The sequence below is a fragment of the Mytilus edulis genome, chromosome 7 (assembly GCF_963676685.1).
Source record: "Mytilus edulis chromosome 7, xbMytEdul2.2, whole genome shotgun sequence".
In the NCBI taxonomy this organism is placed as follows: Eukaryota; Metazoa; Mollusca; class Bivalvia; order Mytilida; family Mytilidae; genus Mytilus; species Mytilus edulis.
In genome coordinates this window covers 63,810,577-63,882,665 of record NC_092350.1, presented here as the reverse complement: position 1 = coordinate 63,882,665, position 72,089 = coordinate 63,810,577, and the positions used below count along the sequence as shown (strand labels likewise).

The 72,089-nt window shown below is 32.1% G+C and overlaps 2 protein-coding genes and 1 long non-coding RNA gene across 3 annotated transcripts in view; all 3 read left to right on the top strand.

Moving 5' to 3' along the window:
- The window catches only part of LOC139483322 (uncharacterized), a 13,809-nt gene extending 11,357 nt beyond the window's left edge, over window positions 1-2,452 (top strand). The window contains exons 5-7 of the mRNA XM_071267348.1: window positions 907-1,016; window positions 1,594-1,620; window positions 2,187-2,452. Coding sequence (XP_071123449.1) covers window positions 907-1,016; window positions 1,594-1,620; window positions 2,187-2,452 — 403 coding nt within the window. The remainder of the gene's footprint in view (window positions 1-906; window positions 1,017-1,593; window positions 1,621-2,186) is intronic.
- Window positions 2,453-4,200: 1,748 nt separating this feature from the next.
- LOC139481976 (uncharacterized) lies at window positions 4,201-6,952 on the top strand. The gene is made up of 2 exons (XR_011654740.1): window positions 4,201-4,446; window positions 5,979-6,952. It is a non-coding gene; the product is annotated as an uncharacterized lncRNA (long non-coding RNA).
- An 18,027-nt stretch (window positions 6,953-24,979) lies between these two features.
- On the top strand, window positions 24,980-60,715 carry LOC139481975 (probable serine/threonine-protein kinase roco6). The gene is made up of 9 exons (XM_071265547.1): window positions 24,980-25,221; window positions 29,037-29,690; window positions 30,911-31,023; window positions 34,496-35,731; window positions 41,767-41,859; window positions 43,473-43,565; window positions 47,999-48,083; window positions 53,055-53,248; window positions 59,775-60,715. The coding sequence occupies exons 1-9, from the start codon at window positions 25,017-25,019 to the stop codon at window positions 59,862-59,864; spliced, it is 2,763 nt and encodes a 920-aa protein (XP_071121648.1). The 5' UTR covers window positions 24,980-25,016; the 3' UTR covers window positions 59,865-60,715.
- Window positions 60,716-72,089: the final 11,374 nt, after the last annotated feature.

Sequence of the window (72,089 nt, the reverse complement as noted above, 5' to 3'; positions counted from 1 at the left end):
ATGGTATGCCAACGTTCAACACATAGTTTAGATAATGAATATTATACACCTATTGACTGGGTGTGAGGGTAATAGCAAGTTTGTTGTCCCTGAGGTACCAACTATTGCTCGAGGCAAAGCCGAGAGCAATAGTTGGTATGTGAAGGGACAACAAACTTGCTATTACCCGCAAACCCAGTCATTAGGTGTTTTATTATACTGAACAACACAGCCATTAAGTATTTTATATATATACCAAATAACTAATTTTCTAAAAGTGTATATATCATCTGAAAGAAAAAAAAAAATGTCACATAACTTTATATGCACATGCTGAACTATACTTTATTTTATAATTCGTTTTGTATTAATAAATATTTCATTAATTTCAATCAAGACTAGAAATACTTGTGTTAAACGTTCTGTGCTTATAAAAAATTCTAGCTAAAATACACCAAACGCAAATTCACTTTTAATATACGGAGAGCGAACCCATATTAAGAATAAGGTACTATATTTTAGATCTTCAAAAAAATCTCCGTGAAGATTTTTTTTTCTTTTTTATAAGTGCTTCTTAAAAGTGAAATTACAATCAACACAAACAGATTCCACCGTTTAAAATATAAGGGGGAGTTTGACGTTGCAAAGCATACGTAACCAAGCAGAGTAGTCAATGACATCATTATCGTCCAATGAAAAAGAAGCATGAAAAAGTACGGGAAAGATGATTATGAAACTATTCACCGGGGCAATAGTCTTTAAAACTATTGACTGGCAAATGGTTCTGTGAAATGAAATAGCACAACTATTTCATTACTTTTTATATAGAAAAAACACACTGAAGTATAATAACAATATCTATTAACTAATACATTCTTCTCAAAACTGTCATTGTTTATCGGTAATTGAACTATTTGTTGATTGCAGTGTTGGTATTGTATTTGGAGTTTTCGTAGTAGTGTCAGTTGTTTCTTCTGTTATCTTCTTTTGGAAACGTAGAAGAGAAATGCACAGAAACATTGGAAACAGAAATGCAGGTAATTTGATATTTAACACAATCTGGGTTGTCTTAATTAGTTCAATAAAAAAATGATAATGCAATTTTCTCTGGTGTATACTAATCCGATAAGATCCGACAATTAGCATATATGTCATAAAATATCAATTTTAAAACTGCATAATAAAATAACGCAATTCATCTTCAATATTATACAGACATACATCAATTATTTGCTCTAAACATCAGCGTCAACTCATAGTTAATTTGATAAACACACACAGATCATCAAAATACACATTGTATCTGCTTTTAATTTTTAAACTACAGCATAACAGAATATCAGTAATACCAGAATACTAAAATGACAATCTGGACAAATTGGAACCATTGATCGTGTATTGGCAAGATTTTTTTTTTTGGGGGGGGGGAGGGGTACCTTCATTTGTAATTACTTTGAGTTTTGATTATGTCTTAACTAAATAACAACTCACTTAAGTTTTAAAATAAATATATCAACATGGGAACTTAGGTCCTGAAATGTCTGTCAGATGTGTCTAGTGTTGCTGTTCGCCAGTTTTATCATTAAATACAGACATTTCTATCTTAATTTTCAGGTTCAAATGAAGATGTGCCATTAATAAGTAAGTAATTTCGTTTATCAATGAAAAAGGAATTTAGTCTATTATACCGTGTATTGAAGTTCTTAGTTTTCATATTTCATGTATGTATTTGAAATTGATAACATGTCAGTCTATCTAGTTTTCAATTTTGTTTACGTTTTTACCAATACGACAAAGTTACTTTTAGTTAGATTTCACCTGCCCAATTTGTCATCAAATCGTGAAAAAACAAATGTCATTGTGACATCGCATGTAAAGTGTACAGGTTATATAACGTTTTTTATATACATGATATATCAATAACATATTTGCTTTCGTATTTTTGTTGATGCCTGTCCCTTTAGGTATATATTTTGTCTACATTTTTGCATTAAGAAGCTGCATCTGAAGGTTAAATACTATACATATACGTTATTAATAAAATGAACATAAAATCCCAAAATCTTTATCTACTGAAAATATAAGTGCATATTCGTCTTCTTCTTTTTGCGGATTTTGAATATCATTATATCGCGTGAATAATTTCATAGTAATATTATGACGTAGAATCTTAATACTTTTTATCTGATTTAAAACATGTTTTACAGATCCTTTTCTCGAAGAACCCAATGACATTCATTGCATAGAGGGTGAAGATGCAATTTTAACTTGCAAACTTAGGCCGGATATACCGCCAGTAAAATGGTTGAAAAATGGCAGAGAAATAATACATAATGAAAAGTATATCATTTCAATGGAAGATACACAACACAAACTTACAATAAAGAACACGATAGAAAGTGACAGTGGAGACTATTATGTGCAAGTTGGAAAATTAAAAAAAAAAATACAACTCAACATTACAGGTATATAAACTATTTATAAAACTAAGATTTGAGCTTTAACTCAATTCGCAATAGTTGCGGTGGCAACTGAAATGACATGGTTTTAATATACTAAAGTTATTGATCATTGTGTTTTTGACACACACCAACATTGATAGTTTTAAATTTACATTTTGTTTAACAAAATAACATTTCTGTTTAAGAATACTTGAATCTAGTGCAAAACTGCAAAAATTGCAGATCTCGATCTTCTAATTTAGATAAAGAGTTAAAACAAGGTTAAGCAAAGCAAAGTAGATATTTTACTACTCAATTGATTATGTAAAACTTCAATTGTTGGTAACATATCAATTTTATATAACTTTTGTGAATCACATGATAAATCAATAACATTTTTTTTATAAATGTCAAGACGTTATTAAATTTTTATCATGACAATACTGAAAATCGTACGATTCGTGTGGGTGAAAGACTTTTATCACCAGAGCAACCACTAGTAGCACGATTTCAGTCTGAAACGGTCATTTTGGTCTGATCGTATCTTAATTGACTGGATTTACCGCTAGAGGAAAACGTCAAGATTTGTCAGATCGTTCAGTCTCCATTCGGATCGATAGTCTCATTAGGTAAATTAGTCCCGTTAAGGCATGTCAAGATATTTAAGACTGTATCTTCTAGCGAGCTGTTTAGATCCGTTAAGACCGTGTCAGACCGAAACAGACCATGGATACAAACTGACGTCAAGATGTTGTCAGACCGTGTCCAGTCGTGTTCAGATTTTAAAAATTTGGACACAAAACGAGTGAAACTTTCCCATTATTTATCAGGGGTTGCTCCCCTTTCAAGAATAAAATAAAACTGTGAAAGAAGACGATTTTTGTAACTGAAAGTCTACCACGTCCCCTTAATCATGTTATTTAAATAAAACAAATATTCAATTTTAATTCTAACTTCTTCCTATTTAATTATTTAACACTGTTTTATAATTATATAAATAAAAAAAGTAGCTCAAAGTCATACTGCTGCACAAATCGCCGCGAATTGACTAAAAAAAATCAACAGATTGCCGAAATAATATTTGATTATTGAATATAAGCACCTGAACCTTTGTATTTAATGGTTTACAAGTGATTGCAATACGTTTTATATGCAATTACAGACTGCCGTACGTGGTGAAGAATTTGTCATTCATTTTTACACCCTTATTTAATAATAACGGATGTCGGCCGTGAACACTTGAAAACGTGATCTTAATATGTTAAATTAAATTTAAGTTGTAACTATTTTTAAATATTGTAAATGAATGCATTATCATTTATCTTTTATGTTACCTATATAAATTGCATTTGAGTAAATTTGAGGCAGGGAAAAAAATATATAGATATAACTCTGTCTTTTATCGTTTTCTGTTTATTGTCAAGACATTGTCCGTTAACTTTTTTTTTGCCAGACTCATGCGTTTGACTTTCCATCTTTATTTTTTAATGTGTCTATAATTCGAGAGCCTTTTGTAAAAAAAACTACATACCAGAAGCCTTCGTTAAAAAATAAAGTTTGAATATTATAGCAGAAAAAGGCTTATAAATTCATTCAAATTTATATTTGAAATAGGATAAATAATCAAGAAAATGTTTATAAATACGTCAGACACTGTACTTAAAGTACATTTAAAGACCAGGTTACATATATATTACATGCATACAGCATAATAAAGCTGGTTTAATTTGAACATGGAAGTAATATTGGATATCTAAATATTACTTCCATGATTTGAATGACTATCCATTAGGGACATTTTTCGACGATAATTAATCAAATCTGACAAGTTTAATTAAAAACGGAAAATAATTCTTCGCCCGTAAACGATTTAACGTTACCGTACCCTCTTTATTTTTGTTGCATTCATGTCGCATGTGTGTCGGCAGTGTCAGCGCTTCTAATAGCTAACTTATTTTACATAGAATCGTTGACATGGTAGAAGGAAACTATAGTACAATATAAGCTGAGCTGGAAATTGCAATTGGTGAGTAGAAATGAATATTTTAATACATGTCTATCAGAATAATCATTGATCATGGATCATCACCCAAGAATTTGACGGAAAAATGTTCACATTTGTTAAATTTGTGCATACAGGTATGAATCGACGTTCCAATACTCCACACTCGTGGATAGTAGCCTGTTCAAAGGCAAAGTAAGAATTTGGGCTTGTTAAAAAATTGTTCCTGTGATTGGACCCCCCCCCCCCCCTTTTTCATGTTTTTTGGAAGATCAATGCATGATTTAAAAAGTTACATATAAACTAGTATGGTTTAAACCTCCTTTTAAAAATGGCGGGATCCACCCCTGTTTATTGCCTAACATGCATTGACATGTGGGGTATTCACAATGGTATGGTTGTGCGGGATGGCCTATACAACAGTTACAAGACCTAAACCCCTGATCGAGTAATCCTATATATTGTATGTTAATGTATTGATAACTGTCACGTCCTAAATTTGCATGAAATATTTGTCACTTTTTTTTATTAACCAATAACCAACCAATCTTCACATGTTACGATGTAGTCCGAGACAAGCTTGTCTGGCAAAACAGCCGTTTGGACGTCAGAGTAATCTCAGACTAGTTACGACGATGAGATACCTATTTATATAGCCACTGGTGGGTGATGTACAATAATTATAATTTGTCACATATGTGTTATGAATACCTTCAACATGTTCAAGGCTTGGGTTTATATATATGCAATAACCTCAAAATTGCCCGGGGCAAAACAAAGAGTATATTGATATTGTGCCCTGACATGCCTGATTCCAAATGATGAGACGACATTGCGTCCTTAACAATAATTTTTAACACTTTTCATCTTTTGTGATAAGAAATTTAAGATTTTACCGGGTATGATTCATTATTTTGTTATAAATGATTTGTTATGCTCTAAATTTTGTAGAACTTAAATATATGTTATAACAAGAAAAAGAAATTATGTTGAAATTTTTATTTTTATCTTTTGTATATTAATTATTATTCACTGTCATGACTGTCATGACTAAATAAAAATTAGATCCCACGCATGCGCGGCATAGTTACTGTAAATAAGTGCCGGACACGTTATCATCAGTATGTTGATGGATTATAAAGAAGAAGAAGAATCTTATAAATACTATTTGCTTTGTCACCATGTCACGTTGGTAGTAATATTCAACAAATTCTATTTTAAAATAAAAAAGTATTATAAATTGATCACAACAAGTATAGTGCTATACAATGCTATAGCCTCTATTAGACAGTAACCCTTCAATGAAGTATACACCTAAGAAAACATTGATGTAGAAAGAGAGAACATTTTGTTTTAGAAATAGAACCTCAAAAAAGGGTTTTATTCTTCTTCTCATAAGGGACTTATCAATTAAATTGTATAAGTCATAAATTCATTTCTTTACATCATTAAACTTTGTTGTCAAGCAAATTATGATTGCTAGTTTTTCTTGTAGATAAATTATACAAGTTTATATATAATAAATACTTTATTCTTAATGTATGTTTTTTTTGTAGATAAGATATCACATTGGTTTGAGCATGATTCCCAGCCAGATTATGAAGCGGCATATATCATGTATATCAATGTATATATAGGAAATATATAGTGTCACTAAGTTACTCTCATATGGTACCTCATTTGTACCTGTAGCTATAAATTGTGAAATGGTGGATTCATTCATAATTTTGTGTTACTTATTGGTTTGGAAATAACGTTGATAGAGCTAACAGCATTATGTCATGATGTACAGTTGATGGGATGATCTGATTGGACAAAAAGAGAATTGTGAATTGAACAAATAGCAAACTTACAATTCATAGAAAAAATGTAGGAAATACAATGTACTACATTACTTGGTGACAGAGCATACCTTTGATATATATATATATATATATATATATTTGAAATAAGTAATATTAACAATTTGAAATAAAGAGAATTTAAAGTTTTCTAGGAATATTAGTAGTGCATCATATCTTAATTCCATGATTATCTTGGATAGTTATATCATTAAGAATAGAAAATTGGAATAATGGAAATTTCTAGTTTCAGTGAATATCAATCATTGTCAATACTAAACGTGCAGCATTATGATCATACATCATCTGATTCACCTTGGATAATTATTCATTTGAAATAAGAATTTGGATATAATAAGAGTTTCTATGCTGCCATTGCTATTGTTGGCTACATGTACCACCAGGGAGTGTTAAACCTCCTTTACTTTCCATGAGGGTCTGTCACGGTCCATCACTATTGGTTAGTGTCATATATATGCATGATGATGGAAGTTTTTACCAACCTAGACAAGCTTTAGTTTACAGCCCTGGCATGGTTGTTGGTTAGAGTCGAATGACAGCTTGCTGTATAGTTATAATAGTCTGAATGTATCTACATGTATTTTAATAATCTTCTAAATTACTGTTCATTCTTAAACTGGCATTTTATAATAGTAGTCAAACATATTAAACAATACATGTACTTCAAAGTATCATTTTATTTTGTCTCGCCTTACACAAAAGTCATGAAAGTTGGTTGTATACAAGAAATTTGTATTACAGTCTTGGGGTGATGATGTAAGCTATTTTATAGAGCTTTACATTTTAAAAGCTAAAAGAGCTGGATGTTTCTTGTCAGATGCTAGTAGGTAATTAATATGTTATGATGTTTCAGTTTGCCATTATATGTACATTGCACCTGACCCCATTTTCATGGTTCAATGACTGCATGTAAAATATACTGTTACTTAATCAATGAAATGCTCTTTTATACTGTATATTTTATATATGTAATTGGATACATTTTATTGTATATGAGTATCTTGAAAGATCTACTTGTCTATCAGGTTGGGTTGACCTGACCTTGACCTTCATGGATAATTTAAGTGATTAAGGTTATTTCAGTTTGATACAATGTTAACATGGTTAGGTTTGTTTCTCAGTTTATACTTCCTAATCATGCTAATAAAATTGACACTGGAAATGGGGAATGTGCCAAAAAAGACAACAACCCAACTTCAGAGCAGACAATAGCCGAAGGTCATCAATGTTTCTCATAAGCTATAAGCTACATTTTACATGTATAGGATCACTACTTTTGGCATAATTATGGAATAAATGTAAGTTGTACATGTTTGACATTTTTGAATGGCTTATTTCATCTGACAATGACACCATTTTCATGGTTTTTATGTTTAGTCTTTTTCTCTGTTTCTATGGTTACTATAAACGTTTAACCATAAATTTGGGGTATGGAAGAACTGTGAAATTCAAAAATTCATGAAATTCATGAAATTATCTGTCCTATATCTGTCTGGCATGGTTATTTTGACTGGACTTCATTTTAATGGATTATTGATAATGTAAAGTTTATGTGATACTTATAGACTAGTAAAATCTTCTTATTTCAGAATTTCAATAAAAAGATCATGAATAAGTCCACATTTAAAAGAATGTCTGTTTCCCATCCCAGGGGGCTTATTTTTTACCTGGGTGTGGGGAGGGGAAACAAACAATTTTTATTTTGGCCTAAGGAGATATGGTGAGACGACTATCAACCATTTAAACCATGTAGACCAAGTGATTTACTTGTTAGTCACTATATAATAGGTCACTGCACACCCTTCAACAATGACCAAAAACTAAAACTTTATAATGAGCACCCTATAAAAGGTTCAGCCTGTAATGAGGCATCTGACACAGTTAATGTAAAATATTCAGACGAAAAACCCAACAGTGATGACAATTTGATTTATTATACCATACCCTCCCCCCCCCTCCCTTGAAGTTAAATGTCTAATCCCTTGGTGTACTAATATGAATAGTATTTTACTGGAAATGTTTCGGAAAATAGATATTGATGCTAACGTAAATATTTTATCCAATAAAAAGACAGGAAATAAGTCGGTGAACCAAAAAGTTCAAATCTAATTGAAAATTAAAGTGCCCATGAACTCACTGATCATGCACGAGTGATTCTATTCATAAAAAGTGTCCGTGTAACAATTAAGAAGAGTCTGTGTATCATCGAAAAAGAGTCTGTGTAACACCCCTTAATGTACTGTTTTTCTATAGCTCTGCAAAAGGGGGGGGGGGGGGGTCAGTCGTTCAAAGGTCACTGTACGGTCTTTAACAATGAGCAAAATCCATACAGCATTCTAGTACGGCATACGTTTTACCTCAGCGAACTCACTGTCTTGGTGATGTATCAATCATTTGCTTCAGGTCGATCCATTTCGCATCTCGTCATGAATATGCGTGATATATTTGCCACTGGACATTAAGGGAGCAATCAATTTATCAGTTTCATTTAGTGATGCATGCTAATTATATATAGTTCTCAAATGATAATTGTCTAAAACTGTTTCCATTTTTGTGTATTTTATTTTTTAGCGTAAATTTTAGAATTTCTTTCCGAATCTTCTCTTTGCATTTATTTGTTTGTAAACATTTAATAAAGTAGTCCATGTCAGGGGTTAGATTGTATACAGCCAATCTAGGACCAGGGCAGTAGAACAGAAAACAGTCTCCATTGTATACATACATATGCATTTATGTTGAAGCGTAAAACAACGACATGTAGTTGAGCTCGTTTTGGTGAAACAATTACTGTCAAATCTTTATATATATATATCTGGTAAAGTTGTCATAAAAGCAAAAACGGACGAAAAAGTTGGCAACAATTTATAATAAGACTAAACTTATTTTGGCCGTTTCGTTTCTTCTAAAGTGTTAAATTCAAGTTGACAACCATGCGACTAGCTTACTTGGAGATTCAGGTGACCTTTTTCGTTTTTTAGAAATTTCAATCAAAGTTCGTATATCCCTTCAACGATTTATTCACTTTTTTTTAACGTATAGATAGCGCGAAAGTCTCACTACACCATGCATAGACTATTTTTTTTTCGACCAAATGCGGCTGCTTATTTATACAACCGAACAACCAAACGTCCGCACCCAATTTTAGCAAAGATATACTGTCGAACGGGAGATGTGAATATTTCTATACCCAATCAATCATTTGGTTTTGAAAACAATTTTAAAGGTATACATTAATACGACATCAACCCAACGACACATATCAATCAAAACATTAAGAGTCAACACACAGATTTTTGTTATAGAAAGAAACCTATACAGAACAAAAAGCCTAAACCGCAACAAGACTAAATAATACGGGAGCAGTGATTTTTTTTAGACAAAAATGCAAGTGTTCCGTAGAAATATTTCACGTACCATTTTTTTTTTATTTCGATCGTTGAAAATTATAGCAGGTGTGATATAAATCAGTAGATTCAGGCCAAAACTATAATATGGAAATATAATATGAAAATTAAGCCTGCTTTGTACTAGACCGACACACTGAGATGGATTTTTAACGTGTAAGTTCACAAGCTAACAGTTCGAAAGAAAGAAAAAAACTCTTTGTTAGACCCGTTTGGGATTCGGACTAAAGTCCTCTCGCTGTTGAGGTGAACTTATTCTCACGAGACCAACCAGTAGAGAGGTCGCATAGTCATACCATGGAAGTATTATATTGACGTCAATATAATACTTCCATGGTCATACCAAAAACTCGAGCATAATAAACAATACAGTTTAACAGAATTATCACCGTTACTAATGCGATTTTAAAGTCATGATCTTATCTAAATTAGATACCGTTATGTGATGTTGGTATCTACACGTATGAATAGAGATGGCCGACATCAGAGTAGATTGAGAGGACCATCGCTCTCTGCAAATTGAAAACTCTTCCTCAATGATGTTAGTGGTCCCACTGTAGCGAGCTGTTGCAAGGCTAAATTTCTATCCTTATTAAATCTTCTCTCATTATTCAGTGGTTACCGTATTTCAAGTTTACTTTTAATCTTATTGTCGAACGACTATTTGAAGTGCTTCCTATTATATTTAAAACTTGTGTTCTCGTTATGAACACGAATGAAATATTTGCCACTGGAGGTGACTGAGGCAAACAACAATGAATCACCATCACTAAAATATAAGTATTTGTTCTCACAAAATACTTTGTAATTAATTAGAAGAATGATGACAATTTCTCATCTATTCACGTTTTGATCGAGCCGCTTCAACCTCAAATCTTGCTGCATTGTTTTACATTTAGGCTACTAGTATTAAATACTATTGTATTCATTGAAGTTTACATGCGTAGTTTTTTTTATTCAAAAGAATAAATTAATATTTATAAATAAATTGGACTGAACAAACAACACTAATTATTTCGCATTTGCATGTAACGCAGTTTAGAAAAATAAAAGATTGGATTTTTTTTAGATTAGCACACATGCAACGCATCCCCACTTAGGAGTCCTCCAAAAAGATAAAATTTACCTGTAAGGGAACATGTATGTCTGGTGTATGTATATCACTCGTTCCATCTACAATATACGAAAATGACACGACCGGGTATTGTAAAGCTTTGAAGGACTTTTAATGTCAAATTCATATCCCTGGGCGAAGAAATTACCAAGTTTGGAAAACACCGTGTGTACACTGACTTATAAAAGTGTTTATGTCTTTCATGCTGTCTAGTCTGAGAATAAAAGTTTGAGCAGCTTTTGAAGGTAAAAAATAAAGGTTTAATATTATTGCAAAAGTCTGTGAATAATTGAAAATAGGACGTTCCGGAAAACACAAGTCGCTATATTAAATGCTTGTAAATCTCTGTTACATGTGGTGCGCTTCTATTTAAATACCTTTCTGTTAATTAAGAAAGTGTAAAAACAGTTATTGAAATCCGGCTGAAAAAAGGGAAAACGAATAGTGACTATCTAACTTATTTTTCAAATATCGAATACACAAATAAATCTCTAACCATCCACGCTTACAATTTGTTTTTACTGACAGGTGTCTGCTGGCATTCGATAGGATATCAGTTTTATGTAGGCGTAACAATTCATCCCATTTATCCAATCAGCTGTCTTGTGTGCGATCTCATACGGTTCACATGGTCTAGTTTTTTATAATGATAGCGATAAAAATTATTCGTGCAGAATATACATACACTATAAAACAAAAATATCCTGTCCAAAAATGACTTACGAGACACCATATTAACCAAATAACTATTTAAAAAATTAGACAGCATACATGTAAAATATTATCATTCATAACAATTACTATTTAAAAGGGAAATATTATACTATTAGTATCATGGTCCCAGCATTTTAACAAATTTATCAAAACAGGACGTTGTTGCAATGGTGTGACTAGGACTTTACGGTGCGTCTAAAAATAACCTAGGCCGCCTCGGTGCACTATAAGCTCTCGAAACTGCACTAAGACCATGATGGAACACTATAGCGAACTTTCTATACTAATGAAATGTCCATGTGTGGAAAAAAGATCTTACTATACACTGTACGGACATTTAGACTTATTCACTAGCTGTGATATACAGTAGAAGATTTAGCAAGGATAGCAAGGATACAAAAATTACGATATTAATAACGCTAAAAATTAAAAGGAAAGTGTACGCTATGTCGCCCGGAATCCGACACTGACCTAGCAAATTACGACATAATTAAACCATTAGCAACTTTGTAAAAAAATATATAGAAAAAATGTCTTTTCTTTTCCTTAAACTGGGAATATTATGATAATCAGATAAAGGTAATGTCTGTCAAAAAACGTATTTTACGAAATACTTGAAATCGGATTTAGATTAGATTTGTGATCGTTGGAATTTAAATAATCTATCTCTTTATAATTACCTTTTTTAATCAAACGGAACACATACTATAGGAGATGTGGGATATGTTTCAATTTGACAGCAACCAAACGACAAAAAATCATAAATGAATCAAGAGCGCATGTTTAGTCTTCAACAAGAAACAGGTGTCTACACAAAAGGTCTGACAGCGTGAAAGACCAAAACCACACTATTATAAGTCATGGTATTCGAAAGCAGGAGATTAGTACTCTATCAGACAAAACTGCAATCACGTTTACCAAATACTTAACCAACGCACCACAAACTAATACCTGCACCAAGTTAACGTATAATTGTGATATGAAGAGATGGCAGATACCCACAACCAACTTGGAACCACCACCAGACAGAAGGACAAATAAGCATTTAGAGGGCTGGCACCCCATATGGAATTTACTGACCCCATATATACCGTATTAGGTCACTAGCACACTGTGTCACTAATAATATTCAGTATGGTGATGCAGCATCTTACATCCTCTAACTTGGAAACTTGATGAACATGTGAACATTCATATGTGTATATCAGTGCCTTGTACTTGTATGATATTTGTCTGTATTTATTCATTAAAATATAAATCTCTAATAAGACTTTATTTACAAAATATAACACATGAGTACAAAAAAAACACTTTCAGAAAAAAAAGAGTAACTATAAAAAGTGCGACCCCAAAAATTAAAAAAAAATACATTTCCTTTAAAAAGTATTTCATGGTAGAATTTGACATCAAGATGGGTTAAAATAACAAATATCAACTTATTGCAATACTAACAAAACTTAACTTAATTACATTGTTTACAGAAGCTCCCATTTCACCTTAGTTAATTCTTGTGTACCTAAAAATTTGTACTAAGGCAAACTGGGATTAATTATATATATATATTTTGACAACTAAGGCGAAATGAGAATAAGCCGTTCACACAGTGTTTTCACAAACCGGTAATTTCTTCGCCCAGGGATATGAATTTGACATTAAAAGTCCTTCAATAGCTTTACAATACCCGGCCGTGTCATTGCCGTATATTGTAGAATGATGGAACTAGTAATATATGTTCCAGACCGTATGAGTATTTGGGCCGTACGCGTACGGTCTGGACCGTATGCGTACTTTTTCAAAATACTCATACGGTCGGACCGTACGCGTACGGTCTGACTAATATTAAGAAGTTGTCAAAGTTAATTAGATCCATATAACTGATCAATATAACTTAACTCTCAAATAGATATAAAAAAAGTTTAATTTTATAATTGAAAAAAAAACAAACTATATATTTTAATGATTTAAAAAATTCACGCTAAGTGAATCTGTTAATCTCTTGTATTTTAAAACATGTCGATCACTCAGTAAAATAATTGAATTATGATCACTAAAATTGAAAATATCGGAAGTAAATATAATGTGGGAGGACAATTGTTTTATAATATTTAGCAACTTTACCAAAAATTATTTTTGCTAAGGAACATACAGAACTGCAAAAATGTAAATGAAAAAATATTAGTACGTTACTTGTGGTAGCAAGTGTAACATTGGTTGAGAGTATCAAAATTAGGATTAAGATATACAATTAAACAAATATTTTATTTCAATTGTTCATTTGTTCATTTTATCCGTGTAATTGTAATAATATTAAATTAGTAAATCTGAAAATAAAGATTGTGATTAATGTTAATTTTTTGAAATTTAACCCATATGATCTAATAACATGTATGGTCAGCTCGTACTGGACCATACGCGTATACTCATACGGTCCGACCGTACGCGTATGGTCGGACCGTACGAGTATACGTATACGGTCCGAACCGTACGCGTACGGTCCAAATACTCATATGGTCTGGAACATATACACAATGAATTTCATACACCAGATATACAAATACAGGTGAATTTTACCTTTTTGGAGGACTCCGAAGAGGTGGTGCATTGCATGTGCGCTAAGTTTGAAAAAAAAATCCAATCTTTTATTTGGGGTACGTCTGAATACCGCTAATGACCTCCTGAGTGCACTCAGGACATACAATGTGCACTCAGGATCCTTCATATTCATCGTATTTGCAGGATGGATGCATATATTTGGTACACGCTGCTTATCTAAGAGTTAAATTTTGGTAGAATTTGAAATCGAACTAAGATAGATTTGTTAATTCTTTTGAAAAAATGTCACCAATTACTGAGCCGTGAATTATCCAACCAAGCAGGAAAGTCCCTGAATCAACAAAATTGATCGGATTATCTTATTTTTGTTTATGAATTGTGTTGTTAGTACTGGTCCGGGAACACAATTATCCCCCTTCAATTTTCGTTGTCAATTTTCGTTCACAAATATAGTTCCCCCTTTAATTTCAGTATATTTTTTCTTAAATTTTTTTTTTGCCTTTCCTTTGAATTTTTCTCAATTCAGAGTTTGAACTTTAAAAAAATGATTAAGTGTGTATTAATATAGTACATAATAGTATAGAATGTGAAAGCGATTCCTTTGATATAAAATTTGCAGCAATATTCCAGTATAAAATGTCTGTCTATCTGTAGCTACATCCAACACTTAACATGTCATGATATAATGATATTCGTCACAGATATCTCTTGAGCCGCAGAAATGACAAAGTCTGTCTTGAAAGGGGTTAGTTATTATAACTTTATGAAGTTAATCTCTTTTCATGCTTTTGGAGAGTTGTCTCATTGGCAATCAATACCACATCTCGATCTTTTTTTTATTTTTTTTCACATATTTTAAGTTAGACTTCAATGCCCCCCCCCCCCCCCATTTTTCTTGAAACTCCTCGTAGATTTATAATAGATAGCTTACATATAACATATGTTTTGATAACTAATAATAAAGATCTTATTTTAGTTTAAAAACTTTACGAATGCACAGGAAAGATTATTAAAGCGTGTTAGATTCGAAGTGATCAGACTACCGCTAGGCCATTTCAACTCAAAATATATAAAATATCGTTGCATCGGTAAAACTTTGAATCATTTTTGACAAAACTATTAGAATTTAAGACTGCTCTGCTTTTACAATAACTGTTTACTTGTTATCATTTCAATGAATATCGAGTAATATTTGTCGATGGACGGTTGTTGAGTTAATGCACGGTATTGTGATTTTTTTCACAATTGAATTTATAGAACCTTTTGTTAAGATTCATTGTCATATGTATCAAATCAAAATAGCTTTCTATTACCAGTTCCTTGGCGTTGCAACACCACTGCATGGTCATCCAATCAAAAAAGGAAAGTTATAATATTTATTTTATTAATAATATAATCTTTTATTCGTAAGCAATACAACTTACAGAAAACAATTATTACAAATATTCAATTACATCAGTGAAACATATTTACATTTAAACAATTAGTCAAATAATCATATAAGTATAGGTATACCATTATAACAGTACAGCAGAATAGGATCAAATGGATTTTTAGCATTAATGAATGAATTTAATTTCGTACCTTCTCGGTCAGAAATAAAAACTTCCCTTTAATTGGTTAGTTCCTTTACATTATGAACAGATACTGGTGAGAACCCAACCACTTTAAAAGGGGGTCCCAACCGAGCATAAAAAAGGGGCGAGTTCCAACTGTATATATATGCCCCCTTTCAAATGCATTGATCGTCTAAAAAGTTTAAGATTCGACGGTTTTCTCCAACAATATGGTTTGATAAATTTCTTTCGAAGTTCATTATACTTTTCACATACTAAAATAAAATGATATTCATCTTCAATTACTTGTTTATCACACCATATTACAAAATCTCGGATATCTCTCAATATTATAAAATCGACAAGTTTCTATATTCAAACAGTGAACAGACTGATTTATGCGGTATTTACAAATAAATGGTTTTATAAATATAATTTACAGCATGATCTAATACATCTATGCAACATACATTTAGGCGAGTCTTCAAAAAAATAGTTCATTTCACTATTAAGGCAGCAACCATTTGATTTTCTTGGGGGGGGGGGGGGGGGGATTTTTTTTCCAAACATTTTTTTGGCGACAAATTTTTTTTCTTTCAATATTAGCATTACATATAGTGTCAGCTGAGTCTCAGAGTCAAAAACAAATTATTTTTTTTCCAAAACTCGAAACAAACTTTTTTTTCCAAAAAAAAACATAACCCCCCCCCCCCCCTTTTCCACCCCCAGAAAATCAAATGGTTGCTGCCTAAAGCTACCGTTTAATCTATCTTTGAATTCAATTAAAAACAAGTTCACATTTTTTTTTAACCCTAATGTAACCGTATGTTAAAGCGTTGTCATCCGTATCAATAAATTGTTTATCAAAATTGAAGTGCATGAGTATTATTAACGTCTGGGATGAGTGTGAGATTTCTCTGTTGATGGGAATAAACAAAATTTAGCTGAATTTGTATTATTCAAATTAATGAAAAGGCAAGCTAGTGTGTGTTTAAAATGATATTGTTGGAATGGATTTATAACATAAAAAATGTGTGTAACCGATTTTAGGTTGACTTGGACTGCGAATTTGAAAATAATTTATTTGTGAAATCACATTCTTTAAGATGACATATTTTGTAAGTACGTTAACCTTTTATTCTAATTATAGTATCTTTGAAATGCATTTTATAGCTGACTATGCGGTATGTGCTTTGCTCATTGTTGACGGCCGTACGGTGACATATAGTTGTTAATGTCTGTGTAATTTTGGTCTCTTGTGGACAGTTGTCTCATTCGCAATCATACCACATCTTCTCTTGTATATTTATATAGCTGTTACTTACAACTGTCATGTGTACATGTTCCAGGCTCGTGCCGCTGATAGAGGTCCCTTTTCAAGTTTGAAAATAGGTGAATAGGTCGGGAAAACTATCAGAAATATATATGATAAAAAAAACAGTAAAGTTCCCACTACTTTTTTGGTAAACTTTCTTGCTATTCCCGAATGTGTTTTTGTGATTTATGCAATTTTATTCATGGACTAGCTAGCATAAAGAATTACATGCACTAGTACTTTAAATGTATAAAATAAATTTTTTCTACAATGATATATAATTAGGAATGGAAATTAAAAGCCTAATTCAAAAACATAAAAAGGATTTTTTTATTTGTATCTTTAAATATCCTCGAAAATAACTGCGTTTGAAAGCTCCTTTTAATATAATTTACACGTATATCGAAATGTGTTCATACCAATTGTCCCGCTTAATACCGAACCCGCGTAACCTTAACAATTAAGACATTACACAATCAAAACATTACAATTTTGTTTATTACAGATATATTTTATCATATCCACGGTTGAATGCACAATATCCCCACCAAGAGAACCGTCTACGGTTAGAGGTGGGACGACAGCCTAGATGTCGTGTGCAAAAATAATAATCACTTGGTACGGTTTCAGCTTGCGTATTGTAATTTTAAATAGTATAGATCGATTCGTGTTTTAAAATCAAACAAACGCTACTGCTTGCACTGATGATCAAAAATTACTTTTATATATATATATATATAAAAACAATGTATTTGTTACATGTTATTGGTATTAAATAGTATATTTTGAAGATCATATTCCGTAATGTTATGCCCTGAATTCTATTCGATGTCTATAAAGCAAATAAAATCTATTTGTACTCGTAACAAGAAGGAGAAAAGATTGGGCTGCCTCTCTTCAATTTTGTCCAGTTACCAAAGTAAAATCAAAATTAAATTCTCCGACAATGCACATGTTGATATATTGTATATGTCATTCCAACACTTACACTTGTTCTTTTATTTGTGTGGCAAATTTAATGACCACTTTAATTCAAAGCTTGGATTTGCATCCTTCATTCTCCAGTACGTTTGAATTTCTACATACATCCAGTCAGTAATTAAAGTTGTGTGTTAAACGTCAATACGAAAGCAAACAATCCATAGTAAAAAAAGATATTTAGAGGGCACATATGTATCTTTCGTCTGACAGCACGTATACACCACAGTTATCGTAAATTATATATACATATAAAAAAAAATCGTTTTTTTTTTTTTTTTTAAGACAAAAAAGAGAAAAGAACTGATAAGTGCGGGTAATCCATGCGCCTTGCCTCCTTCATGTTTCGATATCTTAAAAATTAATTATTCTTTTATCTATTATAACACGTGAAAACTACACCGGTGAGTTCCATACATGTCATAAACTTACAGCTGGTCCTGAACATGCATGAAGTATTTGCCACTGGACTTTAAACAACAATCAATCACACTACAACTTATAGTATATATAGTTGTGAAATACAAAATGTATATTATAATGATACATTTAGATGAATAAATAGAATACAAATACACACTACTTTATATAACTGACACAATTTAAAGGAATACTCTCTAAACTATATAGAGAAGCGAAACGTTTCTTTTGAATACTAAACAAACTTCCTAACAGTACATGTTTTTTTAATGGTTTTACATGCGGCGCTCAAATATTTTGCATGATCTTTTGGTATATGATATTGTAAGAACCTTTAACGTTTAATAGATTCACATTCGTTACTTAGCTCAATATAAAAAAAAACATAAGCATTAATTTATATTAAAAACTGAAGGTCAGACATCACTAATACGTGTTCATTCATTCTTTATTAAAGTTTAGACCTTTTTATCAAGAATGATGATGAGAGTAATTGTAAAATATAATAGGCATGTACTTTCTTACGTTATGGATCATTGATTTTGTTACCTGTTGACCCGGTTGATTACTAGCACGTGCCATTGAACTCGACCGTTTTAACTAAAACAGATTTTATTTCAAATCAACGCCATATATATATATATATACAAAGTATATACAAAGTACTATATACATATTATATGGATAAGAAAATAAATATTATAAGGATATATTGTTTGAATGAAAATTTTTATACGGTGATATTTTAACACCGTCCCGACAGAGACTGAATGCAGTATATGATCAGGTTTCGGGATCCGGGAAGTCTTTTTTCGAATTTCCGAATGTCGGGAATATTTTTTTCCAACTTTAATAGAGTAACTCGCACGAAAAAAAAATAAACATACCAAAAAAGCAACAGCTTCAACGGTAAACTAGGACATATATCAACAGAAAACGAATTAAAGAAACTGTCATGCATAAAACAAAAATATGCATGACTGTGTTAATTTGCCTCCGCTGCATTTCTGTGGATTGTCTCATTGGCAATCATACCACATCTCCTTAACTTTTTTAGGTTACGTTTAGGATTTTCCGTTACTAATCTTCAAATACAAAAAAACATTTTTACCGGTGTTCACAACATTTCAAGGTTAAATTTATGGCATACATTCTGGTGTGTATACAATTAACGTACGTCCTTGCATTTAACTATCAATATATATTTAATATATAAACTAACATTTATTAAAAAATAAACAACATATATATATAGAAGAATAATTTATTAGTTTTTAACAAAACAAGAAAAGAAATAAAGAATTAACACAAGATTTAATCTTTTTTTTTTAATTAATCAAAATATACTTCAAATTCTAATAATAAAATACATATATACATGTATTAATCTAAAATGCATTATCGAGTAGAAGGGGCGCAACTCGTGGTATCAAACCGATATACTGAACGGATCAAAACAGGGTCTGAAAATTTTGAACGTTCTTTTGTATCCATGGTCTGTTTTGGTCTGACACGGTCTTAACGGGTCTAAACAACCCGCTAGACGATTCAGTCTTTTCCGTCTTGACACGCCTTAACGAACTGATTTACCTGATGAGGCTATCGATCTGACCGGCGACTTAACTATCTGAAATATCTTGACGATTTTTTCTAGCGGTAAATCCAGTCAATCAAGATGTGATCAGACCAAAATGACCGTTTCAGACTGAAATCGTGCTACTAGTGAACAGTATTCATCAAATAGCACATTGACATTATTCAATATAGAATTGGAGTTCATTGCATCAGATATGATTAAAACCATCTATTTCGAAATAATACATAGAATGCACGACATAATGAAAATAAATTATCTAAGACTGATCATCTTAACCGTGAGAAAAGAAAGTAAGAGCATTAAGAAATAATGCATGGTAGCAGTAGACTTTCTTTCATTTAACCATTGGTTGGGCATTTATATTCGATAATTTAACCCTGAGCGTTAGTGTCATCTCGGGATGACTAATATAAATATCTAATTCAAAAGTGAAAATGACCTAGAGTTGGTTTTTCTGCTGAGATCATGACCCGCAATTATATATTATTAATGTTATACATTTTATAAATATCTGTTAGCAATTTTAGAACACTATTTGATTGATGAAATTTAAGATAAATTGATGCGAAGTATTGAATTCAAACATATTGAGCAATCAAGTTAAACTATTCAATTATTTCAGTCTTTAGTTATCAACTTTTGAGAACATGATTGACTTTTTGTCGTCTCTACTATTTTTTTCTTTTGTGTTTTTCTTTCCCTCCAACTTATGAGTTTTCTTTCTGTTATACTTTATAAAGCTCTTCAAATGTTTGGCCTTGTGCGTTCCTGATGAAAGTAAATCCAGAAAACGCGCTTCGGACGCAAGAAATTAAAAACATGTTGTTGTCAATATTTTACATCACTTGGTCGATACCTCTGCTGGTGGACTATCAGTCCACCAGTCTCCGAGGGTATCATCAGCTCAGTAGTATGTTTTTCGGTACTGACATGATATATAACAAACTTTACTTAAATTGTCCGTTTATAAATTAAGAAATTATTAAGAAACTAAGGTTTCAATTCCCTCAGGCAAAATTGGCTTTAGATTAAGGCACTCCCAATGTTTCAAGGTAAAGTTTATTGTTAAAAATAAATTTATTGTTTTCTAGAACAAGCCTTAATAGGAGAAATATACTGTCCTTTGGTGGAACTTTGATTTGATACTCGCTTGAATCAATATTGGTCAGTACCGCGTTAGTGGCTTCTAGTATTTCATTACATGTAAAGCAAGTGTACATGTTTTTTGCATCGAATGTTACTAGATAGCAGTCTCCATGGGGTTTTATATTTTCAATCGAATTCATAAAACTTGACGTACAGATGGGTGCGGTCCTAACCTTGACAAAAGTTAACTTAGAGTTAACGTGTTGTCTGCTTTCTAAGTTAACTTGAGAATTTTTAAGCAGTCAAGCAAGTTAACTTCGTCGTTGGTGGACCAGACCTACGGTCTGCTTTTTTAGAACTGCTGCAGACCTATCGACAGGTCTGCTCCAGACCAGACCTGTGGACAAGTCTGCTTTTTACCAGTCCTGAGGACAGGTCTGCCCCATACCAGACCTGTGGACAAGTCTGCTTTTGACCAGTCCTGAGGACAGGTCTGCCTCAGACCAGACCTGTGGACAGGTCTGCTCCTGACCAGACCTGAGGACAGGTCGGCTTTTGACCTGACCTGTGGACAAGTCTGCTATTGACCAGACCTCAGGACAGGTCTGCTTATGACAGTATATCGTTATAAGAGTTTTCATATCAGACTTGAACTTTAATTAAAATACGTAAACAACATTCGCATTGTTTTTCCACAGATATCATTTATTATTTGTACTCGCTAGACTTTACTAGATATTATACAAATTCTCTATTTATTTATTTGATATTCGTGTATTCTTAAATAAATAGATAAATAAAATGCCTGCACAAACACATAGAGTGTTTTTTTTTTATTAGAAGGCGGATAGAAAGGTTGTCCAACGCTTCGGAGCAATATTCACGGGATATCAACAACATTGTCGACGTTGCTTCGTTCCCCGTTATTTACCTGTCCCTTCCTTAATTTTACTTTATGCATAAATTTGTACATGCATGGATATTTCATTGTTATTCAACTTGTTTGCATTGGATTAACTATTCTATTTTCCGCAGAATATTCTAACAGAAATCGTACAGTGTCCGTAAGCATACGGTGTGGTAAAACTATCAACAATCTCGTCAAATTCGTCAGATTGATCAAGAGATTTGTCTTTGCCGATTAATTGAGATATGGGACGTCCCAGTTCTATTATACTCAATGCACACTTTGATGAAATAAACAAACATATGTTCTTCTCATATATGTTATGATGGTATGATACTAAACCCCTAACGGGAAGGATTGTGCCTGATGTTCATATGATGAAATCATAATCTTTCAGTCAGTTTAATTGAAGTCTGGAGCTGGCATGTCAGTTAACTGCTAGTAGTCTGTTGTTATTTATGTATTATTGTCATTTTGTTTATTTTCTTTGGTTACATCTTCTGACATCAGACTCGGACTTCTCTTGAACTGAATTTTAATTTGCGTATTGTTATGCGTTTACTTTTCTACATTGGTTAGAGGTATAGGGGGAGGGTTGAGATCTCACAAACATGTTTAACCCCGCCGCATTTTTGCGCCTGTCCCAAGTCAGGAGCCTCTAGCCTTTGTTAGTCTTGTATTATTTTAATTTTAGTTTCTTGTGTACAATTTGGAAATTAGTATGGCGTTCATTATCACTGGATTAGTATATATTTGTTTAGGGGCCAGCTGAGGAACGCCTCCGGGTGCGGGAGTTTCTCGCTACATTGAAGACCTGTTGGTGACCCTCTGCTGTTGTTTTTTATTTGGTCGGGTTGTTGTCTCTTTGACACATTCCCCATTTCCATTCTCAATTTTATTGTAAGATCTGCCCATTCAGCAGATGCCGATCCGCCCATAGGCACGCCCAAGGTTTCACGGTAAAGTTTATTGTTAAAAATAAATTCATTGTTTTCTAGAACAAGCCTTAATAGGCGAAGTACAATGTCCTTTGGTGGAATTTTGATTTCATATTCGTTCAGATCAATATTGGTCAGTACCGCGTTAGTGGCTTCTAGAATTTCATTAAATGTAAAGCAAGTGTACATGTTTTTGTATCAAATGTTACTAGATAGTAGTCTCTTTGGGGTTTTATATTTTCAATCGAATTAATAAAACTTGACGTATCTTTTATATATGTATATTGTTTTTTAACAATTGGAACAAGAAAATAATAGATATAGTGCCCAATATTGTGATAACATTGGTCTGCCCGGAATTAAATTTTCCATGAATGAATGTTTTCTATAGACGATGCTGTTTACTTAATTTTGCATTGTTGCCTACTGACTTTCAAATTGGAGTCATTATTGTTCCATCAATTATAATGCATTAACTGAATTATTTTTAGTTTATAAATACGAACCTGCCATAGTGTTTGATTTAATGTAAATTTTATGCGCCTGCAAATCTGTATAATTTTAAAACAAAATAGTTGTCTTCCGAAGAAAATTATTTTGAAGTTAGAGTATAAATAAACTCATCATAGATACCAGGACTAAATTTTGTATATACGCCAGACGCGCGTTTCGTCTACAGAAGACTCATCAGTGACGCTCGAATCCAAAAACGTAAAAAGGCCAAATAAAGTACGAAGTTGAAGACCATTGAGGAGCAAAATTCCTAAAAGTTTTGCCAAATCCAGCTAAGGTAATTTATGCCTCAGGTAGAAAAGCCTTAGTATTTCAAAAATTCTAAATTTTGTAAACAGTCGATTTATAAATATAACCATATCCACTGGACTGGTGATACCCTCAGGGAAATAAATCTCCATCAGCAGTGGCATCGGCCCAGTGGTTGTAAATAAACTCATCATAGATTCCATGACTACTTTTTGTATATACGCCAGACGCTCGTTTCGTCTACAAAAGACTCATCAGTGACGCTCGAATCCAAAAAGGTTAAAAAGGCCAAATAAAGTACGAAGTTGAAGAGCATTGAGGACCAAAATTCCTAAAAGTTTTGCCAAATCTAGCTAAGGTAATTTATGACTGAGGTAGAAAAGCCTTAGTATTTTCAAAATTCTAAATTTTGTGAACAGTTTAAAAAAAGAGGGACGAAAGATACCAAAGGGACAGTCAAACTCATAAATCTAAAACAAACTGACAACGCCATGGCTAAAAATGAAAAAGACAAACAGAAAAACAATAGTACACATGACACAACAAAGAAAACTAACGAATAAACAACACGAACCCCACCAAAAACTAGGGGTGAACTCAGGTGCTCCGGAAGGGTAGGCAGATCCTGCTCCACATGTGGCACCCGTCGTGTTGCTTATGTGATTACAAATCCGGTAAATAGTCTAATTCGGTAGGTCACATTCATGAAAAAGAAGGGGATTGTAGTTACGACGTAAGGAACATATCCGATATCATTTGTGAAACGGTTATTCCATAACGGTCAACCAACTCGTGATGGCGTCCGTAAAATTTACGAAGGGATGATTTCAACTTCACCATTTGGAACTCTTGGTTTAATAGCTTCCTTGTGAGCAGTAACCCTCTATCAAGAAAATCGTGAGGTTAGGAAATAAGTTGGGTCGACATTTAATTCTTAGGTTTCACCATACTTATGGTAATTCATGTCAACACATAACTGTTGACTACTTATCTGATGATACCATTCCGAAATAAACCGCCTCCCGCAACGGCTTCGACCAAGTGGTTTTAAGTATACTCATTATAGATGCCATGTAACATTTGTTTTACGCCCAGCGAGCGTTCCTTCTACAAACTACTTATCATTGAAGTTCGAATCAAAATTAAAAAGGCCAAATCAAATTTGTTTTCATTCATTTCAATAATCTGGAGCATATACAAACTTCATGGTGAACTAATCAAAGTTTCAAATGTTGACAGTACCAATTCAAATCCTATGGATTTTTTGTCATTCACACATAGAAACTTTTTGAGTTGTAAATTTTGCGTTATTGTTTATATTGTGTTTTTTTTTTATTATTATGCTAGGAATTCCAAGGGAGTTGAGTGCGGATGAAAGGCATACATATATGCATGCAATAAAGTTTGGAACAGAGGTTAGACAATACGTTAGAATTCAGGTCGTTGGAAAAGATCGCGTTGGAAAGACAAGTCTTGTACGTAGACTTCTATTTCTAGAGAAAGGGGAATATGGCGGAAAAAGCACTGATGGGATTGATATCAGCAGAAAATGCCAAATAAGAAACAGTGATGGCGATTGGATTGTTGGTGAAGGTGATTAACCTATTTTTTTATTTTTTTTTTATCATATAGGAAAAAAAAATTTGTTGACATATATTTGTCCTTTTTTATGTCAGGCCGATATAAACATTTAGATAAATAAGGTAATTTCCGTAATTTTTGATTTTATATAATAAAACACTTGCACAAATCGACCCTGACCTTTAATGAGCCATGTTTATCCTTTTTATACAAGATGGGTTTATTTTAGTGAATTATTTTTACAAATTTGAACCCTTTCGTACATTTTTTCTTCAGAAAGAGCTGCCGGTCCAATACGTGTTGTATAACTCCTATGAAAAGAACAGTATATGATATGAACTAGATAAACTGCATTTTGGAAAAATATTAAAAATTTTTACTCAAATTGCATACATGTATCCCTTATTTGCCTTAATTTATTTTGTTGATTTATTTGGCCCTAACTTCTTTAAATAGATCCATTTGGCCATTACTGTCACACTTATTATTCCAATTGCGTTTGAAGACATACAAATGGATAATGATTATACCGATCACTTATATATAAACTTTATTATTGGGGATTTGGTGGTAAATACATGTAGATCAAACCAAAACAGAGAGTTTTGGTGTCTGAGTTTCAAGAAAGTCAACAAGTCTACCACAAGTCTGTCAACATTTAGGTTGTTAGTTCAAACCCCACACGTGACAGGTACATATAACTCCAATCTTATTTGACTAGGATTGTTAGTGTTCCTTACAAAGGTAGATGGTACCATCTGTGCACTCCAACTTCCTCAACCAATCAAAACTTACCGCCGTGAAATTGCCAATAATACTGACAGTGGCGTAAAAGCAAATCAGTTAATTAATAAGACTAAAATCCTAAGGAAAATCCCATAGCTAGCTTTCTATGCCACTTTGTCAATTATCCAAAAGACTTTGATGTAAGAAAAATTCTGTCTGCAGGAAAAAATCTTGGATCCAATGAAACTCCACTCTCTGCAGTATTTATATTTGTATCCATTTGATGAGTTTAGCTTATTTCGACTGAATTATTGTGCTTTCTTATGTTGTAGTGTTACACCAATGTCCCCGGTTAGGGCGAGCGTTATGATCCCGCTAAGATGTTTGGTCCCACCAAATTTTGTATGTTTGTGCCTATCCCAAATCAGGAGCCTGTAATTCAGTGGTTGTCGTGTGTTGATGTGTTACATTTTTGTTTTTCGTTCATTTTTTGTTTTCAGAAATTTAACCGTTAGTTTTCCCGTTTGAATTGTTTTACATTTGTCATTTCGGGGTCCTTTATAGCTGACTATGCGGTATGGGCTTTGTTCATTGTTGAAGACTGTACGGTTTTCTATAGTTGATAATCTCTGTGTAATTGGGCACTTGTGGCGAGTTGTCTATTTGGCAATCATACCACATCTTTTTTTTTATATATCCCAAAGGGACCTTAAAAAGTAGGCATTGCCACTGAGGATTTACTTTGCCTTCAGAGGTTGAAACGTTAGTTTCATTTTCAATCATGTTTTAGTATAACAAGGGGAATCATTTTTAGAAAATTACGTTATGAATCATTTGGGTATCGAAGCACTGACACCCGAGATGATAAAACGAAATGTTACCCTCGGGGTATTTCTTTTGTTCTTTTAACGTGACTCTGTACTTTAAAAGATCCCGTCAATATGATATTGTTCTATTATATGTCAGTTATTATGAATTACAATATACGTTGAACCACAAACGTCAATCATTCAATTGCGTAGTGGAATCACCTATTTCTGGATTCGTATAAATCCTATATATAACTTTTGGACTAGTTTTAAATTTCGGTCTATTTCTGAAATTTATTCTTACATACTTTTGATTTTTTAACCCTGTATGCTATCATTCCTATGTAAAATTTAAAATTGGTTGTATGCACATTGAACGACAAATTTATGTGACGTTGAAAATTTTCTGACGTCAGACACTCAAATCAATGAATGTGTTCGTAGATAGTAGATGTTTTTGTGTTCTTTCAAATTGTTCCTTTTCAAATTGTTTTACGATGATGACTGATGTACCCATATTTTGACTATTTTATTTATTGTTTCTATTTATTTAACGTATCAATTTAAATATATCGGAAATTGATGAGACTGTCATTAAAGTGAGAGGGTTAGCGCTATAGAACCAGGTTTAATCTACCATTTTCTACATTCGAAAATGCCTATACCAAGTCAGGAATATGACAGTTCTTGTCCATTCGTTTTTGATGCGTTTTGTTATTTGATTTTGCCATGTGATTATGGACTTTCCGAATTGATTTTCCTCTAAGTTCAGTATTTTTTGTGATTTTACTTTATACATTCTTGTAAAATATGCTTGCAGGAAATGTTAAACAAACATGTTCCGACTCTTGTGAAGTATATGCGGTATACTACTGTTGCCTTTTTTTCATGTCTGCGCTTACAAACGATAAAAAGCAATAATTGTTGAATACAGCAACAAGTGTATTCCAAAAGCGATATTTACAATTTATTGATTGTTCAAACACTCTTTCAAAATATACGAGATAAGATTCAAACTTTTGAAGGTCAAGTAAACCTTTTTTTTTGCAATTTTACATAAAAAAAGTAAGGTTACGTCGAGATTGTAGGTTCCACTTGATAATACATCACTTAACTTGCTAAGGATGGGAAACATTCTTGGTTTTATTTGGGTATATATGTTACAAATAGAAGTTTTTACAGAAAAGTGCTTTTGAAGCAACCAATTAATATAGTGTACTCTATATGTGTTTTTAAATGTATGTTACAGTTACTATCCATCTACTCTTTATACTGATAAATATATAAAGGCACATTGTTACTTTTTAATAAAAAAAAAGCCTGGTCTGCAAATGAATTCGTACGTCAAAATTATATTTATCCTGTGATTAAACGTATGTGGTTTAATAAAATGATATGTTATTGTCACGAGTTAATATTAGCCAAACAAAATATAAGTTATTAATTATTTTTTTTATAAATGAACAATACATTAATTAACTAATTGATCACGAATAGTAAGAAATTCTTCCAAACATGTTTTGTTTGATAATAGTATAAAACGAATGATAATAAGATAAAAAAAAAAACCCACACTAAATGAAAGAATTGAGATCTTTAAAACAAATTGAATAATTTAGAATAAGATAAAACTATTAAACAAGTATCTTGATGTAAAATGTACTGAAGCTTTAATAAAATACGCATTGAAGTGAAAACGTTCTTATTAAACAATCTTGACACATTCTAGATAAGTTCGATACTGTAATGGTACGATACTAATACGTAACTCATATTTTGATGATACGAGTAACTAATAAAAGTAATACATTGTACAATGTTGTATATACAATACCACAACATACAACAACCTTTGAATTACCTGCTCTAGACTAAACATGCTAAAGGCATACACATATAGAGTGTAACAAAATATTTTCAAATCGGATATAAATCTTGTGATTATCCAATATTCATCGTGCGCATTTCGATATTCTCACAATCTTATACACATTAATCGTAACTACTCGGCCATATTATTGTAAGCGTAGTGAGAGTTAAAGAGTTATAAGAATTGACATTTAAAAGATTGATGTTCATATATTTTGACACATAATCTAGGAATGAGTATATTGTTCCAAACAAGAAAAAACACGTGCTTACGTCAAATTACAAAATCATCTTGTTTGGTATCGGCTGATACACCTATATCAAATGGGAAAAAATTATGTATCTGTAAATACAATATATGTTGTTGTGATGAATTCTGCTATACTCATGATAATGTCTAAATTCAGTATTACTGTATTGTAGTTGACAGGAAAAGGAAAATTATAGAAAGGATACAGAGAGCTTTAAACAAACAGCGAAGAACAGAAGAACCAGTTTCTGATATGTCACCGCCACTACCACCTAAAGAAAACAACAGTCTACAAAATAGTAGAAACATGCCCAAAAACCAATCCAAAGAGAAGAGTTTTGAAACAAAAACATTAGAGACAAATGAGGGTGCACAAACACTCAATAATGAAGTACAATATACAAAAAGCACATATGACCCTGTAGCTGCTTTATACGCCAATTCAGATGAAAACAAATTATACATGAGAGCCACAAAAGAAAAACCAGAAAATAATGATTTTAACCTACGTAAAGAAACGTCTGTTTCTATTGCTGTACCTGCGGAGAATTTAAATGATGTAATTTCAGAAAAAGATGACCTTACAGCTAAAATGATAGTTGAGAAAATGAATGACATTATATGGGAAGCCAAGACGGAAAAAGAAAAAAATACTTCAGAAGCTTTAATAGAATGTGGCATATGGGATTTTGCTGGTCAAAGGGATTATTATGCCTCACACCAGACATTCTTCACTCCTCATGCAATCTATCTTCTTGTTGCAGATATAAGCGAAGATATCAAAGATATCAATTATGACGGAAATGTTGATTATAATTCTATTGGAAGTAAGATTTTACAAACAAAACATACAACTCAAACTATAGTTTAAAATGCGCAAGTTTTCTAATTGGTCCATTTAAAGCTATCTTTCTGATGATGTTTTATAGTTTGTTGATTATGGAGTTACAATTTCTCAGAAGTCCTGTACAATGTTCACAGCTTTGCCATGCAATTTTAGATTTCCATGAAGTGATATTTGTGTGTCAATTTTTTTACTGCAGTGTTACACATATATCATAATTATTTGATGTTTTACTACATTGATAAAAAAAAAAAAAATACAATTTAGAAAATGTCCGACTTGCACAAATATATCTAAAAAATATTGAAATTGCAGTTTTGTGTATAGTTGTCATATGTATTAAGTAAACGAGTTATGCATTTATTGTATGGTTTAAAAGTCGTCAATTTAATCTTTTCTTATATACTGATTACCATATTATTAAAATTATCATTATAGATCACTCGCTACGTTTGTTTTACAACTCAGTATATGCTGAATTATTGCAATAGTTAGTGTCAAAACAATCGAGACACCACTTACCAAAGCAATCGATGAACATGGTCAATTTTTGTTTGATTGTTTTTGCTACATAATACATACCACGGAAAGAGGCTTAATCAAGAAACATATATTGACTTAGGAATTGCGCAAACGACATATGAATCTTAAACCTTTTTTCCGGTCATATTTTTAAAAATGAAAAACCTAGATATAATCTGTAAATAGGTTTATTGTTATCGCATATGTAATACGAAAACTATATTTGACATATATAATCATTGCAAGTTAGTTATGTCCGTCATACATTTCAATGGATATTAATTTCATATGATGGATAATTGACAAATTGAAAGTAGTTGCAGATACTAACAACTTAGCCAATAGTAGTTCATTTATGTATATATCTCATAAATCGAAATCAAAGTCATACATGTATCACCTGTCATGTGTATCTAGTCTCAATTAAAACAAATAAGAATGGGACACAATTGGTGATATCATGGATACAAGTGACCGTTCTGACATATAAGAATCAAACGTGTCGTAGATATGTTGCTAATGAGTTCAAATATCGTATTGGTAAACCAACTATGAATTGTTACCGTTACACAAGTAGTGAATAATTCGGCCAAGACAGTTTTGTTTAAAGAGCAGCTGAGTCGAAGATGGCAGACAAGAAATAATACAAAACCTTTATAACTTTTATCAATTTCTTTTCAGATTACATTGAATTTTGGTTTGACAGCATTCACTGTTTATGTAAAGATCTTTCAGAAGACGAGTTGTGTCCACCAATCATAATGGTGTGTACTGGTACTGACAAGGTTGAAAAGGTACATACATTATACATCTTATAATCAAATATTTAGTGTATATATTTTTGAAAGGAACTGTGCATTGAATGACCACTGTTGACTTGTTCCTTTGTTCAATGTTGTACGTCTCGTATATGATAATATGTTAAAATATTACGTGTGGCAACAGTTTTACCAATAACCATTTAAATCTTACCTCATATACATTTCTGGAAATATGGTTGGGTATACAAAATAGCACTGTGTTGAGCAAACGTCTAAAAGGTTTCACCAGAAGAAGAAATTGGTGATGAACGATTGAAATAGATTGATAAAACACATTTAAAGCTAATATGTTGTTATTGTTGACATTTGTTTTTGTAAAGACCAATTAAAGTAGGTTTTTATACTAACGGTTATGAAGACTTGATCACTTTGATAGGCCACTAGTCTAAATACCACATGTTAAGAAAATCGGTAAGATTAATTCGTTTCATAGTGCGCTCTCACATCATATGAAATTAACTGACCACACATATATCTTATTAGGCCAATAGCACACCATGTAACTAATAATATTAAGCTTTTACATATCAATTGGTAGAGACGCTGAATATTTCAAATAATGTATTACACATGTTACATGCTATGAATATGAAGTAATGTAATTTTCATTGTTATTAATACGTGAAATATCAGTATTTCAATCCTACTCTTGAGTTCTATCCTATTTGTTTTGGAAATTTTTAGAAATTCAAATGTAACGTCACTTGGTGCATCGATCTCTTCAGCTAACTCGGCTGTGTCTTTTTTATATGCTGGTTTTGGCTGTTTAACGTATTCGTTTTTATTCAGTAGTTAGTCACCACTTCAGTGTAAACATGTATATCTATTACATAGTAATTTTTATAAATTTGCTGTTTTCAAAAGTATGAATTATTCAAAACACTAACATGACTAAGGATTTTCTTATCCCAGGCAGATAACCTTGGCCGTGTTTGGCACGACGTTTTGAGACTTTGGATCCTCAATGCTCTTCGATTTTGATCATGTTTTGGCTCTCGTCCCCTTTTTTTTAATCTGAGCGTTACTGATGAATCTTGTGTAGACGGAATGAGCGTCTGGCGTATTAAATTATAAGACTGGTGCCTTTTGATAGCTATTATTTGTGTGTTTCTCTGTCCTGTATAATCTCCCATGTATTTGTGTTGTAGTCCTGTAATGTAATGTTGTCATTTTAAATTATATTTAACATTGCCATAAGAGCGGGAGGTTTGGCTAGCTACAAAACCAGGTTCAACCTACCGTTTTTTTCTTAAACTGTCCTGTACCAAGTTAGAAAAATGGCCATTATAATGTTATAGTTTTTTTCTGTGTGTGTTGCATTTTAGTGTTTTGTTTCTGTTGTGTCGTGGTTTCCTATTATATTTGATGTGTTTCCCTCAGTTTAAGTTTTTAACACGCATTCAACCCTCCAGCTAACGTGGGACAGTGGTGTAAAAGCACACCATAAGAACCACGGAGTTGAAAAGGACTGTACTGTGATATCATTACAATTAAAGGCTTATGATGCTTTATCTATTACTAATGATAAAATCATATGCATTAAATCGATGAAAAACATAGAATATCCCCCTCTTAATGCTTGTTTGTAAGTGTTCTACCTGCAAACCAGAAAGTTACTTTAGGTTTGTCGTCTGTCTATCAGACCGGCATATCAGTTTTCTACACTTTTTCCTTCGTGCTAGAAGATAGTGATTAGATTTTTGCTAAATAGTTACCGATCAAGTTTGAATTTTTTTCCGGTCTTATGATTTTGAGCAGATATATGGTCCAAGGACTTAGAAAATTCATGCAAGTAACATGAGTAATCAGTGTTAACGTTTTAGTCATGCTTTAAAATATTGATTTGAAATTTGTTATATAGTTTAAAAATGACAATTCGCAAGCTTAAGATCAAGTATGAATATTTTCTGTTCAGAGGTTGTTTTTTTTTGCGTTTTAACAGTCTGAACTTGTACTCGAACATTACTTAACCATTTTATACGAGTCTGAACCATGCTCGACCTAGTCTGAACCATACTCGACCTAGTCTGAACCATACTCGACCTAGTCTGAACCATACTCGACATATTCTTTGTAGCTATCAACTGAATTTTATCAATTTAGGAAATGTTTTAACAAAAAAATGAAATTTGAACAATAACTTTAAAAATGTATTCAATATAGTATTGAAATAAAAAATTTACAATAATCAATCATAATATAACTTCAACACTTACACAATTATATACATATCAACTTTAAAATATAAATAAAACAAGCTGATCAAATAATCTCAAAAATGATTTGTGACTAATATTTTCAATGTTAATCAAAATGTTTGGGATGTTTTGGAAGTATTTAATGATAACTGGTCTATTTTCACCATCAACTTAAGCCTAGTAAAAATTTATGGTGTCAGTTGAGTTTAGTTAATAATGCAGTGAATAATTTGTTTTATCAATATATATATGAAAGATAAAGCAACTTAATAAATTTTAAAAAATGAGACCTTTGTTTTGTTTTGTTAAACCAAGAATTTAATATAATCATGAAAATAGAATTTCCATAGCAATCCTTGATAACCTTTTTAAAAGGAAATGTGTTCCAAATGTAACAGTAAAAGTTTATTTCAATTAAATTTATGTATTTTATTTCTTCAAATTAGGACATGGCATACAGAAGCACTTTAATATGGTTTAATTACCTCAGTACATGTCTGTTTTACAGGTAAAAAGAAAACCCTCTTTTCATAAACTTGTGTATTACTTAATTAATGTAGTATATTCGAAAGGCCTTGTTATTTAAGTTAAACAGGATGTTGCAATTTTGCATAAATGTTATTTAGAATTAAATACCTCTGACCAGGTGTGATCTTATCAATGAGTTTGCCCCAAACACAGGTAATATTGTATAATTCACCACTAATCAGAAGAACAGTTTATTAATTTCCTTAATTTTCTCCCTTTTTAATATAAATTATATACGATATAAAAAAAAATATCCCAAACTATAAAATATATATTTCTAATATTAAGGTTTAAACAATTCATTGATTTCATTATATGTTATTATATATGTCAGTTAAAAAGAAATTTATGTTAACAGTTAAAAAAAGTAGAGGTTACTTGGTCCAGTATGGTTTAGACTGGCCGAGTATTGTTCAGACTTTTGGTTAAGTATGGTTTAGACTGGCAAAATAGATCGAGTACAGATCGAGAATGGGTTAAGAATGTTTCAGACTGGTCGAGTAATAGTTCAGACTATTTTCAATGCCAAAGATAAGGGGTAAAGTACAATTCAATACAATCGAGTATGGTTCAGACTGGGGTCGGGTAATGTCAAGTGAATGACAGTCCAATTAAGACTGGTCGGGTAAAAATCAGTACAGTCGAGTACAGATATAGGCCATTTCAGACTTTTACTGGTTTGTAGTGACAGTTTATATAATTTTTTTAATTTTTATTAGGACAAAGATTGGAAAAGGATGTATAACGAGAAAGTCAGTACAATAATAAGCAAACAAAAAAGAGCTGACCACAGAAGAGGCATCTACTTTATTTCCAATACCCATTTTCTTGAAGAAGATATTGAAGAAATAAAGAGATTAAGAGCACACATTTCCGAAATTGCAAAAAAGATGAAATATTTTGCTGAAACAGTTCCTACAAGGTGGATTCAGCTAGAAAATGTTCTCGGGGTTTTAAAAGGAGTAAATAAGAATAATGTATGTTCATTCAAGACTATTCAGCAATTAGCTGATAGGATGTCGGTAGAAGAGGAAGAACTTCTCCTCTTTCTTGATTACCAGCACAAAATTGGGAACATAATTTTTTTTAATGAAATCAGGGAATACATCATTTTACAGCCAGAATGGTTAGTCAAATGTTTCCGATGCTTGGTATGTGATTCCAATGCTGACAAGAGAGACTTTAATGTGATATGTCCCACTGCCTTCGAGAAGTTGACAACTACAGGAGAACTACCAGATAAATTAGTTGATCAGCTTTTTCAAAAGGAACCTGATTTAAATTTCAAAGCCTATAAGGCTCACCTTCTTAATGTAATGGAGAAATTTGACATTGTTATAAAACCAACATTTCGAGATACCAGCAACAAAGCATGTCACATTTCAAATTCATACTATTTACCATGTATGATTGAAAAACCATCCCCATACACATCAATTAGGAATGCATTTATTCAAAATAATGCAGATGTTGCAATTACACCTTGGTTGGTTTTTGAATTCGAATTTCTTCCTCTTGCCTATTTCAATCACATTTTGTTTCATTACATTAGACATTTTGAAGTCTGTATAGAAAGCATCGATAAGTCGGAAAAAAAAGCTATATATAGTGGAAAAGCAGTTTTCTTTTTGGACGAATTCAGAAAGTTTATTATCTGTTTTTCCCATAATGCGATATCTTTACAGATATGGGAATGGGGTGGTGTAAATGAGGATACACATGATATATACGAAAATGTGTTAAACACACTTCGTAATGCCATTGAAAGCATTAGGGAAAATTTAAGCCATGATATTCCCTATACTATCAAAGCAAAATGCAGAACAGGGGACTACTTCAACAAAGCTGGTAGGAAGAGCTTAATGGAATTACCAATGAAAAACATTTATATGTGTGAAGAGCATCAACAAACACACCCCAAAAAAGAAATAGAACATGTTTGGTTAAAACATGACGTAAGTACTAACTCATTAATCCTTTTTTTATTTGAATTTAGAAATAATCCGGTTTTAAGTTTTTGCGATCAAGTGGCCCACTATGGCAAAGCATTTATGAGTGCTTGCTTTTTTAAGAGTCAAAACTTTATATTATTGTTTGTGACTGACTATAAATAAAAAGCAATCAATTCATGAGTACGATATCCAACTTCAGATTATGATGTGTTAAACGTTGATATGTTCCCAAAAAGATATGTTGATGAAACTAAGCATCTGTCCATAACAGTTACACTCAACGTCTACTCAGCGGTACTTTTTCTAAATCAATTACGTTTTGTAAAGTACAAAAATGGACGTCGACACGCAGCTCATTTGTTTAAGGAATGTCAAACTGTCACTACTGCTAGTATCCAATCAACTGTTCTATCGCACAGAGAAGCTCGAAATAATATGATGTATCAAATAATATTGTCTTAGTTTAAGGACACTATTGAATTTCAAAACGAGCTTCATAACTGCATTGAAAAAGTCAAGTGTAGTTCGGTGCGACTTTATCCACCAGCAACATATTTCAACAAGCTATGAATTTTTTTTTAGGAACTTGGGGAGACTTTCTGGCTATGATAGACGGTTGATATTTTCTTCATTATGTGCTCGAACTATTTTTTACCTTGGCGCTTCATTGATATAAATACGTCATTGATGATCTAATCAATACAACGTTTTTATAGAATATTCGTTCCCGTGAAAATTAAGAGGTGTTTAACTTTCAAATTCCATCAAGGTCTCTTCTCAGAATATAAGCCATCTGTCTGGTGTGCTTTATTATATAAAAGTCGACAAGATAACAGGTCAGTGTATTCAAGTGAATTTAATAATGTGGCAATTCTAAAGTACAATGGGTAAATAAATTTAATCTTTGATGTGCCGCATAATCATCCTTAAACCGTTTCGTTAGACAGTCAATACGTGACCCATGGCATTAGATATTTTATGCATTTTGTTGGATATTTTCTATCACAATCCAGGCCAGCTAGTAACCTATATTTATTTACGTGTCTAAAGACGAGATTGTAGAAAACACTTTGTTTGATTTTAATTTCTGAAAATTAAACTATAATCCAGAACAGACCTTTTACGAATGTCAGGTTTGGACTTACTTTATTGTGTGAATTCGAGATTTACACGTATGGTAACTCTGGCATATATGATTACCTATTTGGTATTCGGGGGAAAACACCCTTGAGGAAAAAAAATCATTCTGTTTGATAATTTTTATTTGATAAATATTTGCAATTCTTAAAAAATTTCAAAACCAGCTGATTTTTTTTAAGATTTTTTCAGGTTGATAACTTTAAAAACAAAAACAACAGGGGGTGGTGGTATACGACTAAGTCTTAAATTCTACTCAGTTACTCAACACTCTTAATACTGAAACAATGTGCGATATCAATATATTTTTTTTTTATCAAATTCGAATACTGCAGGCTATTTAAAGTCGGTTCATAGGACCTCAGTTTCATTATTGGAATGGAAATCCATCACTGTTATCCAATCAACTGTTCTTTATAATAAAGATAGGGGTGCAATTGTAGTTGAAACATTGTTATTCATATAATGGCATTGTAATAGTTTGAAGTATATCATCATCAAAAGGTAATGCACTGTGACACTACAGATTCAAAACCTCATTGATTTAGAAAAAGTACATTGCAACCGCTGAGAAGACGTTCAGTGTAAAAATAATGTTTATCAAATTAAAAGGAGTAGGTTTGATAGGATTTTGTGCTTAAATTTCAATTGAAGATTTGTTGATCAATATCACAATGAATCATAGCTTATGCAACGATTAGATAGAAAAGGGGCTTTTTTTTTGAAAATTTATGTTCCTGTGTTTTATTCATTATGTCACAAATAGTTCTTATTTTTAATTTCCTCTCAAAATCAATAATAATGGGCAAAGTTTCATTTATTATTGAACAAAAAACATAGCTCATACGTCGACAAAAAACTATCTTTTAAAATAATGTGTGTAAAAACATTTTACATTTTTAACTTGAATATTTAGTTTGTCAATGCCTGCGCTCTTTGTTTCCTGGTCCTACATTTAGTTAAAATCGAATCGATTTTGTAATTATTTACAAAAATCTTTAAATTTGACCTATTTGGGATGTAAAATTCAACCCTTTAGAAGAAAACTTTGACATAAATAATTCAATTTAACTGTCTCGCATGTCTTAAAGTCAACTTAACCCTATTTTTAGGTTGAATTTTTCATGGCCGATTATCACATTTGATATATCTTCTAATATAGTGTATCCCCGTCCAATACTTAGCAAAGCAATATAACTACGTTAAGTAATTAAAAAAGTATGAACATTTTAAAATCTGATGTTTAAATAAGGGGGTTCAGTTGTCCATGGTACTAGTAGGTGTTTAACGTCGCATGGCTGAGTAAATATGTTTTAACATGTTTTCTTAACTTGTTCATTCCTACAAGGTACATATTAATGCATTATTATATAACATAGCTTGAATAGCTTTAACAATTTGAAAATAGTAAGTCTATATCATGTATATGGGATGGGGATTTAGTTTTCTGTGGTCGTGTGTTTTATTTTCCATGGCTGAGTAAATATATTTAAACATATTTTCAACATGTGTTATTCCTATCAAGTACTTACTAATACTTACTGTTTTTGTCCCGGCAGATAAAGCTGCTAATAATATTATTATTGTTTGACGTAAATTTTACATTGAGGTTCTGAAAAAGGAAATCACCAATTCGCCAACATTCCAACTGACTCCATTTTCAGAAAACGAAATCTGTAACAAACATAAACTTTTAGCCACCGCTTTACAAGCAGAGCCAAATACAATGAAAGTCCCAACTATGTATTGGCTTCCGAAGCTACACAAAACCCCTTACAAATATAGATTTATTTCGTCTTCAAGCCATTGTTCAACTACTAAATTGTCAATTCTTCTTACCAGCACACTTGGTACAATTAAAAACCTGATAATAAATTGTTCAAATAAGGCCTTCGAAAATAGTGGAATAAATTACTTTTGGAGTGTCAAGAACTCGTTGGAAGTACTTGATAAATTGCATGCTTATATTGGTGATTTTGAATCTGTTCAAAGTTTTGATTTTTCTACCCTGTATACCACATTACCTCACATTCTCATTAAGAAAAAAATCACACACCTAATTAAATGGGCATTCAAAAAATCAGAATGTGAATATATATGTTCAAACTCTTTTAGGTCATTTTTTAGTAGCAATAAACAAAAAAACTATGTTAATTGGACATGCTTTGATACTATATATGCCCTTGAATTTTTACTAGATAACATTTTTGTTCGCTTTGGAGATTCCGTATATCGTCAGATTATCGGAATTCCAATGGGGACTAACTGTGCCCCACTTATTGCGGACCTGTTTTTGTATTGTTATGAGTTACAATTTATGACAAAAATAAGCAAAGACCCATCGAAACAACATCTGATAAACAAATTTAATAATACTTTTAGATATTTGGATGATATTTTGGCTCTCAATAATGACGACTTCAGTATGTATATTAATGAAATTTATCCTGTTGAACTTACTTTAAATAAAGCTAATACTAACAATGACCACTGCCCTTTTCTCGATCTTGATATCTATATCACTAATGGAAAGCTGAATACTAAAATTTATGATAAAAGGGATGATTTTTCATTTCCTATCGTTAATTATCCGTTTTTAGATGGTGACGTTCCCTTGTCACCATCTTACGGTGTTTATATATCTCAACTTGTACGATTCGCTCGTGTATGTAACAATGTTTTCGATTTTAACGAGAGAAATTTATGTATTACTGAAAAATTATTACACCAGGGTTTTCGATATCACAAACTAGTCAAAACATTTACTAAATTTTATCATCGGTATAAAGACATCATTCGTAAATATAGCTCAACATGCAGACTTCTAATACGTTCAGGTATTTCACATCCAATTTTTTATGGTAATATTCTTTATAAAGCACAAAGGTGTCAGTATTCACCTCAGAAACTTACAAAACCTTTGAATAGACTTATTAAGAAAGGATATAATTACGATACTGTTGTCAAGTCATTAAAGATTGCATATTTTGGCGTTAATATTGAATCACTGATAAGGTCTTTGCATCGGAACTAAACACATTTATTCTAAAAACAGTTGTTGGCATGACACGGGTTATGTTCTTCTCATATATGTTATGATGGTATGATACTAAACCCCTAACGGGAAGGATTGTGCCTGATGTTCATATGATGAAATCATAATCTTTCAGTCAGTTTAATTGAAGTATGGAGCTGGCATGTCAGTTAACTGCTAGTAGTCTGTTGTTATTTATGTATTATTGTCATTTTCTTTATTTTCTTTGGTTACATCTTCTGACATCAGACTCGGATTTCTCTTGAACTGAATTTTAATGTGCGTATTGTTATGCGTTTACTTTACTACATTGGTTAGAGGTATTGGGGGAGGGTTGAGATCTCACAAACATGTTTAACCCCGCCGCATTTTTGCGCCTGTCCCAAGTCAGGAGCCTCTGGCCTTTGTTAGTCTTGTATTATTTTAATTTTAGTTTCTTGTGTACAATTTGGAAATTAGTATGGCGTTCATTATCACTGGACTAGTATATATTTGTTTAGGGGCCAGCAGAAGGATGCCTCCGGGTGCGGGAATTTCTCGCTACATTGAAGACCTGTTGGTGACCCTCTGCTGTTGTTTTTTATTTTGTCGGGTTGTTGTCTCTTTGACACATTCCCCATTTCCATTCTCAATTTTATGTTGACTTTGTTAAATAGTTTGAATAGCCTTGCCAAATTGAAAATATGTGGTCAATTAGCGGAGGGGTCCAATTGTCCATGGCTGACTAAAAATGTTTTAAATATTTTCTAACATGTTTTATTTCTACCTATTGATGCTCTAGTTCTACATAAAATAGTTTAATATCGATGACTATTATAAATTCGTAGTTCTAAAGTGGGGGGAGGTTCAGTTTGTCGTTGCTGATAATGACTGTTTAAATATATCTAACATGTTTCATTCTTACCAAGTACGCATGAAAGAATTATTACTATTACTATATTAACTATAGTTGAATAGGTATGAAACTTTGAAAATTTGAGGTAGATTGAGGGGGGTTCGATATGAATACTTCCCTTGATGAAATAACAAGAATACAAATTATAAGTTTCCTAAAGCGACAGTTTGATTATTTAGATTTCCCTGATGAAAATTAATGTCCTCTGAGGAAAAGATTTGCAAGACATTTCCTAAAGGAAAACTGTTTGGAATTCAAAATTTCGCTTAAAGAAAAGTAGGTTTCCTTCGGGGAAACTTGATTTCACTGGAGGAAATAAAAGGAAATTAGTAAAAAAAGGAAGGAATTTAAGTCCTTTAACAGTGGTGCTGAGCCAGCCTCCACCAAAAAAGATATGGTTAATAACAGGGAGCCAATGTCATGTTAGTCCGTAACTTTGTTTTTCTGTATCCATGACAACTAAGGTGTCAATGTTTACAGGCAGCGGAATGAGAAACTTATCCAGCACATTGTTACAAGCTGAGAAACAACGACAGCAAGCTAGAAGACGAAAAACGGCAATAATGTAAAACACGGTTTGTGCAGCCATGTATATTCGTAGATCTGGGAATTATTTTTATGATATGCATATAGTAAATGTTCATCATAATATACACCTTAATGACAACCACTAGTGTTGTTATACATATTTTTTAGGTATAGGTTTTGTACTTCCAGTATGTATGTAGCATGGTTGGTAGTGCAAAATGATACTATTATATATGTACCAGAAGACAGACGTATATTTAAATAGGCATGATTTCAATGAATTATTCCGTTTGTAGATTTTCAGTTACTCTATTATTATAGTTGTTAAAAAACTAAGGTTACAAATCCGCCTTGATAATAATAAGTTGACTTAAGAGGTGATTGCACTACACAATTTTGCTCAATAGAATTGAAAAGATATCGTCTATTTTATTCCAATTATAGGTGAAGATATTAAAACTTCCTGAAAAAGAAGGCGAGGCAAAAGAACAAGGAGAAAACAAACGACAAAAAGGGGACGAAGAACGGAACAAAAATGTAAAAAAATATTGTTCATTATTTTTTTCGTATATTTATATATACAGTCCGCCAAAAGTTAAGTCCGCCTAAATATAACTGGTGCTAATTTTTCTAACTATTGCGGAAAAAATATTAGTGTTTGGTGTTATGAATTGCCTTAAACATACACTAAGAAAATTCATTTCGACCAAAAAGGTTGAACTCCGAAAAACTCGTCAGGCAACTTTTCATCAAAGGACATCTGCACTTTTACAAATACACTGTTTCGATATCTTTAAATCATCTTCCTACTGTCATGCGTAGACCTTCATGAAGTCATAGTGCAATATGACAAGTCGTAAGTTATCTTTGGCTGAACGTTGGCAGGCAATTGACATGTTAAATACCACTAGAAGTACTAGGACAATAGGCAACCATTTCAATGTTAGTAACACCGTCATTGTCTAACTTTTACAACGTCATGTAGACACATGATATATTAATAATAGACCAAGGTCCGGAAGACTCCGTTTAACCCCCATCGTGATGACACACTGCTTATTCTTCATGCTAAAGCCAACCCATTTACTCCTGCCCCGTAGCATAGACACCACTGGCCTTCAGGTGGTCGTGTAAGTGTTCGCATATTAATCCGTCGACTTCATTGCGTCAAGACCCTTGTACATGGACGACAAGGCTAGAATACATAGGGCAAATATTGTAACTGAGTACAAAGAACAAAAAGCCATTGACACTATTTTGTGGCCTTCCATGTCTCCAGACATGAATATGATGAACCATATCGAACATGATTGGAATGCCATTGGCAGAAATCTCAATCGCAGAGATCCACCACTGCAAAATCTTGCCGATTTCAGAGTGGCAATTTTTAATGAATGGAATAAATTTCCTCGACCAAAGTTTAGAGGGCTTGTATAGAGTATGAGACGCCGTTATGTTATAAATCTGTACCGGAAGAGAGGTGGTTACACATCCTATTGACTCAAACATTGCCATTAAATTTGCCGACCATACCAAAGATTATTTCTAGAGAATTCTAATGAATTTGGATTATGAATTGTTTAAACAAAATAAAATCACAGTGAAACTTAAATTCCGTTTCCGTTTTTTGTGTAGTTTTCAATATTTCTATGAACGCAAAATTTAATTGCATAGAACCTGTATAAATGACCAATTTTAAGTTTGTGGTTTGTTTATGGTATACATTAGGAAAATTTTTCCATGAATGTTTTCTTTTCGATGAATAACTGATTTTTTCAAATGAAAATGATCTCAATGCTATAAAAGTAGGTGGTGCCTAACTTTTGGCGGACTGTATATGTTGTACTTCCACTAGGTGTGTAGGACGGCTGGTAGTTCAAATGAATACTAGCATACCAGAAAACAGAAATGTATGTGAATTGGCATGTGTGCAATGATATATTGTATAATATGTAAATGTTAAGGTCATTAACGTATTTGATTGTTAAAAACTGATGAAAAACAGTTACAAATCCGCCTTATTAATTATAATAATAAGTTGACCCAAATTGGTCCTTTTTATACATCATTCTTTAAGACAAAAGGGATTGCACTACACATCTTTGCTCATTAGAATTGAAAATATATCGTCTTTTTAATTCCATTTAAAGGTGAAGATATTGAAACTTCCTGAAAAAGACGGAGAGGCAAGCAAACTAGCAGAAGAACAACAACAAAAAAGGGACGAAGAATGGAACAAAAATGTAAAACAAATATTGTTCATTATTTTGTTCGTATATTTACATATGTTGTACTTTCACTAGTGATGTAGGACGGGTGGTAGTTGAAATGAAAACTGGCATACCAGAATGCAGACGTTATGTGAGTTGGAATGTGTGCAATAATATATTGTGTATGGGAATGTTTAGGTCATTAACTTATTTGATTGTTCAAAAACTGACGTAACGATTCAGTGTGGTAACTATCAAATTTGACCAAATGTGGTTTTGTTGGTTCTATAAGGACCCATTTGTTTAAAAATATGCTCCCTATGCTTCTTTCTCAAAATTTGTATTGAGATTATATTAATACGGTTATTCCGGAAATGAAAGTCGGTATAGGTATCTTATCAGTTGTATGCTAAACCTGCGCTTATTAAGGCATAGAGTTTCCTGATATAGGCGTTTATCCGTTTTGTTGTTCGTAATTTCGCGCGCTTTGTTTCAGGTAAAGTTAGTATCTAAGGTAATTTACAGTAGATTTGAAATCACAGCAACTGCAAACTTAGCAAATATTTTTATTATGATCACGTGAACTCGCTATGCTATATTCTAAATGACGGATCTTTTAAACATATATATATATTAGTAAAAATGTATTACTCATTTTTTTAAGCAAAGAAATAACTATATATTGGGGATTTTTAAATACGCAGTCTCTATTGCAATTGCTCTACCGTTGTCATATTTTAAATAGTATACCAGTTTAGATAGGTCAAGGCTGTTTATTGGGACTATATTTCCACGCAATTGTTGTAACATCTCAACTGTCGTCATCTTTGAAAATTTAGAGTTGTACCAGTTCATTTTATTGTATAAAATTCAAGATTGTGATAGTATAATCAGAATAGATTGACATGATTCATTTTACATCGTGATTCATACTGATGAAGGATATCTGGTATCCGAAATATTTAACATATTGTTCGTTTTATTGTTATATTTGGTGATGTTGTACGCTTTTAGACTTGGTATAAATGTAACACTCAGAAATGTGTCCTTCTCCCCAAACGTGTCCGATTCCCCCAAACGTGTCCACATCGACGTCACTGAACTGCAAAACATGTCTAGTTGTAAAACAGTGCCAAAGCGTATCATTTGTATAAGCACCTAAACGTGTCCAATTCCCCAAATGTGTCCATATTTTTTTTTAATATTTTACTTGAACTTTCATTCGTGTCAATATAATACATACGTGGGTTATTTAATTATTGCTGTTTCATTAATGTATACTCATTTTACTATTTTATAAAAAATAGAAAAATAACTTTAGGTCTTTTTTCTTAACCGACAGTATAACCTGAGTAAAAGTAGGGAGTTCGTTTTCCTATTTTTAAAGTAAATGCTGTGTTAAATTGTAGATATTAAATCAGATACCTTGTGTAGGGAGAATGTCTTATTATCTCTGCATTTCTTACTGAAGTCATAAAAAAATCAGTTTTTACTAACTCTTAATTTTTTTTAGATTAAAATCCCACCTAGTGTTAATCCCGAATAACCGTAAAAATTTAGGCCTAATCCTAAATTCCAGGTATGATAAATAAACCTATCTACAGTATAAAAAAGAAGATGTGGTATGATTGACAATGAGACAACTCTTCACAAGAGATCAAACGCCACATAAACTAACAGCTACTAGTATAGGTCACCGTACGGCATTGAACAATGAGCACAGCCCATACCGCATAGTCAGCTATAAAAGGCTCCGAAATGACAAATGCATTTATTGCTAACATGATATCATTCAAATAATGCATGAAATATTTGGCACTGGACGTTATGTCTCTTGTTTGTGTGTCTTTAGTGATGTTTGAAACCTAAAATTTATTGAAAAACCAGATAACCAGTTTATGATTTTAAGAGCTTTTAAAATACCAGAACTGTTGAAAGAAGGGAAGTCAATGCTGCTGTAAAAAAGCCATGCAATATTTGGATGAATATAAAAGGCATCAACGGAGTTTATTAGTACACAATAATTTACATAGTGACAAATTAATTCAGCAGTACGAGAATTATATATATGTTTGCTCTAAATGCGCATGAAATACATGCAACTGGACAATAATCAATTTCAGTCAAAAGTCAATTCATATGTTACAGATTAAATTTGCAATATTTTTTATGGTAATCATTATCAACTGGTATTGAACAAACTACAAATTACCACTTCCTAAACTGTGTCCCCCATCATAGATCAATGATCTCTTTTGCCGTAAACGTTATTGAATTTGGACGACTATGCATGTATTGCCGCTAAAAGACGAAAGACGTTCTGGCGTTTAATAATGGACACGTGTCGGCGAATAACAATTATCGGACTCGCTTGGGGACTATGAAATTTGACACGTTTGGGGAATATAGAATATTACGGACACGTTTGGGGAGAACAGACATGTTTGGGGGGAATCGGACACATTTTTTGGGGGGGGGGGAATGACACGTTTGGGAGTGTTACATATCTATCTATATATATATATAAAAATAACTGAATAATAGCCAACGATAAATCTTACGGGGCAATGGATCATATAAATATGATACAGTACACTACAAAATATAAAATATAACCAGTCTAAAAGGGTACAACATCACCACAAAATGACAATAAATGAACAATTGTTACTATAACTATTTCGTATAACAGGTATCCTTCATCAGTATGAGCACGATATAAAATGAATCAAGCAAATCTCTTCTGATTATCAAACTATAGCAATCTTGAATTCTATACAATAAAAAAGTGAAACATTTTCACCCAAACATCATATGTGGAGACGCTAGTTAAATTTAACAATTTCCAAAAAAACGACTCGAAGACATGCCTTAAATATAAATAGTAATTAGTTTAATAATCAGAATAGATTCATCTGATTCATTTTACATCGTGCTCATACTGATGAAGAATATCTATTATCCGAAATATTTACACCGGTTATATAGCAGTTTGACAAACACTTACTTTGATCATTGTGAAGCTTAATATTCCTTTCAAACATATATATATAACCAGTCTAAAATGGTACAATATCACACAAAATGAAAATAAATAAACAAATATAACTATAAATATTTATATATATATATATATATATATACAACTCGTATAAACATCAACCCAACAATGTTAGATCTGTAAATTTGCTTTTGCAAATTTTTTGTTCTTCCCTCGCCGGGATTCGAACCCATGCTACTGAGATATCGTGACACCAAATCGCCTGCACTGTAGCCGTCCCGCTAGACCACACGACCACCTGGGCTTCACAAAAACAAAGCTTTCGGTGGTCGTGTGTTGCCTTTCCTCGTCAGTTTTAGTCTAGCGTCGTACTACAGAACATGATATATAATGTATGGAGATGTTATTGTTACAGATCAGCTCAATTATCTGACTCAGGAACGTTTTGGGTAAATAAAGTTAAGGACAGTTTCCCAATAGGGCATTAATGAAAAAACATAACATGCGTCTCTACCATCACTTGTGTCCTGAAACTTAGACTTCAGTACATAACTCTAACAGTTTTAAGGAATTTGTTCCTCCTCCAAAACATCAATTTTGAAAACAATACCAGCGTATTGATTCGTTATAATTTGTATAACAATCAAGATTATTATTTCAGGTTGACAACCTCAGGTCCAGATAAGAATCATTTGACATCTTACTGATGAACATGATGAAGGATATAAGTAATAAGAACTAGTGAACATGCGTTAATGATTTTACTTTTTTATTGTGATGTTGTACCCTTTTAGACTTGAAAACTATATGCACATAAATATGTTAACGTAATTATAGGAAACGCGAAAATTGAAGTTAACTAACGACATATGTGCACTCGGCGTTAACGTGCGTTTACTTTATTTAATGGTTGGTCTGCACCTAACTTTGACAAAAGAATATATGCATAAAAAGTTTTTTTATCAGTCAAAATGCAAAAAAACCATTTTGTTCACTTTTGTATTCATTCACTGAAACTTGTATATGTCAAAAGTAATTTCGATAAAATAGACAAAATCATTTGAAGGGTAGATTGCTATCAAAATTTAGTTTAATGTTTTCATAAAGAGATGCTCCTACTTACAGAAGGTTATACACAAAAGAAGAAGTGTCATTTGGAATGTCTTACCGCAACATACCGTCAATATGACCATGATAACTAGAATTATTTTATTGAATGATTTTGAAAAATTATGTTAAGACGCAATTTCTATTAAAATTTTAATAAATTATACTTATTTAATACCTCTTAAGAAGTTTGAGATATCATATCATATATCATATAGATAATCCTATCTGGCCATCTAAAAACATGCCAGTGTTACTACAATACAAACTATGACAACATATTTAAAGTAAACATATGAACCGTAATGTGTAGTTTGTATGTCGACTCTGCTGTAAACATCGTAATAATATTTTTTAGGATATGTATGAGAAGAAACCAGGGCAGAATGGACTAGTCTTGATTGTGAACTTCCCGTTCCGTGATCACAGAGAAAATAGACTAGGTAATATCTAACATTAACTGAGGAATTAGAAAATTAAAAATATATATCCATTTGTAAATGATCTAGTAAGGAGCCAGTCAAAATCATAGAGTGAGATACAACATGAGTTTGATCACAAATCGTCCTTTCACAATTTGGTTCTTGATTTATCATGTTGATGCTGTGTGAAATTAAGTTATTGTCTGAAAGACAGATAAATTATATTACACAGTATATGTTTGAACATGTGTCAATCAGTTACATGTAATAGACACAATATTAAAATTGTTGATAGTCTCAGATGGAAAACAATTCATACTGTTTAATTTGATATTTATTCTCATAACAGACATGCTTATATTAGTATTAAGTATTTTGTAGCTTAGTAATTTATGATAATGAATTGATATAAGCCATGTAGTGTGTTACAATTTTCTAACTTTAGAATGTTATTTAATGCAATGTTTAACCTGGGTCAATGCAATGTTCACCCTTTTTATTGAAACGTCTTTAAGTTAGCATTTGTGTAAAATTGAGAAAGGAAATGGGGAATGTGTCAAAGTGACAACAACCCGACCATAGACATGATAGAGCAGACAACATGTGTGTCCGTTCGTTCCTTCATCTATCTGTGGTGTCGTTTGTCTTTATATTGTTTTTACAGGGTAGTCACAACCTTAATTAGTCTATAGTTTTTCTACGTAACATTTAATTTTTCATCAGGGACGCTTAAAAACCAATTATTTGACAGACATGTATTACTATTTGATGTTTTCTCAGACAAAAAAGGCAACAAGGGAATAGTCACAACCACTGTGGATAAACATTTCCTGAATAATATCAATGGAAAACTATAAGGGGTAAACAAGAACTTTGAACAGTTTCTATTTGAATCCAACTGAATGAAGTTATCTGGTGTATATAATAATTTGCTTAAGGCGGTACCCAACACCTTCACTAAAAATAATTTGGTTCGTTTAATTTTCATAAAATTTTGACAAGGTATTTTTTTTTACCCTGTGACAAAAATATAAAAATTTCAAAGAATTAAAACCAACCGTTTATCAGAAAAATTACACTCGTTATATAGTAGTTTGACAAACACTTTTTTTGATCATTGTGAAGCTTAATATTCCTTTCAAACATAACGTAATTAAAACGTTTAGATGATTTTAAAGAGTTATCTCCCTGTAGTGTTAGGTACGACTTTAAATGTAATGTATTCAAATCTAGGAGGTGGATATTGCACATTTTAGCACAAAAGTATAACACATTTGTGTGCCAGTGTTTTACCCATTTTAAAAGTAATGCTTTACCAATTTATGCGAACACTGTTTGCCATGTTTTTGCAAACGATACTTTATCTTGTTAAGTTATCAATAACATTAAAAGTAAATCCCAAAAATTACCGAACTTCGAGGAAAATTCAAAACGAAAAGTCCCTATTTAAATGGCAAAATCAAAAGCTCAAACACATCAAACGAATGAATAACAGCTGTGATATTCCTGACTTGGTACAGGCATGTATGTATTAAATGGTGGATTAAACATGCTAGCTAAACCTCTCACTTGTATGACAGTTGCATAATATTCTATTACATTGACAATGAATATAAAACAAACAGACATAATAGAGGTACAACAGTCATCATTGTGTTATAATCTTAATCACTATAAAACAAACATGTATGTTACAAAGAAACACATATAGACAAAGCACATAAGCAAAAATGAAAGACAAGAATACAACAGTTTACATCAGCAAAATAACACAATGACAGGATGTAGAAGTACCGAGCCACGTCAAATGAATATCATCAAAAATAGACTAAACAGTAAAAGTTATATCCAAAAAGACAAATAAAAGAATACTATACTAGTCAACAAAAGAAACGATGCAAAGCAATGTATTTTTCATATATAATGAAATTGGATACACTGTACCAAGGTAAATAATTGCCCAATTGGTCAAATATTAGTATATTTTATGATAAATTGGAGTTCAAACTTGTGTATCGTTTCTTTTGTTGACTAGTATGTATGTAACATGTTATTAAGATGGTAAACAACGTCAATTTCAAGAATCTATACTACATAACATAATTGAATGATACATTTTTAAATCATTATAGTGTACATTCTAACTAATTTAATTCATTTAAAAAGAGTCACATTTTGAACTATATTTACAAAGATAGACTGAAATATGCTTGTCCTCGGTGAATGTTACCCCTTCATTGTCTTAGGGTTTGAAAATACCGGGTCTTCAGATTACAAGTAGCTAGAAAGGGTCTTCTATTCAAAACCAGATTATGTGGTGACCTTTGCTATGGGGAATCCCTTTCCCTGAGAAAGGATCAAGTCCTTCAATGTTTGTACTACCCAAAGTATGCCTCTGATACAGCCGTTTCGATTTCTTGCTCTTGAACTGGATGTATTGAGGTCTCAGACTGTTCTTTGACCCAAACAGGACTAATTTCGGAGACTTATGTACAACTAGTTGCATAACATTGGACATTTCTACTCATTCAGAAGGGAGCATCCTATCGGGACATGAAATTGCGGAGCCCTGTGACCTTACGGCTCCCTGTTGTAGGTGAAATGGACCGCAGTATTTGTAGACATCCCTCTTTAGATGGCTTTCTTCCCCATAATTGTGTCCCCTATTACTCTATTTACCACTGGTTTGAAGATCGAGTGTTTGCAAGAGATGAAGTCTGAGTATTTCCGAAAGTTTGTCAGACGACTATCTCACCAAATACCTTCTAGATACTACATGAATGTAAACGTGTTTGACAGTAGATGAAAATGAATGTTCTCTGTATACCGGTGGGTAATAGATGGTATGGCGTTACACTACGATAATCAAAATTATTAGTATTTTTCAGTGACTTTTAAAAATAAGCTTAAAGTTTTCTGGGGTACGCCAGTTTCCCAATAACAACACGTTCAACATGTTATACTCTACTTGAACAATAAGATCATTGTTCATGAGTCAATTTACAGTAGTGAACATATTTTTCTGGGGATTGTTTATGGGTAAACTTGACAATTGACCCATGAACTTTACTTTTATGTAAAATTTGTGAATCAGCAACTCAGTTAACACATTACCTTACTGTAAAAAAATTGTGTTAAATCCCTGAAATTCTCAACCCAAACATTTGGAATTGTTTGCCTTCAATTCAAAACATTTTAAAAACCCACTATCGCATTCATGTGTATCGCCCATGAATATATCAAAGTGAACTCGACAAAGTGTACAGTTTACGATGGTATGTTTGGCAACATTATATCGAAGAGTAAACCAAGATAACACAATTAATGGTCAAATAATATTATACTATTTGTATTGTATGCAAATATTCCATAAATAATTCATTAATGTCAAGTTTTAAGCTAGGGTAATTGGTTTAATTACTGTTATATCGTGAATATATGACTAATACTATTATATAATGTTGATAGAAATCATACTATATGAATTGTGAATGTCAGGTGCTTGTCTGGATTGACAGTCATCAGAATAATGTTTATAGACCTCCCTTTGAAGTAGTAATTTTAAAAATTACAGCGGATAATACCAAGCACACATCTTTGCCCTGCAAGAAGCAAAAGCAACTAAAGGCACAACAACTATGGATTACCCATAATGAAGCAAAATTTAAGGATTAAAATTTAGATTGTTGAATTTTTGTCAGATTTTAATTTATTGTTAAAAGTAACACGTAAGTTAAAGATCATCTATCATGTTGGTCTATTAGAAGAGACGTAATCTTGATCTGCTTTCATAGTTCAGTTATCACCATTTATTTATATTCAGTTATATGTGTACAAGTATTAGGTGGATTTTATTTAGTTGTAAGAATAATTGTATATGTGATGTTTATGGTTGTCTTATATGATTCATCTGACCTTGACCTCAAATTCTTGATTCAATAATGAAAGGATATATTCACTGTGTCTGATTAATCTTTGTAATCCAAAAGGTTTTGATGTTTATCGTTTTATTTTTAGCTCAACGGGCCCGAAGGTCCAAGTGAGCTTTTCTTATCACTTTGCGTCCGTCGTCCGTCGTCGGCGTCCGTCGTCGGCGTCCGTCGTCGTCGTCCGTAGTCGTCGTCCGTCGTCGTCCATCGTCGTTAGCTTTTACAACAATCTTCTACTCTGAAACTACTATGTCAAATTTAACTAAACTTGGCCACAATCCTTCTAGGGGTATCTTTTTTCAAAAAACGGGTGGCGTGACCCGGCCAACCGACCAAGATGGCCGCCATGGCTAAAAATAGAACATAGGGGTGAAATGTAGATTTTGGCTTATATCTCTGAAACCAAAGCATTTAAAACAAAAATGACATGCGGTTAAATTGTTTATCATCTATCTGCCCTGAAATTTTCAGACAAATCGGACAACCTGTTGTTGGGTTGCTGCCCCCGAATTAGTAATTGTAAAGAAATTTTGCAGATTTTGGTTATTATCTTGAATATTATTATAGATAGAGATAAACTGTAAACAGCAATAATGTTCAGCAAAATAAGATCTACAAATAAGTCAACATGACCAAAATTATCAATTGACCACTTAAGGATTTATTGCCCTTTATAGTCAATTGTTAACAATTTTCATAAATTTATGTTAATTTTTGTAAATTTTTAGGAAATATTTTCCACTGTAATTACTTGGCCAAGTTCATTATAGATAGAGATAATTGTAGCAACAAGAATATTCAGTAGGGAAAGATTTACAAACACATTACCATCACCAAAACACCATTTTGTCATGAATTTATCTGTGTCCATTGTTAATATTCACATAGACCAAGGTGAGCGACACAGGCTTTTGAGAGCCTCTAGTTGCAGATTCCAACATTTCTCGAGCAAACATGATGAAAGATTTAAATTCCGTTAATCTTTAATGATGATGTCATTATCCTTTTGCATTTATATTGAATCATGATTTGTATTTAGTTTTGTTATTTCTATGCTATACAGGTTCTGAAATTGATGTGCAGAATCTAACACATTTCTTTAAAGAAGAACTTAACTATCAGGTGGAATGTACTACACACGACATGACAAGGCTTGGGTTACAGAACTATTTAAAGAAATTTGCAACAACATACTTGGAAGAGAACTCAAAGGATTATCATTCATTTATCTGTGTGTTGATGAGTCATGGAAATATGGTACTGAATTTTATAACTTAATACTTATCTCCATAGCTTTCAGTCAACTACTAGTATGTGTGTAAAACAAAGGCATAGTTCATTCTACGATAAAACAGGTCTTTTCAAATTTTATTTTATTTATAGAAATAATTCGTATACTTGAATCTTAAACCACATATATATATATCTCAGGAGTTGGTATAGGCTTTGCTCCTCTATTTTCAAATGTCCAAGTGTAAAACTTTCAATGAATGTGTATTAATATTCCAGTTGCACCTGCCTATATGATGAGGCAATAGTTTATCAGTTGGAAAGTTCTGCTTACGAGGAAATTTGTATTGATACTAATATTCCTAGGTGCAGTCATCTTTTTGAAAGATTGGCAAATGTGATCATGATTTGGATTAACATTTTGTAATATTTGTGTTACACTGGTACAGCCACAATCCCATCCCTATAGTGGGAGATATTATTCAAATAATTGTGCAAATCCTCATACACGCATGGAATTTGGTATAACGGTTGACTAAATGATAATTAAAAATAATCAGCTGCTGGCCGTAAAAAAATCATTTTTTCAAGATGGCCACCACTCATTTTGCAAATGGCGTCATATCCAACCGTAAATCATTTGAAAGCTGTGTTGTTGGTATAATCCAATATAAGTTTTGAGACATGCATTACAGTTCCTAAAGTACGATGAAACAACACATAAATGAAGAAGAAAAGTGACTTCCGGTAAAACAAAATGACTTCAAAAAACGTGGAAATGTCAATCTTTATCTTTTCCGTCAACTTAACAAGAAATATCACTTTCTTTGTTCAGTTAAAATGCCTAACTTGGTCAGAAAGACAGGTTGCTTTATTTAATAATTATCTGAAAGTTGCATATACACAAACCCGTAAAAGGAAGGCCAAAACGAAAGCATTCACTGTTACCAACATAGCTGGATTTCTTGCATCCGCATTTCAAAAGTTCTTTATACGATGATGCAAAGGCAGGTACAGAAATCCATTTTCCAACTGTCATGGTTTTTTCTTTCATTCAACCAAAGTGTTCAGGACCTGGTACCTGTTGAATGCATAAATCAGGTTGAGCTAAAACATGCCCACCTTGATATGCCTCTCTTTTGATGTGTTCCGGGATAGAACTTCAAGTAAGCGGAATAGCATCAGAAGGCCGCTGCTTCCTGGCAAACAATTCAAATGGTGCCTCGTTAATAGCAAATGTTGATGTTATTCTGTTATACATGATGCTTCTATGATGTCCATGTCAGGGATGGGGTAATCGTAATCTGTAATCGTAATCGATTGTAATTGATTACATTTTTTCAAGTAATCGACAGTAATCTGTAATCGAAGACATTTTCGATTACATGTAATCGTAATTTAATCGATTACAGCAAAAATATGGATGTAATCATCGATTACTTTTCGAGTACATTTCGATTATTTAAGTAAAATCGTTTGATGAAAAATAACCTATTTCAGAGGAAAATATGTACGTTATCACTTTGTAGTACAGATAAAATATTATGCATTAACAATACTTGAGATTTAAGCAACTGTCTTATTTCTATCAATTGTCTCTAGCTGCATTATGAGTAACCAGATCCCTCCCCTACCTAAATTTACTTTATATCTAGCTTTTGAAACAAATGGATGTATGTGCTTGTCAATAATTCAAGAGCTTTAATATTTAAATAAGAAAATAGATTTGAAAAAATAAAATAGATCTTAAATAAGAAATGTGACTGTCTTTCGTTAAGTTCTGTACTACATTTTTTTAAAGTAGTAAGCTTATTTGTATTAAATTTCCTGAAAACATCATTTTCAATCAGAGTTAAAATTAAAGCTTAGAATACATAAACAGTTGATTTCTTAAATGTTATGATATATATACATGTATATAAATTAAATTAAGAAAGAACACAAAATCCTTTTAACAATGAACCAATGGCAATGCATAGCAATTCTTTTTAGAAATAGATACATGTATCCCTTTGACACTATAAATATATTTTGTATATAATTTGATTGGAGAAGTTAACAACATTCTTGCCTTTACTAATGAGATGATCAAAGTCTTCTAATCAATAACAAACATACTTTGTTTTTATTTCAATTATCTTATGTCTAATAAAGAAGGAAATTTACAATATTTAGCCCCAGGTTATAAATTGTACTCCAGTGGCAGTTAAATAATCTGTAATTAGGTTGTTTATCCAAACAAAAGTTTTAAAACATGCATGTCATTATAAAAATAAATTTTGATCTTAAAAATTAGCTGAACTAATAAATTATTCTACTTTTTTTCATATTTCCTTAAACATTGTAATTAACTATGCTAAAATATTTTTTTTTAAATAGTAAAAACAAAAAAGCTAACGTGTCAGTAAGAAAGCTAACTTTTTGAAAAACAATTAGTTATGAATATTAAGTGATTACATTTACGAGATTTTTTAAATATTTCTAATTTTCATCAAGAGATTTGATCTAAAAAGCAGCTATTAACTTATAATTTAGAAACAATGCTTTGAATGATGCATTAGGTAAAGATCTTAATTTCCACTATATATACAAATGTTGAGCAATATAATTGTGTTTTACTCATGTTATTATCTGTTGAAATGTTGAAGTATGTAATTGACAGTAATCGAAAAGTAATGTAATTACTTTTGATAAAGTAATCGATTGTAATCGATTACATACTAAAATTTGAGTAATCGATTATTAATCGATTGCACAAAAATCCTTCATCGATTACATTTGTCAGTAATCGTGCCCATCCCTGGTCCATGTCTATCTCTTCAATACTTTGGTCTCATACTCAAGCGAACAAAAACGTCCATTACATCTGGAAATACTTCCCATGTCTACCAAGCTAACTTATTTACTTTCCCACGAAATGCCGACTCAGTGTCAAATCCATTGAATGCATGGAAGAAAGGAAGAGCACGAGGACCTAACGCATTTGATATGTCATGTACAGAAAGCCACGAAAGTTTTTATTCCTTCAAAATCCTATCCACAATTTGCCCAAACCTAATCTCAAATACTGCAATTCCTAATACTACTACATATGTGTCAATACTATCTAAAATTACTTTTTACAACAATTTCCAGCAGCATGATTTACATGGACACACATTCGTGTATCTGCTTCCTCATGGTTACAAGAGGATACATTTGTAGCAAGGAAGTATTCGTATTAAAATTGCAAAAAAAACATTTTCACCATGAGTAACATAAATATTTTTATTGGTCTAAAGAAGCAATTCTGTCTGCAAGAAACAGTCCGTTTTGATGATCATCTTCACGGAGAAAATTACCCCAAACACTTGGCGTTCTACCAGAACCAACAACTTTCCGTCTAGCACCAGCACCTTGCTTTCTTCTAATCCCTTCCTTTAAATCATTCTTTATGTAAACATCTGCTATTGAATACTTATCGGTGCAAGATTTTATATAAGGCAGTATTACGTCATTTGCATAATCATCAAATATGTTTGCTACATGTGGCCTGTAATCATTTATCAACGATGAATGCGTCAAAAATTAAATAAGTTGATGACAAACCACAGAATATTTCAAGTATACCCACTAGTTGCGATTTAATACTACTGTTTAAAGTGACATTCTGAGACGAAGACGGAAGAGTAGGTTTGTTTTCATGTCTAAAGAGAAATCTTCAAAGTATCTCTGTCTACTTTGATAAGAAATGAAAAGCCTAGCAAAGAGATCGCAATCACTTTTCATGTTCTCTAGCTTTGTTTATGACAAAGACGTTTCCAGTGTCATTCAATTGCCATAATGGGAAAGTGTTCTGTTTTGTTGGGTCATAAGAAGCAGATTCTCCATCGATTTGCATTTGTTTCCAAAGATCTTCGTATTGTTTGGACCAAATATATTGGAGTTTATAAACATATCTTGCCTGCTTCGAATCAACAATGTCCTTACAAGGGTTCTTTTTTTTACAAATCTGACATACATGTATCTTCTAGAAACGAATTTCCAAGCTTGTTCATCACTTTAGAAAGCCTTTGAACCTTTTCAAAGAAATCCTTTTATTTTTTCGTAGAGTGTTTATAGTGTCGTCTGTTGTAGAATAAATCAAACTACTACATCATTCAAATTCATCTACCAGTTTACTGAATTCTGATCCATATCTACCATCCATCGTCTTCGGTTAAACCTATGGCCCCACCATCGCTCTTCATAATTGCAATATTCTGTTTATATGCCTGATCAATAGTGATTTTAGAAAACAACTTGCTTGTCTTATATACAGTGAAATTACCATTTGCAAATCTATTGCGACCTGTGGGTGACGTTCGTGATGGGAAGCCATATCTCAGAGAGGGATCGGTAACCATATGCATAGAGCATAATTTACACGATCAAGACAAAAAAATACGGTATTCTGCTTGACATTGACGGTTTGTAAAGTACAGAATCTGGCTCATGAAATGAGCGTACTATCGAAAGCACAAGAATGATAAATTCATAATTGAACGCCAGAAATTGAACTGTGATCGGGATGACACTCCTTCCTTACACTAGTCAATCAAATCATATTATCGAACGTCACAGAGTAATGAGCTATCATATTTTCTGTGTTTGCGCTTTAGTTAGCCACTATTAACAACTTATGATAAACACATGCAGTTATCTGATGCGCGTGTCTAGTTCTAGGTACATTTGATATTCCAGGTGTTGCGATATTGGCTTCAGTTAGGGCACTTGTCCATCCACTATCCCGCAAAATATCACCCATAATTTTAAACCAGCCATTTCAATTTGCAATCCACCAAGCATGACGATAAACATATCTTCTTCGTGCAAATATGGCATTTCCAACTGAATTTGCTTAGCCAATATAAAAAGCTCTGCAGTTATAATTGGTGATTGTCCGGGTTTAAGAAAATAAACCACCTTAATAACCGTGTACATCAAATGCTAGATCTTTGCAACTGAATGAGTGTGTTTTTTTAACATTGGCATCATAGAAGTTTTACTTACTTGAACAGAATAGCCTCGAGTTGTAGAGGACTGAAATAACGACCAATATATGTGAATCCTCGTCTGTTAGATGAACTACAATTTACACAAGTGTGCCTTGGTAGTGCATGCAAACGTATATTTATCAATTGTTTGCGCATGCGCGAAATTGTTTTACGGTTGTTTATCTTTACCTAAAAAAATGTTATCAAACATGTTTGGTCAAACCAATTCATAATATCATTAAGATTCAGACTCACTAAGTGAAAAGTAAATAGTTCAAATGTTTGTTTTGGTGAATTTTGTATCAGTTTGCGCATGCGCATCCCCGAACATGTCAAATGTTCATTTCTAGTATATAAGTCACATATAAGAAAGGTACCCACCAAACCGGATATTTTGTTTTTCACTGAAAAAACGTAAAAGAAAACGTCTTTGTTAGAAAAATAAGTATTTATGAACTTGAAAAAACACCCATTTTAGAATAAATCCGTGGCCATCTTATATTTTTTTTTTTTATGGCTTGCAGTTTTTTCTTAAAAAATATATAATAATGATGCTTTGTGCCAATTTTCATGCTGTATCATGATTTACACAATTCTCCAGATTTTGCTTGCTAATATCTACCATTAATATACATCAGACAGCTATGTTATAATGCATATATTCTACCATACAGGACTATTGTATCTTAGTTTTGGGACATTAATTACAAAAAGATTCAGATATAATCATAAAACCTAAAAAAAAAGAGTAGTAAGATTACAATTTATTATAAAAAAAGAATCGTCATTAGATGGCTTGCCATTGTACCAATGCAAGAAGCTTCAAAAATGAATTTACTGTAAAACTTTAAATATTTAAATGAAAACAAATTAAAAATATTCAGATGAAATTTACTACAGTTTATTGTACCAGCAAAAAAGCGTTTATAAAAATGGAAAATTATTCAAACTTTTCAACATATACATTGAGCTGCAATATTTTCTTATTTTCAAAGCAGCTAAATTCAAGTGCTCATAGACATTGAGCTGCAAAATTTTCTCATTTTCAAGGTAACTAAGTGCAACATATACATTGAGCTGCAAAAGTTTCTTATCATCTACATCCGATTTCACCTGGATAGATGCTCGCTTGATAAAGCTAGTTGGTCTAGCGAAATATTTCGTTTATTTTCATCATTTTGTAAATATTTTAAACATTCTTATATTTACATACTAAATACTATAGTGTGTTAAAAACTATAATTTTATTTGTGTAATTGAATTAATCTCTGTACTGATTAATCCACACTCCCATATATTTGTATGTCATGTGCTGCTATTTATAGGCACTTATATATATATATATATAAATATATGTATATGTGTCTGTGTTGTATTATGATGTGTGAATGTGAACTGCATACATGTATTTTGCCTAAGGTGCCTCAATGCAAACTTTATTTTATTTGTAATTACCTTTTTCTCAAGTTTATGAACATGCATTTATATATATATACATATTTAAACATTCTAGTAAACACATGTCTTTATTATTTCAGGACGGAATTTCGACAACAGATAAATACATCACTATTGAAGAAATAAAACAAATATTCAAAAACCATCCTGGAGGACAGTTCAGTGGCTAGTTTTAACCTGCATTTTGTATTTTAATTTAAAATGGTTACATCAATCCTTGTACATTAATGTGTCACCTGATCCTTGAAATGATCTTCGCTTACTTTTCAAAGTGTAAATAGTCTCACGCCCTATTCAGTCCATGATATACTTAATGTTTTTCAATTATAAGTTTACTCGATTTCTGTTTTACTCGTTTATGTCTAAGCTTTTGAAATCTCCATGGGTTGGTATACTCCCATCATATTTTAAATAATTTGATGAAATTGCTAAGTACTAAATAATGATTTGCTTCATCTTAAAAACTATCCCTCAGTAATAAATCAATTACATTGTGGTTCAAGTCAATGAACAAACACAGGGATAATATCTGTTATATATACATGTTATAGCATATTTGGTTCTTACAATAGTTTTGTTCATTAAGGCTATTATGATAATTATGTAGATTTGAACACTAACACTAAAAAGGTGTGTAGCTTATCAATTTATATCCAACAAGGTAAACATTTTCCAGCACATCTTATTTTACCTGTGTTGTTGGAAATCGTATTCATATCATGAGTTGTAATGGTTGCATTAAATATAATATTGGTCAAACTGCATGGAAAGACTCACCAACAACATAAGAGCTTTAAGGTACATTCACTGTATACCGCCATTTTGGATTGTACAATAGCAGTACACAATCGGTCTAGTCCTTTGCCGAAATCTTCAAATAATGAGACAGATTTGAAAAAAACTGCTTATTTGTATATAAAAATATGTGATTCATTGCATTATCTAAAACATTTTATACAAAACCGAATATTTATGTTATGAGAATAATTTTTTCAATTTGGCTTATGGTAAAATTTGTAAACTAGAATGCTAGGGAAATTTTCATTTTTATATTGTAGCAAGAAAGCAAGATTGGTGACGCCATTTTTTCTTTTTATTTTCTTAAAGCATATTACACAACCTATCTCAAATTTGATTTCAAAATTCTATCTCATAGATTTCTTTTAATTCCCAAAAACGTGTTTTTTCATGAACAATCTATACAAATGTGGGCACATTTGCGCAACTTGTAGCTTTAAAAAATGCTTATTATTATGTTTGAAAAAGGCATTGAAAAATCTTAATTTTGGCAAAGTATAAAAAAAATATCTTTTTGAGGAAATATTTACCGCTGAACCACCAACACAGTTATGATTCAAACATAAGACAAATACCACCTAGTTTACATTTAGATTGAATTGCAAGCAGGTATCATATCGAATATTGATAATTCCCGTTATACTTATGCACTTTATAAACAATAAAGATGCGTTAATGACATATTAATCTGTTTTTATTTAAACATTTAAACCGAAGTTAAACATATTGTATTTGTTACCAACATCCTTTCAAATCTCTTAAAATCTCTTTAAAAGGAACATATCTTATGTTTGATTTAATTGTCTATTTCTTTTTTACACCTTTTGTCGATTAGTTTTTACATAATACTAGAACACACCCGCGAAATTGCGGTCATTCAGAGCGTGGTTGGAAGTATGTAAAGTGTTGTAGGAAGAATTTTGTAAAAGTTTTAATGACTTGAGAATTTTAGGAAAAGTATCAAAAGTCATAGGTACTTGGGGATAGGAAAGTGTATTTTTTTTATTCCTCCTGCTTTGTTTACAAAATTACCATTTTTTGTTTTCTATTAATTTCATTATTAACATACATTTAGTATATTATGAACATTCTAGTCAGGAGCCTGTAATTCGGTGGTTGCCGTTTGGTTATGAGTTACATATGTGTTTTTCGTTCATTTTTTGTAAAAAAATAAGGCCGTTAGTTTTCTCGTTTGAACTGTTTTACATTGTCATTTCGGGGCCTTTTATGGCTGACTATGCGTTATGGAGTTTGCTCATTATTGAGGGCGAACGGTTAAATAAAGTTGTTTATGTGTCTTTGTTTGACTTTTGTAGAGAGCTGTCTAATTGGCAATCATACCACATCTTCTTATTTTTGTGATCAATGAATTATTGTAAACGATTTAATGAAATGACGATTTCAGAAAAGGTATCAAAAGCCATAGGTATTTTTGGACAGGACAATTGCTTTTCTAGCCCGGGTCCTTCTTTTTTTTCCCAAAATACCCATTTTTTTATTTTCTATTAATTTTGATAACACATGCATAATTTTAGCGCTTATCTGTATATTACGAACATGCATTACTATACATAAAGTAAATTTCGTCCAATGACGGACACAATATCCGGATGCCTTTTTTTCTCTTTTTTTCCCCAAGATAGAAAATTCACTTTATTCGTAATATGTTCAAAGTATACAGAAAGACGCAAACCGGAATTCTTATCTGACTTAAAATTTCGTCCAATGACGGACACAATATCCGGATGCCTTTTTTTCTCGTTTTTCTCTAAAAATAAATCAATCTGAATAATCATATGAATGGATGACAAATGCGACTTTGCACTGTACCTTTAGGACACAGAGGCATGATGATTAATTTATTTTGGAAAGAAGAGAAGCGACACACAAAATGAGGCCTTCTCGTTTAATAGTATAGATGGCGTGACACGTGAGCACTTTTTGTTATGTCTGCGAAATTTATTTCGCAAAAGAGAAACATTGCGATCCTAGATTCCGTCGTCAGCGTCGGCATCGGCTTCGTCAACATTTAGGTTAAGTTTCTGGTAAAAAGAAATTTTGACATCCATAACTTGTCAAACCTTCATGGAATTAATAATAAAATTTGGACAGAAGCTTGTTTATGCCAATAAAACAGTATTAAGAGCAAAATTTTTAAAATATCTATTTTCATTTTTCCTTATTTCACTGTTAACAAGTAGATACAGTCTGGGGTTAAAGTTTGTTACACATCAAATACTTTGTGAAACCTTCATACAATTTGATGAAACTTTAGCAGAAGCTTTTTATTATTGAGAGATAATGTCTGATGTAAAGTTTCAAAAATATATTTTCATTTTTAGTATTTTTCTGATAGATGGACTTATTAGTTTTTGACAGTTAACATCAACAGACAGTCTGGAATTACATTTTTTTGACATGAAGCTTATCTCCAAGACCAAGAAATAGCATCTAACGATTGATTTTTTGTTTTAAATTCTGTATTTTACTGAAAAATGGACTCATTTTATAAGTCAACATTACACTTTAACACTGACAGCAGCAATCGTAGGCGAGATAAGGGTTCCGCGGAACCCCTTTCAAATTTCATTGAAGTAGTATATAATGATTGTTTAGGAAATATCAATAATTAGTATCAGAAAAACCACAGTACAGACGTTTGAACTGCTGACACACTCAGAGACGAACAGTACACCAGTTAACGAATCTCCTCAATAGATGTCTAACATTTTTACATTTTGTATCCATGTTAGGACTTTATATTGTAAAAAATTTAGTCTGAAGTGCTTGTTATGAGTAAACGTCTTTTCGTGTTCCCTTCTGTCTGTTCAATTTTTATTGTGTTTGCAGTTCTTCTGATTTCCTTGTCAACATAGTTGGTTAAATATTATCAACTTTTAAATTCAATTTCAGGTAAACCAAAAATATTTATCATTCAAGCATGTCGTCAAGCATCAAGTGGTCAAGCATCAAGAATACTAGATGAGCCATATGACGCATCAGAAGTTAATCCCTTTGCAGAAAATGGGAGAACAGAAGATGACATTATAGTGGCATGGTCAACAAGTCCCGGTAAATTGTATTTCATCTTTATTTTATTTTTTACATTAAAAACAAATGTCTACGTTATATATATTCTGTTTTCGCTGTAGTGCTATAATAGTTCCTGTGCCGATGGATTGGGATATAAAACGTTTTCTTTGACATTAAGTTAGAAAATTAAAATATAATGTATTATCATAGTGAAACTGGAAAACATGATTTAAAGAAGAATATAACATAAACGTAGTGATAGCTGTAGTGGGTTAAATGCCTTTCGACATAACGAATTTCAATTGTATAAATATATTTCTCTAATTTTTCGTCAATATATCCCTTTCTGCACCCATTGAATAAAAAAAATGTAAGCAACGTGTGGTTCGTTTGATCTCAGTACTTCATTGGTTAAAATCCTATTATGACGTCGAATGTTCTTGCTTTCCTCTGAAATTCCTATTGTGACGGCATGAAAAAAGGCGACCATGCCCTATGACGTCACATAGAAAGAGCATATCTTTTTGCAGATCATTGGAAAAGAAGGTATAAGTTTGCCTGCATAATGTTAGAAAATCATTAGAGAAACAGATTCTACCACCAAATCTTGTGTAATACGATATTTATCCACTCTCGACAGTTAAATTTTAAATATTTAAAATTTAAATGTCGAGAGTGGATAAATATCGTATTACACTCGATGCAGTGGTAGAATCTATATATATCATATGTTGAATAGGTCAGGTAAATAAATATCGGGTTGTAGATAATATTTGACCTGTTCTTGCGAAAACTAGATGGATTTAGAATTGTGTGTTATAGCTACTGGTAGGTATAAACCTGGATGATGTTTTTATTAAACTATGCACTTTTGATATGTAGCAATATTGCAGGACATACCTGGTTTAAAAGCAATCATACTTCAAAAGAGAAGTGTTTCGATGCTGATCTTAATCTTGGACATTCGTCAAGATCTTTTTTTTGTTTTAACAAGTGTAATTGAACACAATTAAACACCATGTCTTGAAAACTAATGTGATTGTCCGAGTGGCAAATGGATTCGGAAGACGGTGCTGACTCAAAAGGCATATTTTAAATGTAAAATGCATTTGTATTCCGGTATGAAATACTCCATTTAATTGAATTAACGCATGATTACTTGCATATTATTTGATTGATCAGGTTAATTGAGGCAAAACGAATCATATAAAGAACAATTTTAGCATGTCTAAAAATATGAAGATAGATAAAAGTTACACTTCTGTTCATTTACAGGCTGCATATCGGCTCGCAGTAGACTAGAAGGTACTTTTTTTATTAGAGCATTCTTATATGTTGCCAAGAATAAATACAAAGATGAGCATATCGAGGAGATATTCATGACTGTTAGAAGAGAATTAGCTACAAATCCGAAATTTATACCTTCAGGTGGACCTTTAGATGGACAAAATCAGATGGCAGCGATAGAGTCTACATTTACAAAGAAATTTTTTTTGTAATATCATGTCCGTTAACTTTATTTGGGAATTAATGACTCGTATTCTAAATACAGTATATACTTTTCTAAGTTCAAGACGTTATGCAACTAAATACAAGCACTTACATTAGTTGAATGCATATTTTGTTAAAACCATGTTTTAATTTATCGGACAATGAAAAGGCAAACAGTAAAACTCTGTGTTTAAAAATAGTGTGTCCTAAGACAAATTTTATCTTTTCGTTTTCATTCTTTGACTTTTTAAATGGAAACCAGTAGGTTGAAGATATATGATTTATGTTGGTCCACGTGTCATTTATATGTCTTGTAAAGTGAGACGAGCGACACAGAAGAGATATATCTATAAAGTGTGATAATTAAAGCTGTTCTCAATGTCATGAGTTGTTAAGTCGAAACAGAGAACCATCATAAGGACTAGTACAACTGATAATGATGGAATTGGTGCAGACATACATGTGTTAACTAACAAATAAGGCACACATATGGTTATTGAGAGTCATGCAAATGGTCACTGATGCGGTCTACTGTAGAGATCCAGTCAAATAACTTGACTTTATGCACCATTGTGTTATTCATGTACACTAATCCTATTGCTGTAAAGCTGTGCCTACAATATAGAGTATTACATCCAATAAAGGATTTCTGTTTCGCCATTTTGCAAATAAGAATGACTACATTCTACATGTTCAATTTTTCACAATAACACATGCACCACCATATTATTTTGTAAGTAATGTAAAATATTAGACAAGCATGGTCTACTGACTTTGAAACTTGCTTAGTTTACTTCCGCGCTTCATACAATTAACTTCTGTTAACGCGTTACTACCCAATGAATTTACAAAAAGAAACATTCAATTCTTAAAATAGGAAAAGCTAGCAGGATCAAAGATCTGAAATCGAGTGTTTGTAAAAAAATGTGTTCTTTATGTAAAAGATTTCGATCGAATGTGTCAAATGTGAAAAGAATATTAAAATCAAATGTCTCATGCATCAGTTAACGATGAAATCAAATCAAATTTATCATGTTTGAGTATAAGATTTAAATGTAATGTATCATGCATGCAAGTGAAAGATTGCATTTTGTGAAATATTTAGAATATACAAATCAACTGTGAGTAAACGATTGAAAAAAAAGTTTTTGAAAATACATATGTGTCCGAGATATAAATCAAGAGTTTGCAAATGAGGTAAATAAAAAGATTTAGACAAAAAAAAGATAAAAAAAAATACCATTCTGTCTTCTATATTCAATTCTATATTTTGTAAATATATTTTGATGTTTGTTTATTTTATATGATCCGGTAAATAATTTATTTAGTCAGTGCTTTTGTATAAGATTGTATTACTTATAAGATAAAAGTATATAACAATAGCATCTGTACTTGATGCAAATAAGCAATCTTTTATTAATTGGTTGTTATAAATCTTTTAATACAACACCACTGCAATACAAATATTTCCTTAATTATAAAAAGAAGATGTGGTATGATTGCCAACTCTCCTTAAGAAACTGAAATGACACAAAAAAATAACAACTATAGGTCATCATACGGCCTCCAACAATGAGCAAATCCAATAACGCATTATAGTCGGCTTTAAAAGACTCCGAAATGATATATGTATAACAGTTCAAACGACAAAACTAACGGCCTACTTTATGTACAAAAAAAGAACGAACAACAATTTGTAACACATCAATAAACGACAACCACTGAAATACACTGAACATGCTGAAATACTAAATAACATACATAGTTGAAAAATGCTAAACTCATCAGATGCATACAAATTATAGAAATATATCTAACAAAAAAACAGAGTGGACGTGGCCGGGTACTTGTATATCCCAACAACAAATAAACACTAAGTACTCATCTGAGAGTACTCACAGTTAATGACAGATTGTTAAAAGCCACTAACAACTAATAAAAAATCAGGCATCTAAGACTAAATTATCAATAAGTACACATCCAACAACCTATGGATTTAATGAAAAGACTTCATTAACAGTCGAAGAATACATGACCTTGTGCAATGCCAAGATATAGGTATTGACAGATTGTAGATCCATGAATGTGTACATGTATATAACAATAATATTTCGTTTGCTTTTAATTTAATGATAACGAAATCAGTATTAATACCAATAAAAACAATATTCAATGATCTAGTTGTAGTGTTGAATTGATAAAGTTCAAAAACAAATCTATATATATATATATATATATATATATATCTTTGGAAGAATAAAATAAAGATTTTAAGTAATTTGTAGTAACGAAATCCCTTAAACATGTTAAAGTCCAACATTCAAAATGCATGTTTGTTCAGCACTCACATTTTCCTTATTTTCCGACGTAATTTATCCTTTTTACACGTAATTATCATAAGGCAAAATCAAATGTACTTTATTCATATTATTTGCATCACATGACCTTTGCCCTTTTGATTACATTACTTCCCTTAGTTTAAGATTGAAAATATAAATTATATCAAATCTGCGGATAATTCAGTCCTTTTCCGTCATGGATCTAAAACTAATGTGTCTTTTAAAACTTCCTTTCATGGATATTTACAAAAATGTTGTGTAATTCTAAGGGGAAAAGCTTACAATTTGACCTTTAACGCAATAGGAAGGTTGAAATCATCATGTTTTTGGCCGAAACTTAAGAAAGCAGGTAAGTTAAAAATATTTAACTTTAAAATTCAACGTACAAGGTGTTTCCGTATATGTGCCGTCTGTACCTTTGGGATTTATACTCATCTTTACTGTAGAGCTGCCTCCCTTTGACCAATATGTTTGCCCAACCCGTTGACTGTAATTAAATCCTCTATAAAAATTGCCTCTACCTCTTGAAAAATTTCCCTTACCATTATAATAAAATGTTTTTGTCTATTTCTATTAAAATTGAGAATGGAAATGGGGAATGTGCCAAAGAGACAACAACCATAGAAAAAAACATCATCAGAAGGTCACCAACAGGTCTTCAATGTAGCGAGAAATTCCCGCACCCGGAGGCGTCCTTCAGCTGGCCCCTAAACAAATATATACTAGTTCAGTGATAATGAACGCAATACTAATTTTCAAATTGTACACAAGAAACTAAAATTAAAATAATACAAGACTAACAAAGGCCAGAGGCTCCTGACTTGGGACAGGCGCAAAAACGCGGCGAGGTTAAACATGTTGATGAGATCTCAACCCTCCCCCTATACCTCTAGCCAATGTAGAAAAATAAACGCATAACAATACGCACATTAGAATTCAGTTCAAGAGAAGTCCGAGTCTGATGTCAGAAGATGTCAAAGAAAATAAACAAAATGACAATAATACATAAATAACAACAGACTACTAGCAGTTAATTGACTTGCCAGCTCCAGACTTCAATTAAACTGACTGAAAGATTATGATTTCATCATATGAACATCAGGCACAATCCTTCCCGTTAGGGGTTTAGTAACATACCATCATAACATATATGAGAAGAACATAACCCGTGTCATGCCAACAACTGGTTTTTCAATAAATGTGTTTAGTTCCGATGCAAAGACCCTATAAGTGAATCAATATTAACGCCAAAACATGCAATCTTTAATGACCTGACAACTAGAATACCCTGCTGCCGCGAGGGCTTCTTCATTTTCAGCCAAAAAAGCAGGTTCAAGTTTAATGCTACCTATTGAGGCAGAAATTTTGTCTGAATCACACATTTCACCCTTAATTTTTTTTAGAGATCTCTTTGCTTCGTCATACAATGTTGGTTTGTTTTCATAATTCATGCCTGTAAGGACTAACATTTTTTTTCTTCTTTTCTAATTTTAGCTCTTCTCAGTAATTAAATGCCAATATTTCAGAGGGCACCTTCATAATGTTCTTTTTGAATTTTCGGTATTAAGTATCAAAAATTTCTACATAATCTTGAATTGATTGATTAGGACCCCTTTGAAAATCTTCAAAATCTTCGAATTTTGCAAGACTGTCAGCTAAAAAGATTTGAAAGATGCTTGTCCATAAAAGTGTGGTCAAACCAGTGTCTTCTTTTTAATCATCTAGACTTATCTGATGAAACACTTTTTCTCTTATTTTTGATTCATCATCTTCAGGTAGGGATACGGCAATTACAACACCCTGTTTTTTCTTATCTTAATCAGTTATTTCTTTCCAGGCCAAAAGTTCTTGCTTGTAAAGTTCATATAATTCAGTGTTTAATTCTAATATAATGCAAACTTTCCCAATGCCTGCCTTTTTCTATTGAAAAGTTGTTTCTCAAATTAATTTTCTTAAAATCAAAATGATTTATACTTATATCATAGTAGATAGACTTATCTGCATTCAATACTGTTTTACAAATGTTAAAGATTGTCTTTAGAACTTATTCTAAATAAAATTTAGGCAATTCCTTATTTCTCTATTGAATGAATATATTCAAAATATTCATTATTCAACAAAATTTCATAATATTTGTATTGTCATATTAACATATGGTGTTTAGTTTGTGACAAACAAACAAAAAACAATTATAATGCAAAGAATTAACAATTCTATAAGAAATTAAATTACATGGATTTTTTTTAGGTTTCTGCCCTCAGTTCTAATAATGACGGTTTTATAAGGGAGCCAATATTTTCAACATATTCATGTAATAAAGGTTTAGCATTTCTTTCACTTTTTGTTCTTGGGTAAGAGACAATATTATGAGACGGTAAACAATTTACAAATAGATTATCTCAAGTTGTTTTGTTAATTTTACGATTAAGGAAGGAGTGGTCTTCATTGTCCAGCAAGTGGCACAGTTTACATATTTTATCTTTTCTAGGAATTCTATATTGTCCACTATTTTCTATTTCTAAATTATGACCACTAACTCTCTATGTGTCACATTTGAGTTTACAGCTTTTACCAACGTTTTTATTCTTAAATCTATTTTCAAAAATGTTCTTTTATTTTTCTTCAAATTGATTTTTCATCAAGGGTTTTTAAGTCTTAATTCATTAAAGTCCCTGAAATTGTTAACTTTATCTAAAAGGCCTGGGTTTAGGGAAATATTTGCAAATGTATACCAAGAATATGTATCATACCAGTCCAGCACTTCCAACAATATAAATGTACACAGGAAAAAAAAATGATTTAATTAATAGACCATGAAAGTGTAACCATCTATATAAGTGTATTTTGTCAAATTTTGGCTTTTAACTGACAGATATTACATGTATTAGCCAAACTAAAGATGTCACATTTAATAAGTTCACATTTGTTTCAAAAAGGCAAAGCAAGTCAGATTTTTTCTTTAAATATTTTTTTGGAAAATAAGTCTCTTCAACATGTCCATTATGTTAACTCCTGATTTTAGATTTAAAAAAAAAAAGATAGACAAAAATAGTTTTTTCCTATTAAAACCGTATAATGATATTTGTAGTTTTCCTGAATAATGATAGATGTTATAAAAATTTATTATAGGAGGATTGATATTTTCTGATCATTTTATATTGTTAAGGTAGTTCGGGGGTTTAAATTTTCGCGCCGTCTGCGCATAAAGTTGCGCATTGATATCGTAAGTGATGTACATTGTCGTAATTTTCCATAACAGTAAAATATGATCATTTTAATAATCTGTTTTATTCAAATGCATTGAGAAAGAGTTGAATGACTTTTAAATGCAATTTTAAAACTTAATAAAATTTATTCTTACAATTGTCATTGTTGAAATAGTACTTCCGTTCTAAAAATAAATATGAAGCATGTTTTTGACGAAGGAGAAGAATGAAAAGAGAATAACTCACATGTATCGAACACGTGGACTGCTTTTCATGAATACTGTAATGCAGATCGAAATTATAGATAACGATCTTCATTTTGGTAGCTTATGAAGCAGTTTCACCCTCGTCTTACACTAGAAAAGGTCCGACAAACTGGCGAAAGATGATGTAAACAAATCATGAAAAGGGGGAAATTTAAACTGACAAGTAAACAATAATGAATTGAATATACAAGTTCAAAGAGCGATTCACGACCACTGAAAAATAACCTTTAAGCGTAAATAAATTTCAAAACAATATCCGTGTCCAACAACAAAACATTGACACCCCCCCCCCCCCCTCTTTTCAGGCTGAAAATTAATTATGAATGTAACTAAAGGCATAGCTCATGGTACTTTTATCATTTAATAGATTTGAAAATTTGTGGACCAGAGAAATATGTCATCTGCATAGGGTTCAGACCATTTAGGTTTCTGGGAGAAAAGGTCATACCTATGGATACCTATGGCTCTTCAGAACGCTGGCACTGTTGCACCAATATATTCTGCTCTACTTCATCGTTATATTTAATTGTTCGTTTCTCACTTCCGGATAGAATTTCGTATTCTGCTTCAAAAGCATACATTAATGGTTAGTTGGCCCAAAATTTATCTAATCTGTTTTTGAAAGTGTTTAAAGTTTTTGCTGAAATAACTTCTTCAGGGAGGCTGTTCCATATATCTACTACTCTGTTAGTGAAAAAGTACTTCCTGAGATCCAGACGACTTCGTTGTTTCATAAGTTTCTTCGAGTGGCCTCTTGTTGTGTTTGTTGTGTTGTGCATCTCTAGCAGACCACTTGTGACTCTAGTGTCATATAACCCGGTCAATAATTTGTACGTCTCTATCATGTCACCTCGCAAGCGGCGGAAACGGAGGGTTGGAAGCTTGAGTTTTCGTAAGCGGTCTTCGTATGGTAAGTCTCTCATTGTAGGCAGCATTTTGGTCGCTCTCTTTTGCACATTCTCAATACTAGTAATGTCAGCCTTCCTGTAGGGTGACCATATACTGTTTGCGTACTCCAGATTCGGTCTTACTAGTGCCTTGAATAATAAGGTAAATGTACGATTGTCTAGGTGGACAAAGGAACGGCGAGTAAGGCCTACGATCTGGTTAGCTTTATTGACTTGGTTTTGGATATGTTTTGCAAATGTCAGATTTGTGTCAATAGTTACACCAATATCCTTTTCTGATTCCACATTTTCAAGGTTAGTGCGTCCGCCTTCATACTTTTCATAGTGTAGTTTGGTGGTTCATGTATTGTATTC

What these genes read in the sequence shown, in the direction of transcription:
- LOC139481975 (XM_071265547.1), top strand. Translation starts at nt 25,017, where the DNA reads ATGCATGCAATAAAGTTTGGAACAGAGGTTAGACAATACGTTAGAATT. An exon ending in TGATTATAATTCTATTGGAA is followed by an intron (nt 29,691 to 30,910) that starts GTAAGATTTTAC and finishes ATTTCTTTTCAG; the next exon opens with ATTACATTGAATTTTGGTTT. An exon ending in ACGAAGAACGGAACAAAAAT is followed by an intron (nt 41,860 to 43,472) that starts GTAAAAAAATAT and finishes TTCCATTTAAAG; the next exon opens with GTGAAGATATTGAAACTTCC.